Source organism: Oncorhynchus mykiss, chromosome 32 (assembly GCF_013265735.2).
Source record: "Oncorhynchus mykiss isolate Arlee chromosome 32, USDA_OmykA_1.1, whole genome shotgun sequence".
NCBI lineage: Eukaryota > Metazoa > Chordata > Actinopteri > Salmoniformes > Salmonidae > Oncorhynchus > Oncorhynchus mykiss.
The window spans coordinates 33,852,352-33,924,440 of record NC_050572.1 but is presented as its reverse complement, the minus strand read 5'-3'; the positions used below and the strand labels follow the sequence as shown (position 1 = coordinate 33,924,440).

Sequence of the window (72,089 nt, the reverse complement as noted above, 5' to 3'; positions counted from 1 at the left end):
AGCCTGAACGAGTACAGTTGATCTTTGTGTCAAAAACGCAGAACATATTTTACAACAGACATAACTCTCCCATTCTTCTCAACAACTTTGTCAATATGACTTGACCATGCTAACTGACCATCCAATGTTACTCCAAGGAGTTCAGCCTGTCTAAGAGAATGCTTTGAACCAAATACAATGCTTTTGGTTTTAGATGTATGATAAATGTCCATTGGGGTGAGGGCAGGGAATAATAACACACAAGTAGACAACACGAAACAAACACACATACATACACATTACACCAGGGGTGCAACTGTCACTGGAGATATGGGGGGCATGACCCCCCACCCCCCCAAAGATTTATAATTGCACTGTCCCTTACAAAAAAAGATAGTGGTCAGAGTGCAGTATAACTGCAGTATGCTGCAAATACTGTATCCAAAATAAAACATTTTTTTTACTGAAGTTAGAGTGCAGTATAACTGCAGTTCAGCTGTAGTACACTGCAGTTATTCTGCAATTACTGGGTCCAAAATACCACAGTTGAATTTTGTTAAAGGAATTTGATTCCTATATGTTTATTAACCAATTCAACTAGAACACTCTGCCCATTCCTAAGAATTTGTAAGATACTTATTTGCATAAAATGGAGAGAGGCCAGTCTCAAAATCAATCAATAGCGTTTAATCTCGAGAGTACTGATCATGGTACAATTTACAACAGGTTATAAACTAAAAATGACGTCATAGGTTTTAAACTGTCCTTCCTCCACACAATGGCAGTATAGTTCAGAAGCCTTCCCACATCGTCCACCACCTGTTAAATAATTTACTACTAGCCCAAGGTCTCTCCTCTCCCTTTGTAGAGATAAGATGACCCGTAAGGAACACAGCATTCTAGCCAGTCTGACGATAACTTCATTAGTTTCTACCAAGGAACAGACCGTCTTTGTTCTAATTCTTGATTATAATTACACACATTATATTCAGTACTATGATTATAATACGATTCATACATCCATTCAGTAACATAGTAGTATTCTGTTTAGTTGTAGTTTTAAGCTAAATAATGTATACCTAATTTAGTCATTATTCATCAAAATCTCATAACAAATGAAGTCGGAAGTTTACATACACTTAGGTTGGATTCATTAATTAAAACTAGTTTTTCAATCACTCCACAAATTTCTTGTTAACAAACTATAGTTTTGGCAAGTCGGTTAGGACATCTACTTTGTGCATAACAAGTAATTTTTCCAACAATTGTTTACAGACAGATATTTTCAGTTATAATTCACTGTGAATTAGTTATAATTCACCCAATTCCAGTGGGTCAGAAGTTTACATACACTAAGTTGACTGTGCCTTTAAACAGCTTGGAAAATTCCAGAAAATGATGTCATGGCTTTAGAAGCTTCTGATAGGCAAATTTACATAATTTGAGTCAATTGGAGGTGTACCTGTGGATGTATTTCAAGGCCTACCATCAAACTCAGTGCCTCTTTGCTTGACATCATGGGAAAATCAAAAGAAATCAGAGAAGACCTCAGAAAAAAATTTGTAGACCTCCACAAGTCTGGTTCATCCTTGGGAGCAATTTCCAAACGCCTGAAGGTACCACATTCATCTGTACAAACAATAGTATGTAAGTATAAACACCATGGGACCACGCAGCCATCATACCACTCAGGAAGGAGACGCGTTCTGTCTCCTAGAGATGAACGTACTTTGGTTCAAAAAGTGCAAATCAATCCCAGAACAACAGCAAAGGACCTTGTGAAGATGCTGGAGGAAACCGGTACAAAAGTATCTATATCCACAGTAAAACGAGTTCTATATCGACATAACCTGAAAGGCCGCTCAGTAAGGAAGAAGCCACTGCACCAAAACCACCATAAAAAAGCCAGACTACGGTTTGCAACTGCACATGGGGACAAAGATCGTACATTTTGGAGAAATGTCCTCTGGTCTGATGAAACAAAAATAGAACTGTTTGGCCATAATGACCATTGTTATGTTTGGAGGAAAAAGGGGGAGGCTTGCAAGCCTGAAGAACAACATCCCAAACATGAAGCACGGGGTGGCAGCATCATGGTGTGGGGGTGCTTTGCTGCAGGAGGGACTGGTGCACTTCACAAAATAGGTGGCATCATGAGGGAGGGAAATTATATGGATATATTGAAGCAACATCTCAAGACATCAGTCAGGAAGTTAAAGCTTGGTCGCAAATGGGTCTTCCAAATGGACAATGACCCCAAGCATACTTCCAAAGTTGTGGCAAAATGGCTTAAGGACAACAAAGTCAAGGTATTGGAGTGGTCAAAGCCCTGACTTCAATCCCATAGATAATTTGTGGGCAGAACTGAAAAAGCATGTGCGAGCAAGGAGGCCTACAAACCTGACTCAGTTACACCAGCTCTGTCAGGAGGAATGGGCCAAAATTCACCCAACTTAATGTGGGAAGCTTGTGGAAGGCTACCCAAAATGTTTGACCCAAGTTAAACAATTTAAAGGCAATGCTACAAAATACTAATTGAGTACATGTAAACTTCTGACCCACTGGGAATGTGATGAAAGAAATAAAATCTGAAATAAATTATTCTCTCTACTATTATTCTGACATATCACATTGTTAAAATTTAGTGGTGATCCTAACTGACCTAAGACAGGGAATTCTTACTAGGATTAATTGTCAGGAATTGTGAAAAACTGAGTTTAAATGTATTTGGCTAAGGTGTGTGTAAACTTCCGACTTCAACTGTAGCTACTGCACTTTTACTGCAGTTTCAAAACGGCAATCTTTTTTTGTAAGAGTGATACAAAACACGGCACAGCTGTGCTTTAGGACCATGAGGATGCCTCACAGCAGTCGGGAAGGCTGTTTTCCGGTTTCATCTGGCTGGATTTCGGACCACACGAAGTGGTGTATGGACAGGCTGTGTGAAGGGAAAGCTTCTGAAAGGCTGGCGTATAGGAACAGCACGGGAGAGATCTACAGAGGCAGCTGCTGTCTGTGTTGCGATATGTCTCTGAGTTGTACAAACAAGCAGAGCAGAAACTGGCTACTCTTTAGTTGACTGATCTAGCTGGCAAGGAAACTGCTGTTTGACAGTTACTGTTAGCTAATGTTTTCATCCCCTCTTGAATGAAGTGAATTAACTACTAGCAGTTAGTTAGCTAGCTAGTAGCTACCACAGCCAGTTCAGCTCTAGCTAGCTATCTGATGATGTGTGTAGTTTTAGTCAGAATTAGAACAAGGACTTTTGTTCCTTTTTAGTATGTAAGCAGGGTGCAAGTGGGAAACAAATGATAAGAGGAGCTATCGACAGACAAGTTGTACTACTGTGTTCCTTACAGGACATTCTATCTCCACCTGTGGAGGTGAGAAGCTGTTAGGCTTGCAGAAAATTATGAAACATGTTGCAGATTAAAGAAACAATGTATCTGTGTAGTGGGAAAACACCAACTGTCTGAGCAAGGTGTAGTTTAAGATTTGAACTTGTTTGTGTGTGTTATAAAGATTGTGTTTGCATTTTAGAGCGCTCTCGTGAATAAACATTTTGGCTATTGTAAACTGGGAGTATATGTCTGTTTCATTTAAACCAGAAACTTACAAACTCTGGGTTGCAGACTGAGTAGATTAATTTAAGTTTATGAACATTGATAATTCAATTCTTGTGACATTTTCCCTCTCATTTCAACATAATGCAGTTTGATAATGTACCAATGTACCATTACCTAGAGCTAGCCAAAAGTAAGCTATTATTTTTTGCATCAATCACACTAGATCTGAATCAAATGATGAAACCAGTGGCCAAATAACTGAAGACCGATATTCTGACATTTTACAGGGCAATGTACAGTGGGGCAAAAAAGTATTTAGTCAGCCACCAATTGTGCAAGTTCTCCCACTTAAAAAGATGAGGCCTGTAATTTTCATCATAGCTACACTTCAACTATGACAGACAAAATGAGAAAAAAAATATCCAGAAAATCACATTGTAGGATTTTTTATGAATTTATTTGCAAATTATGGTGGAAAATAAGTATTTGGTCACCTACAAACAAGCAAGATTTCTGGCTCTCACAGACCTTCTTTAAGAGGCTCCTCTGTCCTCCACTCGTTACATGTATTAATGGCACCTGTTTGAACTTGTTATCAGTATAAAAGACACCTGTCCACAACCTCAAACAGTCACACTCCAAACTCCACTATGGCCAAAACCAAAGAGCTGTCAAAGGACACCAGAAACAAAATTGTAGACCTGTACCAGGCTGGGAAGACTGAATCTGCAATAGGTAAGCAGCTTGGCTCGAAGAAATCAACTGTGGGAGCAATTATTAGGAAATGGAAGACATACAAGACCACTGATAATCTCCCTCGATCTGGGGCTCCACGCAAGATCACACCCCGTGGGGTCAAAATGATCACAAGAACGGTGAGCAAAAATCCCAGAACCAACCTAGTGAATGACCTGCAGAGAACTGGGACCAAAGTAACAAAGCCTATCATCATCAACACACTACGCCGCCAGGGACTCAAATCCTGCAGTGCCAGACGTGTCCCCCTGCTTAAGCCAGTACATGTCCAGGCCCATCTGAAGTTTGCTAGAGAGCATTTGGATGATCCAGAAGAAGATTGGGAGAATGTCATATGGTCAGATGAAACCAAAATATAACTTTTTGGTAAAAACTCAACTAGTCGTGTTTGGAGGACAAAGAATGCTGAGTTGCTTCCAATGAAAACCATACCTACTGTGAAGCATGGGGTTGGAAACATCATGCTTTGGGGCTGTTTTTCTGCAAAGGGACCAGGACGACTGATCCGTGTAAAGGAAAGAATGAATGGGACCATGTATCATGAGATTTTGAGTGAAAACCTCCTTCCATCAGCAAGGGCATTGAAGATGAAACGTGGCTGGGTCTTTCAGCATGACAATGATCCCAAACACACTGCCCGGGCCATGAAGGAGTGGCTTCGTAAGAAGCATTTCAAGGTCCTGGAGTGGCCTAGCCAGTCTCCAGATCTCAACCCCATAGAAAATCTTTGGAGGGAGTTGAAAGTCCGTGTTGCCCAGCAACAGCCCCAAAACATCACTGCTCTAGAGGAGATCTGCATGGAGGAATGGGCCAAAATACCAGCAACAGTGTGTGAAGACTTACAGAAAACGTTTGACCTCTGTCATTGCCAACAAAGGGTATATAACAAAGTATTGAGATAAACTTTTGTTATTGACCAAATACTTATTTTCCACCATAATTTGCAAATAAATTCATTAAAAAATCCTACAATGTGATTTTCTGGATTTTTCTCCTCATTTTGTCTGTCATAGTTGAAGTGTACCTATGATAAATTACAGGCCTCTCTCATCTTTTTAAGTGGGAGAACTTGCACAATTGGTGGCTGACTAAATACTTTTTTGCCCCACTGTATGTGTATTAGTCAGTATAGCAATGTAACGTTATTGATCTGTCAGTTTCCCTAGTTAATTACCTACTTACCTACGTTTTAAACAGCACTACAGGCTTCACTGTCATGGTGCTCAGTCAGTACACAACATTATGGTCATCATGTCTTAGCAGGATCAGGTGGTGACAGGTGTCCCTGCAGGGTCAGGCAGCCAGGGAAAAACAATCTGTGACAGCGCAGAAGTGAACTTCTGCAGATACAACACTTTATTCTCTACTGTGCAGCAAACATTGGACAAGCAAGAAACGTCCAAGATTGAACTTATTTTAAGGCAGTATGACAAACCTCTAAAGTTGATTACCAATCTGTATCAAGAGTTATTAGAGGCTTTTCCCCAATGACACAAAACAGACCTGGGAGACATTATTGATGATAATGGACACAGATAGACTATGTATACAAAAGTATGTGGACACACCTTCAAATTAATGGATTTGGCTATATCAGCCACACCCGTTGCTGACAGGTGTATAAAATCGAGCACACAGCCATGCAATCTCCATAGACAAACAATGGCAGTAGAATGGCCTTACTGAAGAGCTCAGTGACTTTCAACATTGCACCGTCATTGCATGACACCTTTCCAACAAGTCAGTTAATCAAATTTCTGCCCTGCTAGAGCTGCACTGGTCAACTGTAAGTGCTGTTATTGAAAATGGAAACGTCTAGGTTCAACAACAGCTCAGACACGAAGTGGTAGGCCACAAAAACTCACAGAACAGGACTGCCAAGTGCAGGTTTGTCAAGATCGGTGTATAAGAACTTGACTGGCCTGCACAGAGCCCTGACCTCAACCCCATCGAACACGTTTGGGATGAATTGGAACACGACTGCAAGCCGGCCTAATCGCCCAACATCAGTGCTCGACCTCACTAATGCTCTTGTGGCTGAATGGTAGCAAGTCTTCACAGCAATGTTCCAAGGTCTAGTAGAAAGTCTCCACAGAAGAGTGGAGGCTGTTATAGCAGCAAAGAGGGGAACAACTCCATATTATTGGCCATGATTTTGAATGAGATATTTGACAAGCAGGTGTCCACATACTTGTGATCATGTAGCATGTGTTAGAATGCTCTGTCATGTTCATATAATTCAGACATAAATTACTGCAGTTTAAGACCATCTATAGAACAAACTATATGCCAGTGAAACTGAATAACATGCCCTCAGAATTGTAATTCCTCTGCTGGATGTGTAAAACACAAAAGGGAACATATTTGCATATGTTATGATCTTGTGAAGGCTGGCTGAATTCTGGCAAAGAGTGTTATTTTATCTCAGCATGTCTACAGATTCTCCCTTCTCCTTGTTTTTGTTTGCTTGGAAATGTTGATACTGGAGGCTTATCAGAAGAAACTGTGTAACCTAGAATTTATAGTGACTAAGAAATGCATTGACATTCATTGGAAGGTTGGTTATCCTCCCACAATAGATGGCAGAAATGATTAAGGGTATACTGTGCAACCGTTATAAGGCCTGGATGCCTTATATGGAATACAGTACAACAAAAGGAGACTGTATTGAAAACATGCCCACTTCAGGGGAGATACCTATTTAGGCAATCTGCCGTACAGTTGGTTGTCACTCTGGCCTTGGCCCAACACCTGAAACCAATAATGAATGATTCACTAAGATTCTCAAGCTGAGTGGGGTGTGTTGGGTTGGGGCGCTACAGGGCTGTGGACTCTTCGGGACAGGACAGGGTGATCCAGATATATTGTGTGCAAGTAAAAAGAACTCTACAGTAGGCCTATGATATGAATTATATGGAGGATGTACTGTTTTTGTGTGTTAATGTGTAGGTGTATGTGTTTTTATAAAACGTTTGTTTTCCAAACCTTCCCTTGAGACCAAAAAAAAGATGGGAAGGCAGTTGTGTTGGGGAGAGAGTTGAGTTATTGAATAGACTGGTGGGGGTTGTGGCGTGCAGGCGGCTCGGAATGGTTGCAATTTAATATGTCTTAAAGACAATCAAAAGTTAAGACTTATTACCTCATTTGTTAGGCTACTGGTTACAGGTGCGACCCAATATTGATTATTGAATTATCATTGATCTAGTTCACTCTTATCAATCACTTAAACATTTAATAACGATCTTCACTAGCTTAATGACAGTGGGCATTTTTGCTTACTTTTTGATGTTCCAAATAGAGACAGCTAGAAGGGCCATGGGTCATATTAGATTGTGTAGAAATGCAGGAAATTAGCTTTAGATGCCCCCAAAAAATGGGAGGACCCCCAACCCCCCTGCCAAGTTATGTCCCGCCCATTTCTAAAACCAAAGTTGCGGCCCTGCTTTACACACACTTTTACACTCATAATTTGCTGTTGCTACTCTGTTCTTTATTTTACTCTTATTATTATTATTATCTATCCTGATGCCTAGTCACTTTACCCTGCCTTCATGTACATATCTCCCTCAAATACCTTATTATTATCTATCCTGATGCCTAGTCACTTTACCCTGCCTTCATGTACATACAGTATCTCCCTCAAATACCTTATTATTATCTATCCTGATGCCTAGTCACTTTACCCTGCCTTCATGTACATAACTACATCAAATACCTTGTACATCTGCACATTGATTTGGAACTGGTACTCCCTATATATAGTGCCATTATTGTGTATTTAATTTGATTCCTCGCGTTACTATTTTAAAAAACAAAACAACTATTGTTGCTCATAAGCAAGCATTTCACGGTAAAGTCTACACCAGTTGTATTCAGCGCATGTGACAAATACAATTTCATACGTGTACTTGACGTTTTTGACTATCTCCAAGACGGGGGCGTGCCCAGCCTGGTTCCTCCTTAAGTCCACAAATCAACTCCCTTGTTTTGCTGACGTTGAGAGAGAGGTTGTTTACCTGGCGCCACACCGTCAGAATGCCTACTGTTGGCCGTCTCCTCGTTATTGGTAATCAGGTCTGTTACTGTCGCGTCGTCAGCAAACTTGATGAATGTGTTGGAGGTGTGCATGGCCACGCAAACATGGGTGAACAGGGAGTATAGGAGGGGGCTGAGCACGAACTAAACTTGGAGTCACGCAAGGATATGTTGTGTGGTCCTCCCACTACGACTCAGGAAACCATGCAGTTTATTAGAGTACAGATGAAATAAGTTACAATGAACTTCACATGGTGATGAAAGTGCACGGTGATGAGCTTTATGGTCCTTTCCAGTTTGAACTGTGTGAGGCCACACAGTCGTTGGTATACAGGGAGTAAAGGAGGGCACTGAGGACGCACCCTTGTGGGGCCCCTGTGTTGAGGATCAATGTGGAGGAGGTTATGTTGCCTACCCTCACCACCTGGCCCCTCAGGAAGTCCTGGACCCAGTTGCATAGGGAGGAGTTTAGTCCCAGGGCTGTGAGCTTTGTGCTACGCTTAGAGGGCACTAAAGGTATTGAAGTCTGAGCTGTAGTCGAACAGTATCCTCACATATTCATTCCTCTTGTCCAGATGGGTGAGGGCAGTGTGCAGTGCAATGGCGATTGCGTTGTCCGTGGATCTGTCGGGCTGTAGGTAGAGAGGGTTGAGTGTATCGGGAGGAAGGATGTGATGTTTCTTGTGCACAGGGATGATAGTTGACATCTTGAAGCAGGTGGGGGATAACGACCTGTGCTAGAGATTGAAAATGTCCGTCAACACAACAGCTAGCTGGTCTGCACATGCACTGAGGGTGCAGCTACGGAGGATAGTGAGGGTTAAGCAAGTAGCCCTCGTTGTCCTCAGAGGCTCTCCTCGGCATCTGAGTCGTTTCGCTCAAAGTGCTAAAAAAAAAGGTGTTTAGCTTGTCTAGTAGGGTGGCGTTGGTGTCCGCGAAGTGACTGGCTTTCTTTTTGTAATCCATGATCGTTAGAAGCCCCAACCCGCTGAATTGCTCCTCCACTTTGACCCTATACATGTGTCTCACCATCTTGATCAATCTGCGTAGGTCGTATTTTTACTGTATAACCATACAAATTGTCCCTGGTCACCTTGCCGTGTTTATAAGCAGCATCTCTCCTTCAGTTTCCTGACAAGTCTGCCATCAGTTTTGGATTCAGCTAAGTTTTGAAATTCACCATCAGAATCACATCTATGCATTTTTTGATGAATCATGTGGCTGAGTTGGCATATTCATTAATGTTATCGCTAGAGGCAACCCGGAACATATTCCAGTCCACGTGATCAAAACAGTCTTGGAGCATGGATTCTGATTGGTCAGACCAGCGCTGTACAGACCTGACCACCGGAACTTTGAGTCTTTGTTTGTAGGCGGTGTGGAGCAAAATGGAGTCATGGTCAGATTTGCTAAAAGGATGGGAAATGGCTTTATACCGTGTCGAAAAGGCGTGTAGCAGTGGTCCAGGATAGAATCTCTGCGAGTTGGACAGTCAATGTGTTCATAGCAATTCAATAAATTTGTTTTGTTAAAGTCCCACGCCTCCGGGTACGCAGTCTCTAGTTTGTTCAGGGTCCAATTAAGTATTTTTGGTGTCTGCTTGGGGTGGGATGTAGAAAGACATAGCGATAATCCCTGCCAACTCTTTCGGAAGATAAAAATGGCGACATTTGATGACCAAGTATTCCAAGTCGAGAGAGCAAAAGCTCGCAAGTTCCTGTGCATTTCCCCCATCGCACCACTTGTTATTGGTCATAAAACAGAACCTTCCAACTTTGTTCTTGCCAGAGAGAGCCCTCTCCTATCTGCTCGATGTGTAAAACCCGCTGGTTGTATATCATTAATTTGGATGTCAGAGGAAAGCCAGGTCAGAAAAACAGAGTATGTTACAAAATCAGATGTAACCCTGGAAGGAGAACCTCGATCTGAGTTCGTCAAGTTTATTCACTAATGATTGAACATTGGCAAGTTCAATCCTCATATTCCAATAGTTCTGCCCGGGTGTATGACGTTTGCACGAAACAAACTGAGTAAGAACATTTGAGAAAATCACTAGGAAAAACACTAGAAAAAGTAGAAACCTGTAATGTTTTGTAGGAGCTCAAGGCGAGGCACCATCCGTGATGTAGTGTGTGCAATCAGCATACAGTCATTTTAGCTTCTTGTAAGACAAGTGGCAAATAATTTGTAAAAATAGAGTAACGGCCCAAGAGAACCGCCCTGAGGGATACCGCACTGTACATATGTTAGAGAAGCTTCCATTGAATACTTGAGTTCTATTGGATAAGTAACTCTCCAACCATGTGATGGTAGGTGATGCAAAGCCATAACAAGGGACGTTTTTTCAACAACAAATTGATAATATAATATCAAAGGCTGCACTGAAATCTAACAATACAGCTCCAACTATCATCTTATTATCCATCCATCAGTCATCTGAGTCAGTGCAGTACAGGTTGAGTCCCCTTCCATACTTGCAAGTCAGTAGTTTCCTTGTTCTTTGACAAACAATTTTCTCCATCAGTTTAGTAAGAACAGGCAGCAACCTAATTGGGTGGCTGTTAGAGCCAGCAAAGGGTGCTTTACTATTTTTAGGATGTGGAATTACTTTAGCTTCCTTCCACACCTATGGACACACTCCTTTAGGCTTAAGTTAAAGACATGGCAAATAGGGGTGGCAAGACAGTCTGCTACCATTCTCAACAGTTTTCCATCTAGGCTGACTATACCTGGTGCCTTATCATTATTAGGCTACCCTAATGGAAGTGGTTAGAGCGTTGGACTAGTAACCGGAAGGTTGCAAGTTCAAACCCCCGAGCTGACAAGGTACAAATTTGAAATTCTGCCCCTGAACAGGCAGTTAACCCACTGTTCCTAGGCCGTCATTGAAAATAAGAATTTGTTCTTAACTGACTTGCCTAGTTAAATAAAAGGTCAAATAAAATAAATATATTTAAAAAAATGACAGATAATTGTTTTCCCACCTCTTCCATACAAACTTGACCAAATTCCAAATGGCAATGCTTTCATTATTAGATCTTTAATATGCAAATATGATGGTTCACTGTGTAATGTTGTCCTTTCACTTCTGCTTGTCCTGGAGTACCCCCAACAGTACACAGTTTAGTTGACAAACAACTCATTCAACTCATTGAGGGCTTGATTAGTTGAATCAGGTGTGTTTGTCCAGGATTACAATAAATATGTGTACTGTTGGGGGTTCTCAAGAACCAGGGTTGGGAAACACTGATGTAGCCAATAATTTCAAATGACTATTCACAAACTGGACAAACAGAAGTGAAATGACATTACACAGTTAAGTTTAGTCACAAAAGTTCTCAATTGATAGTTTGTCAACCAACCAGCTGAGCAGCCAATTTCTGAACAATACAAATTTTCCATTCCTCATCGATCCAGGCGGCTCTAACAGTTCAGTTAGTTTAACAGGTGCATGTTTGTCAACAATTGACAAGAATACTTTTACAGACTCCGAGTACTGCATCTGGTTTCCCCTCCTTATACATCAGACCAACATAAATGTTTTACATCTTCAATAAAAGAGACCTATGATAGCTTATTAAATACCTTTAGGCCCCGCCTTTGGCATTCCTTGTTATTGCCACAATGTTATGGTCAATACAGCCAATGGGAACTGACATTGCTTTGGAGCGAAGCTATGCCGCATTAGTGAAGATATGATCAATACAAGTGGATGGCACAGATCCAACACTATTGGTTTACACTAGTTGGTTGAGAGATAACCTGGGTCATGTTACAGTCTCACATACACACAGTAAGAAGCTTCATCTTGAGTAGAACCAGTCAATGTTCAGGTCACCGAGAAAATACGTCCGTTAGATAAGGTCTCGGATGCTAACACCACACACATTCTCCAGATACTGACAGTTTGCGCTTGGTGGCCTATAGCAGCACCCTAAAAGAAGAGGCTTCAGATGAAGCAGGTGAACCTGCAATCACAGCACTTCTACTTCATTTGTCATGAGATCCTCTGAGCTTTACAAAAATATGTCTCCACATAAACATTTCTAGAATGTTATATCATCAAAATTGCTGTTTTGAGTCTCAATATGTTCTGTTAATTAACAGATAAGACTGAGTCATCTAATTATTCCTCAGAAAGCAATGTCCAACTGATCGCCCCATTCCCTCTAAAAGAAAGTCCCCTGGCATTACAATGGCACTCCATTTCACCACAGGCTTTCCCCATCATTTAAATAAATTTTGAATAATTAAAAAGTATATTAAAATGCAGAAAAATACCACGCACAAACCAGAAAGTCAGATTCGATTTTTCAGACCTATTTTACACTTTATTAAATGAGATCATTTCATACAGACAGTTTGGTTCTCTCCCTCCTTCACTCTCCTCCCTCATCCCAAAAACACACACCAGTTCTCCTGGCCAGGATGACGCAATTGAAACAGGATTGGAATGAAAAATGACTGATCCACGTCACAGAACAGTAAAAGTGACCTCACTTGGGTTGCTATACATACACATGTTGATACACACGCAACATGGTACTTATAGGATAAACACTAGTAGCCTGATACTGCTAAGATTTAGTTATGAAACCAGCAGCTAGGCAGGTACATAAAACACACACTTCCACACACGCTCACGGAAGCACACACAGAAGGGGAGGGGGGTTGGTACATGGCTCGTCGTACTGCAGTCACTGAATTTTGTCTATGGCTGCCATTTTAAAAGCAGCAGAGGTCAGAATTGTCCGTGATGGGCTCAGGCATTGTCAAGGGCGGGGGGCTGGCTGCATCAACCGACCTTGTCGCCATCATGGCCCTCAGGTTTACCCTTCACATTACACTGGGTAAAAAAAGGTATTATGGCTCCTCTGCACCCAACATGACACTTTCACACACTTGAAATCTTCTTTTAGGTACCCATTGTAATGAATGGGGGGCAAGTCATTGGCCGAATGGTTGTCTGGTAAACTCAAAACAGCCCACACTCAAATGTCCCTGTCATAGGTCAGTACATATGTGAAACTGGAAATTATTTAGTTGGAATCGTACCAGAGTGATTAAATCTTGATATGTCCAACCAAAACACCTTTTCCCCATTCAAAAAAGTAACTTGCTTTAAAATACCAATGTGTAGGTGCCAAGTACAGTACATTTGACATAATGCCCACAAAACAGTTAGGTGCCTCAACCTCTCCCTACATGAGAGAACACCAAGTGAGCAATAAATAAAGCAGCGAGATACAGTACAATCGTATGTTGATGGGGTGCACAACCAGAGAGATGGAGAGAGAGACAACAAATAGGGAGATCTTTTTTTTTTTTTTTTTTTTTTAGGGGGGTATTTACATCTTAAATCAGGACATCGAAAACAAATTGTATTTACAGACTTTTGAATGGAAATGAGACCAGTCAGTTACGGACGGCTTCAACAGGTAATGGAAAATAAACGCTAATACAAATAACGAGGAAAATGGAAAAAAAGTGGGTGATATTTACAGATGTGCAATAAGATGAGGGGGGGGGGGCATGGGTTAGGGAGAGAAGCAAATGGAATCCAAAACGATATGCTACATTTCAAGCAAATCAGTTGGGATTCTGGGCTAGGAAGCAGATGGCTTCAAAGAGATAAAGGGAGGGAAAATGAGTTATTTAAATCAATGTCAGCACATGAGGGTTGTTCATACAAGGGGGTGGCTGAGGTTGTACAATAGCATAACGCGCCTGCACTAGAAAGCATTCAAGTGGTCATTACTGAGAACTGAGCTAAACCTACAACACTGGCTTTTTAAAAACGGTGCAGTTTGAATTGGCGGGTACAATTCTTCACATGAACACACAAATACTCCGCTATTCCCCCACCCTTCAATTTCTCACTTATTCTCATGAACTCCCACAAGCACATAGCAAAGTACAAGCCTATAGGACTACTATGAACTAGCCATCTGCCCTTCTACACCAGTAACAGAGTATGTCTTCACACAGACCCACCTTGACTCCCATTTCAGATAATTTATTATAAGGAACTGGGATCATGGGTCTGTGTCAAAGTCCAAACTGGAGTTAACTACTCTATATAGTATATATTTATGTCCATATGGCTGAACCCCCATAGTTGATAATCCCTTCGTCCTCTACAATCTAGACGGGTGCCACACTGACAAAGATTATTTCTTAGATTCTTAAGTGTGCTGCGAAAAGTCCACTTTCTTCACTGCAAATTTGAAATTAACATCTCAAAACACAGCACGGGTTTGTTTATAGTTTCAGAAAGCTCCCTCTTTCAAATCAAGAGTTCTGAAGAGTTCATGCTATGAATGGATAACAAGCACCAAATATAATTGATGGTATGCCATTTATTGAAGCCAATAGGAAGGTGACAATTGACTACCACAGCAGTCTTAATCATCGATAGCACCTTGATCGTCTTCCCACGGACAGTAAAAGTAGGCTCAGTTTGGGATTGTCAGTGGGAGAGATGCTGCTACATAGATGTGAATCCTGGATCTCTCAAACTCCACCACCCTCTGTCAAATCTTTTCCTTTAGGTCCTCAACACACATGGGAAATTGCTAGCAAGTACGGCTACCAATTATAACTTGCACTCCCGTTTCAATGTAAAAACTCAGTGCCTTTTCCGAAGCAAATTAAAAAATAAATACATTTACAAGTAAAAGAAAAAAGCAGCTGTCATTTAATCTATTTTTAAATATAATTTAAAAGTATAAAACAAAACACAGCCTCTTCATCTCTCCATCTTGCAACCAACACCATTTTATCCCATTAGAATCATTTGGTCGCATCGTAGACTAACTGGGGAAACACCTCAATTGGCTTCTAGAGACAAACTCCTGTTCACTTTGTGTGTGGTGGTGGCAGGAACTCTTCATGAAGTTCTCAGTCAAATAAATAAAACAGAATAAAAAGAAAAAAATACCTTGATTTAAAAAAAGAAAAAAAGATTTTAAAAAGTATTATAGCGAGGACCTGTCCCACCTACTGGAGCTTTAAATGTCACCCCCAACAGCAGGGACATGAGTGTTATAAACAGCCGGAGAGAAAGAGGGCCAAAGGAGATGCAGCGAGGGAGTGGGATAACACTTAAGGTGTCAGTACATGAGAAAGTGTGTTTGTGTCTCCAACTCTTAGCCTGTAGTGCTGATCGAGTTTCAATTTCATGTAACAAAACTACCTTGTCAGCTAATGACCTCCTCTTCCGGCTATGAATGGTTTGTTCAATGTATGTACAGTACAAAAAAAGGTATGTTTGTAACCAATGGGGAAAAATAACAAGCAGCGAGGAAGAAAGAAGCAATACAATGTGTGTGTGTGTGTGTGTGTGTGTGTGTGTGTGTGTGTGTGTGTGTGTGTGTGTCGGGCTGGCAGACCGAGGGTTTGCAGGGACATTTCAGGTGCTGTTGTTTAGTGATCCGGGTACAGAGCCGTGCTGAGAAGAGCCGTCTAACCCAGAGCCATCTACAAAGGGATAGGGGAAAGAGGAAGGGAAGTGGCAGAGAGATAGTGTTAGGTATATTGAGAGGATATAATACATTGCTTTTGCTTGTCAGGAATATACTGGAAACATAAGCAATTACACAGCTAATTGTAGTAAGACCTCTAAAACTGATTAGAAAACCCGTCCCAGGTTTCCAGTTAGAGGACCTCCTTTAGACTACAAACATTCTCAATGCAGAAAGGTGCGGTTCTCAATGCAGAAAGGTGGGGTTCTCAATGCAGAAAGGGACCAACATGTGTCTCTCAGACTGGTGCCCCTTTGGCTGCTGTCTTCTACAGAAAGGTTACTTTGACCAGAAACATGACATTCTTTTTGCCATTTGTAAAAGCAGCATGCACCTTACTATCCATTTGGATGCAGCTTGGAGCTCCACCTAACCTAGAATGTCTGCAAGCCAATCACTGCTTCATAACACCAGGTGCAGATATGGGAATGTATGATTGACAGCTACTCTATCTACTGAAGTGAAATGCGTAGCCAATGCCTATGCTTGGAGACGGGGCGGGGCTCATACCAGAGGACGCAGTCTGTGCGCGGGCATGAGGAGGAATGAGGGTGGAGTTCAGCTGGGGCTGGATTGACAGTTCTGGAAGGAGAGACAAGAGATGGGAAATAGCATTCGTTTTATAAGACTGTGGTAAGACCAAGGTAATCACATTTCAAAATTAGGTCAAAGTCTTAAAACACATACTACAATACATATTGAAACAAATATATTCTAAACTTCATATTGTAGATATTCTGCACCTACTTTTAGGATATATGCATAGGTTACAAAACAAAGTTGGGGTCAGGTCCATTTACATTCTTGAATTGAAGTTTAAATTGATTCCCTGAATTTAAATCGAGTCAACCCCTTTCAGGTCACAGAAAGCCAGGGGTCAACGAGGTGTACTGACCGGTGGTGCTGAAGTTGAAGAGAAGGGGCAGCTCTCGGCCGCTAGGCAGCCGGGCGTTGGGCTGGCGCAACTCGTCGAAGAAGGAGTGAGCGCAGGCCTCCAGGGGCGAAAAGCGCGTGACCGGGGTGTATTCCAGCAGGCGCGAGCACAGGGCGACGGCCTCCGGAGGGGAGCGAGGCTTAAACACCTGTAAGGAGGTGGTACAAGGACACAGACAACATGAAAGAGTTGCATTCAAAATAAGACATTAGTTGAAAGCCAAAAATAGGATAATGTTTACACACACACAATAACCATTTACCTTAGTCCAGGGATGCGCTTTGATCTGGGGGAATTTGAACTCTGTGTAGTTGGGGTTCATTTCACGAATCTGTTCACGTGTTGGAGTTCCCAAAACCTGAGTAGCAGACATACAAGTATACAGTTAGTAGTGTACAATGGGTATCATTTGGTTTCTCTCCACAGCACTGATTATAATCCAACCCCCCCCCCCCCCCCCCCCCCCACACACACACACACACACACACACACACACACAATGCTAATATGTTATCAGAATGGCAGGTATTTTGTCCCTGTAGTGTAAACCATAAACAAAAACACACCCTTTTCCTATTTACTCACCTTGATGATCTCTACTAGCTGGTCCACTCCGCTGTCCCCGGGGAAGATGGGCTGTCCCAGCAGCAGTTCGGCCAGCACGCAGCCCGCCGACCAGATGTCGATGTTGGCCGTGTAGTCGGTGGCGCCGAAGATGAGCTCTGGGGCGCGGTAGTACCGCGAACAGATGTACGACACGTTGGGCTCCCCACGAATCAGCTGCTTAGCACTGCAGGCAGGGGTCAACCGCAGAGGTTAAAGGTTAGACCAGGGGTTCAAACTTTTTGGGCCCACGACCCCATTCTGATATCTGAAAACTTTTGTGACCCCAACAATTAAAATTGGGGCTATGGTAGTCAATTGCAAAACATTCAAACAGTATTTCTGATTGTATTCTCAACTCACCATCATATATATTTGTAATGTGGGGTTATGACAAATTGCAAAGGAGTCTGACAATTTCTCTTATCTCACCGGCACTAATGAGATGGGTGTGCTTGACGCATGTTGCGTCGGAGCGTCTCAAAGTCAGTGAATGCGTGTTCTGCAGCATTCGGTCACATGACAACTCAATCAGATGTATTGATTTCACTTACTGGCATGTCAACTGAGCCAGGATCACAGTCAAATGGATTTCGCTGATTCGGACACTAGTCTGTAGATTTTTTGGGGGTATTTCCCCTGCATGCCTGCGTTCAGTTTGTTCTTTTTCAAAAAAAAGTGTCTGTTACATAGGTAAGGAGACAACTTTTCTTACACAGAAAGTCAGTCTGTATTTACATCCATTGCGAATGACAACAGTTCCCCTCGCAACTCCAAAAAAAAAAAAAAAAAAAACAATCCAACACTCCCCCTCGATAACCACCAAGCCTCAAAGTGAAATAGAACAGTCATGCTCTGATCCCGTATCTCCATGTAGTTTACAATTGAAGTTACCTGCTGAATATCTCCAGGTTCTGCGCTCAGCTTTTTTGCCGCCAGTTGCTCTCGTGTATCCATTATTGCTCAGTGGATGTGATGGGGGTGGGGTCACCTTGGGGTCGTTATAGGGGCTGCACCAAATGTTTGATGTATTATAATAATTGATTATGTTTAATTAATAGAAGGGGAAGGGGTATAAGACCCCTCCCCCACTACAGAGTCCTGGACCACAGATTAGCAATACATAGATTCATTATAATGTTTAATATTGTTCCACAGTTCCTTTCTAGTCTCGGCTTCTTATAAGAAACGGTCTGAGAGATGTGAGTTATTGCAGTCAAAACAGGGTGTCTGTGAGAAAGCGCCTCAAGGCTAAAAGAGATTCATAGACACAGAACCCTGCAGGGGAGTGAAAGAGATGAGACTAGTCAGACATACCACTATAAAGAAACTTGGAGAGTGGAAGATTACTGCGGAGCGCTTAGAAAACACTGGAACTATTGTCTCTCCTGCAAGTTTGTATAACTGTATATGCATGAGCTTGGTCTCATGAGTAGAAGGTGTTGACGTAGGCAGTTAACATCACTAGGGGTTGACTGCAAGCGTATTAAAGCAACTTGGACCCTTCCCTATTTTGCAGAACTTTACTCGGAAACATGCGTGCTATGTTGCCATGGTCAACTCCTGTCTGCAATTGCATTAAAAAAATTTTGATTGATTTACTTAAAGATATTGTCTGATTTCACCAATAAGCAAATGATTGACAAGGAACATACCTCAACCTGTGTATCATACAATGCGTCCATATGGCAGAGGGAGATATTCATAACTAGAGTGCAGAGGCCTGCCCGCTGTCCTGTGATAGATGGAGCCCCATCTGTGGAAAAGCCCACCTTCGATCCCATGGAATTGGTTGTGTCAGTATAGCCACGCAGCACACTGAACAGCCCCTGTGCCGTTTCATGCTCAAAACAACATGTCCTCGTGAAAAGCATCCCCCTACATGTAGCGAACGAAGGTCAATGCATCTCGGCCCTCACAGCTAACGTCCATTTGGAGAGCACAAGGTAGGGAATTTCCTCAGTTTCCTCTTGATTGCTAGCTATTGCATCAATTCTTAGTTTCACAGAGTTATCTGACAAAGGTATTGATGGAAGTTTGTGCCTCCCCACACATCGTTTTCACCATATTAATTGCGGCCGGTAATATCTCCTTTCACCATGGGAGTGGTTCAAGTGTAACGATCAAGTGCGGCCTTTTCCCCACAATTTAAGGGAGCTCTGGTAGAATTTTTACTTATAGATTTGAATAATTTTATTTTGATTTTTAAGGTTGATATATATATATATATATATATACACACACACACACATCTCATCTTTGTCTCTCAATCTTTGTGGTTAACCAGAGTATTCTAAAATAAATCTAGTTGAAGCTAATACAGTCTCCTAAGCTGAGTCTAGGTTATGCCAAGACCGTGTTCTTACAATACTCCCATCTCTAACCACTGCACCAGTTGTTACTGGTAAGAAAAGCATTAGATGCTTAGCAAGTAGAGCCATGCAGGCCTAACCATGTGGTATGGGAATATACACGGCTCTTTGGTGCCTCCTTGAGACCACCTGACCACACTACCCTTTGGTGTTTAGCGGAAACTAAGGTATACAGCACGAGATAAACCAATAAACGAGGGGTGGGTCTCCCACGTCTCAGTGTAGTTCTATTTTTTTTTATACCGAAGTTAATATCTCAGTGAGATTTCTACTTATTGATTTACAATTAAGAAGCGCAGTGTATACTTTTTTTTTTATAGAAAACAGCCCTGCATCTGTCTGCATAGTAATAGAACTGGATGTACTATGGGGAAAATACACATGAAAAGGGTGTGAGTAGGTAACTGTAACTAAGGACAACTGGATCAGTGTTGCATAGCCCCATTCAAGGGAGGGCATAGATCAATTTCACATTCTGTCTGGTTGAGCCCATTTATTCAACCAGAACACATAAGACCCAAGTGTACTTCAATACTAGGTACCTGTCAGTCATATTGGATCAATAGCATGTTAACACACTGTGTGGAGGGAAATATCTGACCAGCTTACCTCCCAAAGTCACAGAGCTTTAGGATGGCCGTTTCAGGGTCCACCAACAGGTTCTGGGGTTTGATGTCTCGGTGGCAGACACCCTGGGAATGGATATAGGCCAGGCTGCGAAACAGCTGGTACATGTACACCTGAGAAGAGACAAAATGTCCGAACAGAGACCAATTAGAACTATAAACAAATCAATAAGAGGGAGTCATTATGTGTCAATGCCAAGCCTGCCCGGAAGAGTAAACAAAAAAGAAGATTGATAATTGAATGACTTATACTGGACAAAGTCCAATGAACAGACGCTGCGGCAAGCAAAAGGTGGGACAATGAAAGAGAGCAAGTGAAAAAGAAGGCGAGAGAGTTTACCTTGACGTAAATGATCGGAATGATGCTTTTGGCCTTGTTGAAATGCCGGGCCACCCTGTACACGGTCTCCGGGACAAAGTCCAGCACCAGGTTGAGATACACCTCATCCTTCTGTATAGGGGGAAGAGAACTGAAAATCACTATATGACTACACTAAATCATAACTCCATACGTCCTCAGATTATTCTTGTACAATGAAAAAGCACTTTACAAATGTAACAAACTTTGTAGTGGGAAAAATGACTCATTTGAAGAGGAAACAGACAGTTCAGGTGCTCAGTGTGCCAAAAACAATGGATGGCAACCTACCTTTTCACCACTAGAGTAGAAGAAGTAGCGTAGCCTCACGATATTGCAGTGGTCCAACTTTCGCATGATCTGTAGCTCTCGGTTCTACATAGGAACATTTAACAAAAGAATAGTGGGAAACGTCAAGGGTTTCTGATTGACCTGTAAGCACATTGATCTTTAGTACGCTCGTGATATGCGTTTGTTCAAGTACATTTCTGTTACCTAAAAAAAGAAACGTAGGCTACAATACCAATTTTCTCCCACAAACTAATATGTAAATGTTCCTTGTAAAATTACAAAGCAGTGTCCCTGTATTCAGACAAACAAGTAGCTACTCATAACATTAGTGGGAATTTACAAGACCAATCCAAAAATGGACATTCATATCACTATTATGTTAAACAAATTAGTGATAACAAATGTAAGTGATAACAATTTTAGACAGCAAAAACCCCCAAAGAAAACTCAGCATTACGGTCCATTAAAAAACAGCTTTCTATAAATGATTATGTGCTATAGCTTGGGGGGAAAAAAACAAATATGACTCTGGGTGACACGAAGCCTGTATGTCTTCAAGAGAATGGCCTCCATACCTTGAACCTCTTATCCTGCAGCACCTTCTTAATGGCCACCATCTCCTGGCTGTCGATGAGGCGCGCCTGGTACACCACACCGAAGGAGCCATTCCCGATCACCTTGATGTCCGTGTAGGACACCTCCTGTGGACGGTCGGGACCCTGCCCAGATGTGGCCACCACTGTAGTCACCTTCCCACTGTCCCCTGGGAAACAACGGTAAGTTGTGTTAACGACATCGTTGTCTTTTCAGATTTGAAATGGAGGTGATCAGTGTTGTGTTCATTAGGTATGAAACTGAAAACGGGAATGTATGCCTATTATCTGAACATTAAGAAAATAGGTTTTACTATGGTGTGTCAATGAACAAGGACATTGATGTTAATATAGCTCATTCTGGAAGTATTCAGACCCCTTGACTTTTTCCACATTGTTACATTATATAGCCTTGTTCTGAAATTTATTAAATAAATGTATCCTCACACACAAAAGCAAAAACAGGTTTTTAGAAAATGTGGGCAAATTTATAAAACCCCCCAAAAAAAACTTTACATAAGTATTCAGATCCTTTGCAATGAGACTTGAAATGGAGTTCAGATTCATCTTGTTTCCATTGATCATCCATGAGATGTTTCTACAACTTGATTGAAGTCCACCTGTGGTAAATTCAATTGATTGGACATGATTTGGAAAGGCACACACACACCTGTCTATAGAGGGTCCCACAGTTGACAGTGCATATCAGAGCAAAAACCAAGCCATGAGGTCGAAGGAATTGTCCATAGAGCTCCGAGACAAGATTGTGTCGAGGCACAGATCTGGGGAAGGGTACCAAAAAATGTATGCAGCATTGAAGGTCCCCAAGAACACAGTGGCCTCCATCACTCTTAAATGGAAGAAGTTTGTAACCACCAAGACTCTTCCTAGAGCTGGCCACCCGACCAAACTGAGCAATCGGGGGAGAAAGGCCTTGGTCAGGGAGGTGACCAAAAACCCAATGGTCACTGACAGAGCTCCAGAGTTCCTCTGTGGAGATGGGAGAACCTTCCAGAAGGACAACCATCTCTGCAGCACTCCGCCAATCAGGCATTTATGGAAGCGTGTCCAGATGGAAGCCACTCCTCAGTAAAAAGGCACATGACAGCCCGCTTGGAGTTGCCAAAAGTCAACTAAAGGACTAAGACCATGAGAAACAAGATTCTCTGGTCTGATGAAACCAAGATTGAACTCTTTGGCCTGAATGCCAAAAGTAATGCCTGGAGGAAACCTGGCACCATCCATACGGTGAAGCATGTTGGTGGCAGCATCAAGCTGTGGGGGATGTTTTTCAGCAGCAGGGACTGGGAAACTTGTCAGGATCGAGGGAAAGATGAACAGAGCAAAGTACATTAGAGCTCCTTGATGAAAACCTGCTCCAGAGTGCCCGGGACCTCAGACTTGAGCAAAGGTTCACCTTCCAACAGAACAACGACGCTACACACACAGCCAAGACAAGACAGGAGTGGCTTCAGGGCAAGTCTCTGAATGTCCTTGAGTGGCCCAACCAGAGCCCAAACTTGAACCCGAACAAACATCTCTGGAGAGACCTGACAATAACTGCGCAGCGACACACCCCATCCAACCTGACATTGCTTGAGAGGATCTGCAGAGAAGGTCACCAAATACAGGTGTGCCAATTTTGTATCGTCATACCCAAAAAGACAAGGCTGTAATCGCTGCCAAAAGGTGCGTCAAAGCACAAAGTAAAGGGTCTGAATACTTATGTAAATGTGATATTTCCGTTTTTTTATTTAAATATGCAAGAACTTCTGCTAGCCTGTTTTTGCTTCGTCATTATCGGGGTATTGTGTGTAGATTGATGGGGGGGCTATTTAATCCATTTTAGAATAAGGCCATAACAAAATGTGGAAAAAGTTAAGGGGTCCGAATACTTTTTTAAATAAAATGCAAACATTTATAAAAACAGTTTTGCTTTGTCATTATGGGGTATTGTGTGTTTGATGAGAATTATACTTGAATATGTTTTAGAATAAGGCTTTAACGTAACATAATGTGCAAGTCAAGGGGTCTGAATACTTTGAATGCACTGTATATGGTTCATTCCTACAGTTACTGCATCAGGAACTGTGATGGTCTTTTGAATGAATGTATGGCTAACATTAGTGAACCTAGTTTAACAATGTGACGTAAACAAGGGCTCAAGTTATAATAGGCCTTTACATTTCCAAAACAGGCAGCAGGCAGAGAAAATAATTGCTCAGCATAGGAAATAGCCCTACAGGGTCATGTTAAGGAGAAAATGTTTTAAACTGAGTGAAATAGTATCTAGACCTGTCCAATAAGATTGTTTGGCGTTGCAAAAATTGTTGCGCCAATGTCCTACTGAACAGAATCCAGGGCTCGAGTTATTAACTACCTCGTGGTTGTTTAACCACTATAGTAACTACCTCGTGGTTGTTTAACCACTATAGTAACCGCCTGCCTTGTCGGAAGATGAGAAAAATACATGCTTTACTGTCAAATTCTGAGGCTATTTGTGCTCCTTTGAACATCTTTTGACCTAAGGAACACAAGACTTGCGATTACTCAATAGGCCCATCCTCGAGCTCATCCATTACACTTGAACGCAAACAAGTGTTTGGTGGCCTGGATCAGAGAGTTCTCTGAGGCAGCCTCTAATTTTTGCGGAATTTGGGGAAAACAAAGTAGCCTATCTATTCTGGCCCAAGTTAACACACAGTCAAAAATGGTTGATCAAAGCGGAAATGCCGCGGTATCTGCATTGAATAGCAATCGAGTGGAGGGCATACATTTCCTGATTCTACTTTGTTCATGTTTATTTGCCACTAGTCTGAATCTGTGCCTAACAGTAGGCAGTTCAAAATTGCGCAGATTGAAAATGTGCCAGCCTGAATGCGCGTGATGCGCTGTTCCAAATTGTCAAAGTAGGGGTTTTATTAGGGTTTAAGGTCATGAAAAGTCATGGAGGTTTGTTTCATCAGTTTTATGTAATTAATGAAGGCACACATACATATTATCAATCACTTAATCTACATAATCAGCAATCATCGGAATGACCCATAATTGTGTGTGTGCGCCAGTGGGCTGTTGCCAGAGGAGAGAGAGCGTGACATTTCAGTAGCAGGTATAAAATAACTAGACAGCGAATTCAAAACTTGTCGCATTTCTCGCTAGTTAACTATAGCTAAACTAAGCATTAATTGTCGTTGTCCTCTTCCCACTGGCAACGTTGGAATGCTGAGATTCTCCTCTATTAAACAGCAGCCATGTAATTGCAACAACTTTCAAAATATTCTAATGACAAATAACTTGCTGTGCATAGATCTCGCGTGATACATTCATATTTTAGCCTTATATAAAACATGTCTAGTTAGATACCTTGCTTTGAAGTAGCCTACCTTATCCATTTGACCCCTGATTCATTGAATGAGGGAATACTTTTCTAAAGACAAAAAGTATTTGGTTGTAATGTTGCAATATTTTATATCAAGGGTGGCAAACATCCTCCTTTTTGTTCACTTTGTAGCCTAAACAACAGCTCAACAGGACCTTGATAAGCAGACCTGGGTGTTTCAGGGCCAGAACAAAAGCCAAGCCTACACACCCAGGAGCTCTCCAAATGGAGGTGTGACTGACAGTGCAGTTCTACTTTGTGGGGGTTAAGTGCCTTGATCAAGGGCCCAACGGCAGGAGATGGTAGGCCTACATAGGATCAGGCACCTTTGTGTCAAAGCTTGCTTTTTCCATGTAGGCTATAATAATAGTCATGACAATTTGGTTAAGTCATGGAGAGAAATGGTAAATGTTTTTGAACCCTTAACAGTAAATCAGGAAGTCTACAGCATAACGTTATTTGTGAACATAGTCTAATGGACAGACTAGGAAAATGACCGCTCCTGCACTTCTTTCATCAAGTCAAGCACTGAGTTAGAAGTTACTATAAGACAAAGACACAGCATTTCTCTCATGTGGCAAAAACTCAACAGTGGGCGCTCGCCACTAGGCACAATACACAGGTTGGCTATGCTACACTCTTAAAGTAGCCAAAACGATTTTTGAAGGGTCCTTTTAATAACCTAATACGATTACCAAACATGTTCCAACGCCTTAAATTGCAAAAACTTCAATAGGTAAATATTTTAAAACGTGTATTTTTCCATATACAGATAAGGTGTCTGTTTGAATAAAATCAACTTTGTAGGCTACGGAGCTTGTCTGACACTAAACACCGTCATTAAAAATTAAGACAAATTACTAAAGAGGGAGTCAGACATCAATATAGCCTAACAAGATGGGGGGGGGGGGGGACTAGACTTACACTCTTGCTCCCACTGCCGCTAGCAGATTCTGCCAATCTGCCGTTACACTCCTGAAGTTGCCGGTAATAGGCTACGCCAGCAGCGGTCGGCAACCGTTTCCATTTGGAGTGCCAAGTTATCATTCCATTTCTACTGATCTCCGTACCCGTTATGATTTTCATATGCACATTGTCATGGAACAGTTGCATTTAATTTATAATAAAGTCTTCATATCTCAAAACCAATGTCATGTGGTTAAATCTAAATGATCTAAAAAGTAACTTCTATTCCTATTGCCAATGTAAAAAAAAAATGGCTAACTAAAGCCAACAAATAAAAACATTGCAGCCTGCAGGTAGAATTGGCTACACATGGCCTGTCTGCAAGGAACTTGAAACATTGTATAACTTGGCCCAAAGCTCATGCTAGCAAACTTGCAACATTGTATAAAATATTATGGGCCCTCAGTTTCCCAGGTGCCAGTGAGCTCAGGACAGACACAGCTGTAAGCTATTTGCCCAAGGGATAAGAAGTAATCAGGTAGGCCTATTATCTTTTTTTTTCCTGAAAGGGAGAGAGCTGGAACGATGTTTCAAACAGGCTACGTTGAGGAGCTATTGTCATTCTGAAATGGAAGTAAAAACAGATTTTGTTTGTTTGAGGCAAATAATAAATTACTTTGAGAAGCTCCACAGTGATGGTGAGTTAAGACAATCAGAAATAGTATCAGATCTCCAAATGGGTACATTTACAGGCCTCCATTTGTGCACAGGTCAGGTAGCCTAGGACTACTTCTATGCGTAATCAGGTGCGTGTTCTTACTCAAGACTGACAGGAGCGCTTCAAACAAAAGACAAGGAATAAATTGACAACTCGTAAATGGAATAAAATAACTTCTCACAAGTGTAGCCTAGGTTGTGCGCTCTGCAAACAACGTGTCCACTCTTATGACAACGGTAACTAACAATATATTGAATGCATTAACAGAAATTCCAGTAACCAAACAAACATTGCAGATTAGAAATTATGGGAATTAAATGGTAGGCTAAATGTACTACTGGTGTGCCTCTGCAATGGATTAGTCCACTGAGACAGGAGTGAATCAGACAGGTGTCTCGTGTGCCATACATTTTTTGCATACATTTTCCACTGCTCGACAAAAAAAAAATCTTGGGTCGACTAACTGCCTGTTGACCAAACAATCGACTAAATGGGGTCAGCCCTACCTACCACTCAAGATATTATCAGTGTTGCGACAAATGGCTTCTGGCTATGAAGCGCCAGTTGCCCTCAGATTCAGGACTTGCAGTGCCCACTTCAAACATTCAGATGTGTATAAAAACTGTTCAATACCTCTGGGATGCTAATCGAAGACACATAACCTGAAGTCAGATGCAGTACACTCCATCTTCGACTATTCGGGTTACAGTGTTGGAAACCAATATTCGGGTTACAGTGTTGGCAACCAATATGAGAAGGGTGCAAATTGCAGCATGCAAATCGGGGCGTTCCTGCATGTGGGCATTCTTCCATCTGCAGGAACCCCTCTAAACTTCTATTGGTCTATTTTTAAGCTAGGACAGGCGCGAATTGGGGCGCTCCAGTACAGTAGGTAGCGTTAATGCACTAACGGATGCCAGCCACCGATAAACCCCACAGAAGAATGGGGGGCAACAACGGTAACTAGCCGTGCACCGGTAAGCAATGTCCTACGTCTGCGCCTGTCGGGGACTGTTTTCCCGCAGTTCTGTTAACGGCGGCGAGGGCGGGGGGAATCAATGGGATAGAATGGCGCCGGAGGGGATGACCAGGCCCAAATTTCAGACATTTGTATGAAGAGGAGACGCCTTTACAGAAGTCGAAGCGCCAGATGCCTGGAGAGACAGCGTCGGTGAGTGGACAATCCGCCTTTACCCTCCGTTCTACTAGCGAAAGTGAAATCACTGGATAATAAACTGGATGAGCTCCGTTCGAGACCATCCTATCAATGGGATATTAAAAACGAATATTCTGTTTCACAGAGTCGTGGCTGAACAAGGACATTCCGTGCACCGGCAAGACAGAACAGCATCCTCCGGTAAAGATCGGGGTGTGGTGGGTCTGTCAACAGCTGGTGCGATCTCTAATATTAGGGAAGTCTCTAGGTTTTGCTCGCTTAACCTGCCTCATGATATGCTGTAGACCACATTATTTATCAACAGAGTTTATCAATATTCTTTGTAGTTGTCTACTTACCACCACAAACTGATGCTGGCACTAAGACCACACTCAACGAGCTGTATAAGGCCATAAGCAAACAAGAAAATGGTCAACCAGAGGCGGCACTGCTGAATGAGGTAAAATGTAAATCCGTTTTATCAAATTCCTACAAGCATGTCACGTGCGCAAAAAAATACAGTACTGTCTCATCGCTGCAAATCCCGTACAGACTCGGGAGAGGCGAAGGTCGAGAGCCATGCGTCCTCCGAAACACAACCCAACCAAGACGCACTGCTTCTTGACACAATGCCCACTTAACCGGGAATCCAGCCACACCAATGTGTCAGAGGAAACAGTACACCTGGCAACCGTGTCAGCGTGCAAGCACCCGGCCTGCCACAGGGGTCACTAGAGCGCAATCGACAAGGACATCAATGCCGGCCAAACACTCCCCTAACCCGGCAACGCTGGGCCAATTGTGCGCCGCCCTATGGGTCTCACGGTCGTGGCTGGCTGCGACAGATCCTGGACTCGACCCAGGATCTCTAGTGGCACAGCAGGCAACTGCAATGCAATGCCTTAGACCACTGCTCCACTTGGGAGGCCAGCTTAATTTATAAGTGTATCGACGAGGTTGTCTCCAGTGACCGGACGCACATATCCCAACCAGAAGCCATGGATTACAGGCAACATCTGCACTGAGCTAAAGGTTAGAGCTGATGCTTTCAAGGAGCGGGACACTAATTCTGACGTTTTAAGAAATCCTGCAACATCCACAGACAAACCATCAAACAGGCAAAGCGTCAATACAGCACAGCTCCGCCGCTTGTCGGATGTGGCAGGTCTTGCCACAGGTCTTGCAAACTAAATATCACGAATTACACAAGGGGAAACCCAGCCACGAGCTGCCCAGTGACACAAGCCTACCAGATGAGCTAAATGCCTTCTATTCTCATTTCGATGCACGCGACACCATGAATGAGAGCACCAGCTGTTCCTGGATGACTGTGTGATCATTCTCCATAGCAGATGGATAGCAGAAGACCTTTAAAACAGGTTAACATTCACAAGGCCGAGGGCCAGACGGATTACCAGGATGCATACTCAGAGCATGTACTGACCAGCTGGCAAGTGTCTTGACTGACACTTTTAACCTAGCCCCGACCCAGTCTGTAATACCCACATATTTCAAGCAGACCACCATAGTCTGTGCCCAAGAACGACAAGGTAACCAGCCTAAATGCCTACCGCCCCATAGCATTCACATCAGTAGCCATGAAATGCTTTCACCTTCATCCCAGAAACCATGGACCAATGGTCCATGACAATCTTTATGCACTCCACCCTGCCCTTTCCCACCTGGACAAAAGGAACAACTGTGTGAGAAAGCTGTTTATTGACTACAGCTCAGCATTCAACACCATAGTGCCCTCCAAGCTAATTACTAAGTTAACCCTATCACTGAACACCTCCCTCTGTAACTGGATCCTGGACTTCCTGACGGGCCACCCCCAGGTAGTGAGGGTAGGCAACAACACATCCGACCCCCTCATTTTATTAGAAATGTTTGCGCTGACTCTCTTGCACAGGGTTGATGTAAACTCACTGGACTCTAACCACACGCACACTACAATGACCCACCATAACACACATATTCCTTCACATACTCTGCTGCTACTCTTTATTATCTATGCATGGACACTTTACCTCTACATATTACCTCGACTAACCCGTACGTACCACTGCACATTGATTCTGTACTGTATATAGTCTCGTTATTGTGTTACTATTTTTTCCCTTTAGTTTATTCCGCCAATTGTACTTTACCACATTTTTATGCTTAGGGGGGGTAGGAGATGCCCACATGGACTAACACCCCGAACTGCTGGCTGCAATTGCACACCAGAGGCCAATACAGCAACGAGCACCTCTGTTCGATGTGGGAAGAGAGCGTGAAGACGTGCTAGCCAGTTAGTGGAAAGAGAGGTAAGGTCCACAGCCCACCTGTAGCTAGATTACAGAAAGATTATAGCTAAATAACTGATGCTGTTTTCATGCTCACATTCATTTCAAATCTAGTTATCAAACAGAAAGAGAAAGATTTGCTCTCTCATAGCAGCTAGCTCGCGGCAGTATTATTAGCTGGATCGATGCTCGTCACTGCAATTCTATAGCCCAGCTGTCCATATAGCGCACACTATTCAACAACAACAGACTGCCACGGTGGAGGATGAATTGCACTAACAAAGTGTCTTGTTTACACTGAAAACTCCTGCTGCAATGTAGTAGGATTTCAAAGTCTAGATCAATCAGCCCAGAATTGATTTCACTACTGAACCTTCCAAATATGCCATTTCATTTCACCAAAATGCTTTGACCTCAAGATTCATAATTCTCACCATGTAATTGTTTTGTACATTAGAAGCTACTAAGCCCCAGCTAGGCTATAGCCTACACTATTGCAGCTAACCCCACATTTCTTATCTTCCCTCTCAACTGCCTGAGGGGGCCCTCTACCTGACTGTATGAGGCCACCCCCTCCCACCTTGCTTGGAGCCTGTCCTTTGTCCTGCCCTTCTGCCACCTTATTTCAAATGTGTTCAGAAGTTATTCTGTACAATGACCATCTTTGATCGTTTTTCTCCATTGATGTGATTATAACCCATTAGCTACCCCCCCAAGTGGTGACCTGGGATAACCTCACCCTTGAGACCACACCTAAGAGTTGAATTATTTTCCATAACTTACACACCGATCAAGGCTCTACGCTGAAACATGTGTTTTCTGTGGTCTACACATAATAAAGACCTTTATACTTAAAAAAAAAAAAACAAGACTGGACCTTGGATTCCTCAAACCATCCAACACTCGTGTTGGCCTGTGCCATGTCATGTGCTTGTTTGACAAGACAATACTATCACGTGATAAGATTTCAGTGTTCCACAAATAAACAATGTTTACTTAGTTGCATTTTCTATCAGTTATCACAATACTCTAATCAACTAGAGTAACAGGAGTAAATATACTCTAGTTTAAGGTAGGTTTCAACATGGCTATTTACCTAATTAAACACACTTTGCTGCTGACAGACGGTATTAGAGACATCTAAACTCTAAGGGGAAATATGGTGTGCTTCCTAAGAAATGTACAGGCGAAAATACAATAAACAGTGACATGGAACGCAACTTACTGTTCAATAACGCACACGAAAGGAACCACTCATTTATCAGTCAGGAGTGCCAATAACTTATGTCACGTTCAAAACAACTGGGAACTCTGAAATCGCCGACTTCCAAGCATTAAAAACAACTGGGAACTCGAGGGGGGGAAAAGAAAAAAGAAGCTCCGACTTGGAAAAATAGTTTTGAACGGTCATCCAACTCAGAATTCTAAGTCGGAAACTCAGGCATCTTTCTGACCTGAAGAACACTGATGTCATGCCTTCACCTTATTCCCTTCCCCAAGTTCCCAGTCGTCTTCAAAGCACCATTAGTTCTTTACAATAACTATGAACCGGTTCTGGCCTGAGTAGAAGGTACTCACGTGTGCACTGTGTGGGAGAGAGGCCACACATACAATGAGAACAGCTTGAGAGAGGCAGCCTTTCATACACACTCTATAGGGAACAAAATGGTGGTGGTGGAATAAATTAAACCACAAGACATTTATCATCGATAAATGAGACAAGCAATTGTTATTGTTATTCATTACAGTTTACTACAGTAAAGAAAATGTAATGTAGGCTGCATGAGCACATCAAATGTTTCTTTCCATTTGGGCTCCCAAGTGGTGCAGCAATCTTGGAATGGATGCAAGGTAGCCGACTAATAAATAGGCATTGAAAGTAGGTTGCATCGAAATCTGTAAAATGTCAAACGCACCAGTAACCAGCAGTTACCTCCATGACCAAGGCTCCCCCGATCGCTCAGTTTGGCCGGGTGGCCAGCGCTAAGTCTTCGTGGATCCAAACTTCTTGCATTTAAGAATGATGAAGGCCACTGTGTTCTTGGGGATCTTCAATGCTGCAGAAATGTTTTGGTTACCCTTCTCCAGTTACGTGCCTCGACACAATCCTGTCTCAGAGCTCTACAGACAATTCCTTCGACCTCATGGCTTGATTTTTGCTCTGACATGCAATGTCAAAGGTGGAACCTTATATCGACAGGTGTGCACCTTTCCAAATCCTGTCCAAACAATCAAGTTATAGAAACATGTCAAGGCATCAACAGGATGCACCTGGGCTCAATTTGAAGTCTCATAGCAGAGGGTCTGAATGCTTTATTTTTTATTTTTTTAATTTTACCCCTTTTTCTCCCCAATTTCGTAGTATCCAATTGTTGTAGTAGCTACTATCTTGTCTCATCGCTACAACTCCCGTACGGGCTCGGGAGAGACGAAGGTTGAAAGTCATGCATCCTCCGATACACAACACAACACAACCGCTGCTTCTTTAACACAGCGCACATCCAACCCGGAAGCCAGCACCAATGCGCCGGAGGAAACACCGTGCACCTGGCCACCTTGGCTAGCGTACACTGCGCCCAGCCCGCCACAGGAGTCGCTGGTGCGCGATGAGACAAGGACACCCCTACCGACCAAGCCCTCCCTAACCCGGGCGACGCTAGGCCAATTGTGCGTCGCCCCACGGTCGCGGCCGGTTACGACAGAGCCTGGGCGCGAACCCAGGACTCTGATGACACAGCTGGCGCTGCAGTACAGCGCCCTTAACCACTGCGCCACCCGGGAGGCCCAAGGGTCTGAATTCTTAATAATAAGGTATTTCTGTTTAATTTTTAATTAATTTGCAAATTTCTAAAGACCTGTTTTTGCTTTGTTATTATGTGGTATTGTGTGTTGATTGATGAGGATGTGGAAAAAGTGAAACGGTCTGAATACTTTCTGAATGCACTGTATGAGAACAAGATAAAGATGAGCTGAACCGCTAAAACAATAACACTATCTGGCCTAAAATTAACTCACTGCAAATCATTCAAAACAACACTGTTGGCTACTTCGAAGCAACATTATAACTCAAGAAGATCTAAATGTATGTCACCAGTAAAACCTGAAAATCACCATTCACGATTGACAGTGAGAAATGTGAAGGGGACCACAAAAATGTGTTTTGTGAAGTAGGGATAAAAGTAACACGAGCAGAACGTGATCTGCACATACACAGAAGCTTCGGGACTTTTAGTCATATGGGAAAAAGGTCCGGGAAAAGTCGGCCAACATAATATACTCTACATGACTAACATGGATCATCATGGTGGATAAAGCCATCCAATTCGCATTACAAGGGAGAAATTGTAACCATGTTCTATGAAACAAAAACATTTGCAAACTATGCATGGAAGTTGTTGATGTGCTATGTGAGCAAGTATTTCAGCTTGTCATCTACTAGTCTACTTTGAGAATGATTAGCTAGCTAACATTAAAACAGCTGGCTCGGTTACATGTTTCGTCACTTTATATTAAGTTCTGTATCACCTGTTAATTAACGGCCAATGTATAGAGAGAGGGCTCTTTCAAGACTGGTTACTTGTCTGGGCTACTGGATAGATAAGTATCCACTATTGACTTAATTTGAACAATAGATAAGGGTGCTCTTAACATAAATCTGTGTTGGAAACGCAAAGCTAGTTATCTGGCTACAAGTAGCTTAGTCAACCGTTATGAACAAATAATTAGGCTACCTAGCGTATAGTACCAACTGACAGCTAACGCTAGCCTGTAGTTTGTTGTGCCAGTTCAAGAAACTATTTCTCTTTACCTATCGCTAACTCGTTTGCTTGTTAACATGTACAAACGGTGTGTAACTAACGTTAGCATAGCTACAGTAGCTAGATAGCTTACTAGCGAAACTAGATCGAATCCCCTTTTTAAACTAGCTAGTAACTAGTCAACTAAAACCTATATTAGACGCTAGCTAGCTATCTGCTTTAGATACTGGTTACAAGTTAGCTAGCATGTCTTAGCACACGTAGTTAAGGTTGTTTGCGTTGCTTATGCTTTCTTTATATATTTAGCTAACTAGCTAGTTACGGTACCTCGATGTCATTAACTAGCTAACATAACTAACACAGACAGCTGCCGAGTTAAGAAAGCTAAATAAGGTTAGCTAACTAACGCGAATGTCTTGATTTTTGGCGTTGGTTAACCAGTTAACTAGTTTGCTAACTGACACGTTAGCCGTTTAGCTACTGAAGGCTGGCTAGCTAGCTAACTTGCTTTTTCAAACTAACGTGCAGAACTGCCCACACTAGCTACAGCATTGGACACTGGACTGCAATGCGTGTCTTTTAATCATCGAAGACAATATTTTTCATAAAATACATAATAAACTTACTGGACAGCTTTAAATTCGAGCATCCAGACGAACTGCTCCCCGAGGCCTGCGGGACCCCGGTCTTTCCCGTGCTGCTCCCCACGGCAGCGGCTGATCCAGTGGATGCTGCAGTGGCTCCGGGAACACCTTGTGGCTCAGCAAACGAGCTAGTTCTGGGCCGCCCGCTGCCGCTCATATCTCTGTGCAAGGGTAGCGGGCGGGGGGCTAGGGATTCACTATTTATAGCCAAGTGAGTTTAAATGTTGCCTGTTTTGACTGCAAATGCAATAATCATTGAAAGACAGACAGAATTGACACCGTTCAGATGAGTCGTCCCTTGCACTGCCTGTCTGAGCTCGTAGATCGTATAAAACTGACGGATTACATTTCCTCCTGGGAAATGAAGTTCGACGTGGCTGCTGCTTCCCGTGTCTTTGAAAATACCTATAGAACTACACTACTAAAATAACGTTGCGTTTCACCAGAGGTGGCGCTCCGTCTGGGATTTCTACCGTGACTGTAATAATGATGTGTAAACAAAAGGGAGAACAGACATGAAAACTACAAATCCAATAATGTTTTAGATTAGAGGAGAGAAAGAGTAAGAATTCCACATAAAGATAATGGCGAGTGCAATCTGGAATCCTTGGGACGTCCGCACCCTAAACCCTGACCCAAACCCATAACCTAAACTTAACCATTTTACATTTTAATGGGGTTAAGGTTAGGGTTTCAATGGGGTAGGGACATCCAAAGGGTTCGGTATAGCACACACCTACAAATAATCCTTCATCTTTCTTTCAAGCCCCTTCACATGCCTCTGGTGGCCTCACAGCAGTTGTCTCCCACTTCTGACACCATTATAGCAAATCCAGGGCGGTTCCTGACCGGGCCTCGAACCCGGGTGTCTGGTTCCCAAGGAATGCACACAATTCACAACAATGTTGTCAGAGGTGGCAAGTGACTCAAATGTAGTGCCTGGTGTCAATTAATGGATGATGTAAAAAGTGTCACCCAGGTATCTGAATGGTCTGGTACACCAACTGTAGTTTTGGATTAACGATCGTGAGATTATGAGTTCATATCGCCACCTGCCTTGGCAGGAAGGATCTTAACATTGTAATTGCAGTTAATTCCAGGTAATCCCACTTTAAAATGTGAGATGTCTACTTGTGTATGGAAAATCAATTAACAAAGGGGATCTCAAAATGCATAATAAAATACTGGTGATTTCACTTTGTGGAAGCAACCATAGTCGACTGTGTTGGGGAGTCACTGGTTGACGTTCACTGAATTCAGATTCTCTTCTAGTCATACTTTCAATTATCAGTATGGGCTCACACCTTTAGGCAAAACATGGGGGTGTCTACATCCACATAGCATAAAGTAGTTCTTTGTTATTACAGACCTTACAGGGGTAATTCCGTTGGAATCTTGGGTCAGTTGTACAGAGATGGATTCCATTATACCAGCACACTCACATTCACTAATCTGACTCAGAACAAAGACAAAGGATATTGTGTTAGGTCTTTAATATTTTCAATATTTAGTTTTTTTTGTGTTTTGTTTAGAAATATTGCACATGGTCAACATGCCTGTTTATGAGCTAACACTCATCTCTCTCATTCTAAAATTCCTTCTCCAAAGTATGGACAGTTTATTTTAAGCACAATCATACAGTGTACACGCATACATGTGTGTGTATGTATGTCTGTGTGTTTGCGTGCGCACATGCATGTTCATGGAATCATTTCAGGCCTCACCTTTGCCAGATTCAACAAATATTCGATAAATTCTATGTCTTTGATCTTGGACTATCTCATTAATATAACAAATCAAGATGTCATATAATAGTCCTTGTGACTGAAAAAATACTGCCTCTAGAATACGTGAAGAACATATGATTGATAATGTCTTATTGTATGGTATGTGAAGGAATCCGGGTGTGGCTGATTCCATACATGCATGTGCGCAAACACACACATCATCTATATGCACATATGGAAATATATATATATTTTTTTCACACATCCAACTGTATACAGAGAAATAAAGGTATATCCATAACTACCCCAACTCTTCCCAAAACAAGTGAAGAGGCAAAAAGTGCTATTTGAATTTCTTTGACTTTAGTTAGTTAGCTACGCTCTATCTCTTCAAATATAGTAATCTCAGATCATTCTTCTTATGCCATTGTTATTAGAATGGGTCTTCTGACTGTACTGTAAATATCTATGGCACAGACCCACATAACCCACCCATTCCAAATATCGTATTGCACCATTTAATAAGGAAAAAATAAAGTGGCAGAGAGGGAAGAGAGAGGGCTCCAGAGAATGCCCTACAGGGCTGGTCTAGGATCTGCTTTCCCTGAACTAAACCCTAACCAGAGCCATCCTGAGCTACATAACAGAACTGACCCTGGACCAGTGCTTAAGGGCACTTTCTAACAACACTTGGATAGAGGGGCAGGGAGAGGAAGCAAGGGGGGAAGGAAAGGGACTAGAAATGGAAGAGGGGGGATTGATAACAACAAGGTTATTTCTATGAAACAATCTCTAAAAACAATACTTTCCTGATTTAAGTTGCAGTCACAAGACCACACATTGTGCAAACACCTGATTTCAACGTTTAAAAACAAACTGCCTGCCCCCTCCTCTATGTGTCTACTGAGAAGTCATGGGAGAGGGGAAATGGCCCAAAGTAAAATTTAGAAGAGGGCTCGCGTGGGCTGTTTCAAAACCCCTTTTATATAAGTTTATGCTGGAGAAACACCAATAAGAGCCACGAGAGAAAACAGGCCACATAAAACGTGTTATTTCCACTGCAACAATAAAAGATAAAACAACATATCCACTGTGTGACTACTAGAAGTTGATTCAATATCTACTTTTGCTTGTGAACTGTCACTTGGGAGCCAAGTGAGCCATGTCACATCATCTGCTTCCGGTGTCCTTGGTGGAATCCGCAGCCTCCACTCGAGTTGACCAATGAATGGACCATCGTCTCGTTCAGCCTTTCTCTGTGCTCTGTTACAGCCAACCATTGTTGAGTTTGTTGCTTTGTCACGCATCACCCTTCAATCTTTACATATTTCATATCTCATAATGGCGTCCACAAGGGGGGAAACCCCAATATACAACATCCTCTCCAGCCAATAGGAACTCAACCTGTCTGTGACAGTGATAACTGATTGGGCCAGGGATTGGGTCAATTGTCACACTGAGTCCCGCCTCCCTTTATCGGGAGCCAATGGTATCCATGCTTGACTCACTTTCTTCAATCGCTAAAAACTGTGCAGGCCAATGGCTTGTGTGTGAGTCCATTTCAGTGCTGTCTGTTGTTGCAGCATAGAGGGGAATTTCAGTGGAGGTTACATTTGGATACATCCCAACCACTGTGCTGAGGAGTGGAGGGAGGGAAGTCAAGTCAATGGCAAACTGCATCCGCACAAATTGTTACAACGTGCCGTTGTGTATGGTCATCTTTCGTGTGACAGTTCTTGTGACTGCCACCCAAAAATAACAGTCTGTGTTGGTGGGGTGTGCGTGTATGTGCGAGAGAGACAGAATGAATTGTGTGTACCACAGAATGTTCTGTATCAAACTACAAATGTGCTGAGAGTACGGCCAGTACAGAACTGTGCCGACGAGATACTGAAGCCCTGTTACTACATGTACAAGGACATGCAGTGCGTCACAACAACAATCTCTCTCTCTTTTGTCACTTTCTCTCCATCTACTCCATTCTCTTGTTTTTCTCCTTCTTTCCATCCCTCTTTCTTTCCATTCCTACAATTTACCCAAACTCCTGGGCTCCTCGGGACTCCTCCCTCTTTCTCCGGGCTCCGTCCCTGTACCATCTCGAGTGCTAGTATTTGAGGAGCCGTTGGCGGCGGAGGTGGAGTCTGTTGACCCCGGGACCCCTGTTGTTGACCCGCCAGGCTCAGAGATTCCAGGGGTTCCAGGTGTGGCTGTCTGCATGATCTTCTGCCTCACTTCCCTGATCTTCAGCTGCAGACACCCCTTCGAGGGAAAGGTGTCTGAGTAGCGCGCCTGGAAGGCTGCAGTGGCCTGGGCTAGAGGAGGAGAGGAGGGAAAGCAGATGAGCCCTCTGAAGGAAAGAATTGCAGTGCAGCATTCGCGTGGTTGTATCAGAGACTAGTTGTTTGTAATCTGGTCTTGCTCAACCGCAAAGCCAGTATACAAAGTGACCAATGAGAGTAAACAATTCTGCTACATCAGTCAATGAGAGAAGCAGATGGTGCCGGGTGGCTACCTGAAGGGAAGAACCCATGTTCCTGGAAGAGCTGCATGACAAGAGCCCTGCGCTGGTCCAGAGTCCTCCGGAGAGAGGAGTACGGCACTCTGTCCATCTCCCCCAAGACATCCTCAGACTCAGCAACTAGAGAGGGATACATGAGATGCGAGAGAGATGAGAGGAGAGAAGAGAGGGGAAAAGATGGTGATTGAGAGAAGTGAGGGATGAGAGAGAGATGAGAGGAGTGAGTAACATGAAGAGGGAGTGAGAGGAGAGAAGGGTGATTGAGAGAAGTGAGAGAATGGAAGAATGGAGAAAAGAGGTAACGAAAAATTTGAAAGTAATTTTTGAGAAAGAATGCAAGGAGGAAGGGAGTAACTAAGGAAAAAGCTATTGGGGTCTACCAAAAGTAGTGCACTATGTAGGGAATAGGGTGCCATTTAGGACACAAGCCATAACCTATGACAGACTGTCGTACAGTCCACACTATTTACCAGCTCTGTCAAAGGTGAAGATGTCCCCCTCACACTTGACGTCGCTCTTGGGTGTGTTGGGCTCCGAGCTGCAGCTGGAGAGACGGCTCCGAGCTGTAGTCTTCCTCCTGGGAGAGCTGGGGTCCTCTGCAGACGAGTCCAGGTCTAAAGGGAAGGAGGAAGAGAAGTAGAGGAGGAAGGGGAGAGGAAGAAAAGAGGAGGTGGAACAGAAGAGGATTGGAGAAGAGGAGGAAGATAAGGGGAGGAGGAAGAGAAGAGGAAGAGAGGAGGAGGAGGAAGAGAAGAGGAAGGGAGAAGAGGAGGAAGAGGAGGAGGAAGAAAAGGGGAGAGGAAGAGAAGGAGAGGAGGAACATAAGAGGAGAGGAAGAGGAGAGGAACTGCCATCTAGTCACAGCCTTGCCTGACATGAGCTTATTAACTTTTTGTGTGGGTGGGGAGGGTGGTGTATGACGGGGTGTTATTCTCATTTGATTCTATGTATTTCTGTATGAATGTGGAAGAGGCTGCACTCTCTATTGTCCAAGTCAAATTTCCACTTGGGGACAATAAAGTATATCACATCAATAATGTTAGAGATTCAATTTGTATAGCGGACATGCTAAATTTGTAAACACAGACTTCATTTTTAATGCTATCTCTTTGTCTCTCTCTCACCTGTGGAGTTCCTCCTCTTCTTCCGGTAGCTGCCCAGTATGGCTCGGGGGGAAGTGGCCAGACTCTGGAGGGTGGGAGAGGGCAGCACCTCTTCTGGTCTGAACTCTGGCAGCTCGGCAAAGCGCTCCTCGAAATAGGACCCCGACAGGACCCTGGTACATTTGAAATATAGTTAGATTTTATGAGACCCATTTTGGGATCAAACCGTACCCGACTCCACCAGGGAGCTAAAAAGGGCTTAGCCCCCTCACTTCAAAGGTGTGCCTCCTCAGTTTTTCTGAAAGGTATCAGCACAATGGACAGAGCGCGCCGCGGTGTGTGTAGGGGGGCTATGTAAAGCCACTGAGGTTTCCATAAAAAGCGTGAAAAAAAACGCTTCTCATCTCTGGTAGGCTAAGTGAATAAAGTGATACGCCTGTAATATTTGATTTTGATTTAAAAAAGACGGGGTCAAGTTTATCGGTCCGGTGCCATATTAAATGCTGAAATGTCTCCTGGCTCCTCTGCTGTTCCTATGGGGGGGGGGGGGGGTCACATGTCCATTAGTTTGGGTAGTGTGTGCCTTTAATGTGGGTGGATAGATATACTGAACGGTAATGATTTCAGTTGCAGGGAGAATGACCACTGTTACATCCTGACAATGTTTATGAGGTTACTGCTTATGAATGAGGAAGGTGTAGAAGAGGTGCTACAGCTACGTCCCTCTCCACTATTGCACACTGACTCACGCCAATGCTGCCGCACTATTTGTTTTATTGTGTCAACTGTTTGTCAATGTTTAGCAATGCAATGTAAAATATACACAAGAGTGTACAACATTTTAGGAAGACCTTCCTGATATTGAGCTGCACCACTCCTTCTGCCCTCAGGACAGCCTCAATTCGTCAGGGCATGGACTCTACAAGGTGTCGAAAGCGTTCCACAGGGATGCTAGACCGTGTTGACTCCAATGCTTTCTACAGTTGTGTCAAGTTGGCTGGATGTCCTTTGGGTGGTGGACCATTGATACACACGGGAGACAGTTGAGAGTGAAAAACCCAGTAGGGTTGCGCCAGGCACCTACTACCGTACCTCGTTCAACGGCACTTAAATACCCCATTCAAAGGCACTTAAATGCCCCGCTCAAAGGCACTTAAATACCCCGTTCAAAGACACTTAAATACCCTGCTCAAAGGCACTTAAATACCCCGTTCAAAGGCACTTAAATACCCCGTTCGAAGGCACTTAAATACCCTGCTCAAAGGCACTTAAATACCCTGTTCAAAGGCACTTAAATAACCCGTTCAAAGGCACTTAAATGCCCCGTTCAAAGACACTTAAATACCCCGTTTAAAGGCACTTAAATACCCTGCTCAAAGGCACTTAAATGCCCCGTTCAAAGACACTTAAATACCCCGTTTAAAGGCACTTAAATACCCTGCTCAAAGGCACTTAAATACCCTGCTCAAAGGCACTTAAATACCCCGTTCAAAGACACTTAAATACCCTGCTCAAAGGCACTTAAATACCCCGTTCAAAGACACTTAAATACCCCGCTCAAAGGCACTTAAATACCCCGTTCAAAGACACTTAAATACCCCGTTCAAAGGCACTTAAATACCCTGCTCAAAGGCACTTAAATACCCCGTTCAAAGGCACTTAAATACCCTGCTCAAAGGCACTTAAATACCCCGTTCAAAGGCGCTTAAATACCCCATTCAAAGGCACTTAAATGCCCCGTTCAAAGACACTTAAATACCCCGTTTAAAGGCACTTAAATACCCTGCTCAAAGGCACTTAAATGCCCCGTTCAAAGACACTTAAATACCCCGTTTAAAGGCACTTAAATACCCTGCTCAAAGGCACTTAAATACCCTGCTCAAAGGCACTTAAATACCCCGTTCAAAGACACTTAAATACCCTGCTCAAAGGCACTTAAATACCCCGTTCAAAGGCACTTAAATACCCCGTTCGAAGGCACTTAAATACCCTGCTCAAAGGCACTTAAATACCCTGTTCAAAGGCACTTAAATAACCCGTTCAAAGGCACTTAAATGCCCCGTTCAAAGACACTTAAATACCCCGTTTAAAGGCACTTAAATACCCTGCTCAAAGGCACTTAAATGCCCCGTTCAAAGACACTTAAATACCCCGTTTAAAGGCACTTAAATACCCTGCTCAAAGGCACTTAAATACCCTGCTCAAAGGCACTTAAATACCCCGTTCAAAGACACTTAAATACCCTGCTCAAAGGCACTTAAATACCCCGTTCAAAGACACTTAAATACCCCGCTCAAAGGCACTTAAATACCCCGTTCAAAGACACTTAAATACCCCGTTCAAAGGCACTTAAATACCCTGCTCAAAGGCACTTAAATACCCCGTTCAAAGGCACTTAAATACCCTGCTCAAAGGCACTTAAATACCCCGTTCAAAGGCGCTTAAATACCCCATTCAAAGGCACTTAAATGCCCCGTTCAAAGACACTTAAATACCCCGTTTAAAGGCACTTAAATACCCCGTTCAAAGACACTTAAATACCCTGCTCAAAGGCACTTAAATACCCCGTTCAAAGGCACTTAAATACCCCGTTCAAAGGCACTTAAATACCCCGTTCAAAGGCACTTAAATACCCTGCTCAAAGGCACTTAAATACCCCGCTCAAAGGCACTTAAATACACCGCTCAAAGGCACTTAAATACCCCACTCAAAGGCACTTAAATACCCTGCTCAAAGGCACTTAAATACCCTGCTCAAAGGCACTTAAATACACCGCTCAAAGGCACTTAAATACCCTGCTCAAAGGCACTTAAATACCCCGCTCAAAGGCACTTTTTTGTCTTGCCCGTTCACCCTCTGAATGGCACACACACACAATCCATGTCTCAATTGTCTCAAGGCTTAAACATCTTTCTTTAACCTGTCTCCTCCCCTTCATCTACACTGATTGAAGTGGATTGAACAAGTGACATCAATAAGGGATCATAGCTTTCACCTGGCCTATGTCACAGAAAGAGCAGGTGTTCTTAATGTTTTGTACACTCAGTGTATATTTATCAGTGAAGTTATTATTAATGTCTACATATTCCCCCATTAATTTAGAATGTTTGGTTACGGAAATGCTGATAATTCATTCAATATAATATTCATTCATACCATTCTCATTCTTCAAAAGGAAACGTTGTTTGGAGAGCTCACAAACTACACAACACTTGTGATAAAGAACTTTTGGTTTATTTAATTGCATTTACCAGTTTACTGTCAATTTCTTCACTGTCTTTGTTTTGGAGAGCATGAGTCCGGTTTCTCCGTCATGTTTAATGTCGTGTCAACGTGCGTGCTTTAGCGTGCATACAGCCCATTCTGAAAGTATTCAGACTCTTGACCTTTTCCACATTTAGTTCCGTTACAGCCGTATTCTAAAAATTGATTAAATGACGTTCTGTCCTCATCAATACCCCCATAATGATGAAGCGAAAACAGGTTTCTAGTAATGTTTGCAAATGTATTTAAACATTTTAAACAGATATACCGTATTTACATAAGCATTCTGACCCTTTGCAATGAGACTTGAAATTGAGCTCAGGTGCATCCTGTTTCCATTGATCATCCTTGAGATGTTTCTACAACTTGACCTGTGGTGGACATACCTGGCCTGCGTGCCGAGAATAGGACTGGCCAAATGTATTTAAGTGGCCATTTGGAGATGTTCTAGTTAGTTCACGTTATGGGAACTCAAGGGGAGGTTGTATTTGAGCCTGGTAGACGCCACCAATGCTTTATTGGTTAAGACAGGTTTTGCCTGATGACATTATTTTTTGTATATATATATATATATATATATTTGTAAATTCCACCGTCATCTTTCAAAACATCCGCGCTGTGTAAATAAATCCAACACTCATTTGCACCTCTACCTGCCTGCCTCCTGAATATTTGCTCTTACGACTGCTAGAAAGCCCCTATTTTACGCTGATACAGCGCAGCAGAGAGAGGGTCGATTTCCAACCTGTCACTTCAAAAGCACTCAATGATCTCGGAGCCTCTGCATGTGAACGTTATGTTTATTCTGGTGTAGTGTGATATAAGCAGAATTCAATACAATTCCAATGCAAGAACCCCCCCCCCCCAGAAATGTAGCCCTCTCGCCGATTACAACTGCCCCCTTAGTCACTTTATCCTGGCGCCGGGTCTGGATCGAACCCTCAATTTTACTGATGTAAGCAACAAGCTCCAACCAACTGATTCCCTGGCTACATAATCTTCTCCAATTGGTCATAACTGTCAACTGTCAATACACGTTTACTGTCAACTATGGTAACGTTTTCATTTCCTCCCATTGCTCCCTCCCCCAATCCCTGCCACTCACTTGTCAATGGAGTCGGAGGGCTTTCTGAGTGGTGGAGGGCGGAATTTGGTCTTCTTGGCTGAGGGGGGCGCGTCCCTGTCAGTCTGTGGGGCAGGCGGAGGAGTGTCCTGTCCTGTGGGAGGGTGGGGAGGTTCCCTCGGTCCAGCCTGGAGAGAGAGAGAGAGAGAGAGAGAGAGAGAGAGAGAGAGAGAGAGAGAGAGAGAGAGAGAAGAAAAAAATAATAATAATAATAATAAGGAAGGATCAGTAACCATACCAGCAGCCTCATCCTTGATCAGTGTTTGCGATAATTGTTTGCATCGCAATAATCGTTTGCAGGACGACTAACAAATGAATTGCATTGCTTTTGTAATATCTATAGTCATCTCTTACCCCTTTGCTGTGGCCCTCGTTGCCACTGTCCCCTTTGTTGTGGCCCTCATGGGGCCAATCATCTGTCTCCCTGGACCTTTCTGGTTCAGGTGTCCCACATTCCATCTTTATCCACCTCTCCCTCTCTCCATCCACGTCTGTCTGTTTCTCTTTGGCATAATCTCTGGCATCGTCCGTGTTCTCTTCTTTCACGTGGCTGGCTCGACCACCATTTTCTTCACTCCCTGCAGGAAAAGACATGACAGTGGCTCATGATTCCTAGTAAAAATACACTACATGACCAAAAGCACCAGCTAGTTGAACATCTCATTCCAAAATAATGAGCAGTAATATGGAGTTGGTTCCCGCTTTGCTGCTATAACAGCCTCCACTCTTCTGGGAAGACTTTCCACTAGATGTTGGAACATTGCTGTGGGGACTTGCTTTCATTCAGCCACAAGAGCATTAGTGTGGTCGGGCACTGATGTTGGGCAATTAGGCCTGGCTCGCAGTGGGCGTCCCAATTCATTCCAAATGTGTTCGATGGGGTTGAGGTCAGGGCTCTGTGCAGGCCAGTCAAGTTCTTCCACACTGATCTCGACAAACCATTTCTGTGTGGACCTTGCTTTGTACACGGGGAATTATCATGCTGAAACAGGAAAGGGCCTTTCCCAAACTGTTGCCACAAAATTGGAAGCACAGAATCGTCTAGAATGTCATTGTATACTGTAGTATTAAGATCTCCCTTCACTGGAACTAAGGAGCCTGAAACATGAAAAACCATTATTCCAGACCATTATTCCTCTTCTGACAAACTTTCCAGTTTGCACTATGCATTGGGGCAAGTAGCGTTCTCCTGACATCAGCCAAACCAAGATTCGTCTGTCGGACTGCCTGATGGTGAAGGGTGATTCATCACACCAGAGAACGCATTTCCACTGCTCCAGAGTCCAATGGCAGCGAGCTTTACACCACTCAAGCTGACGCATAGCATTGCGCATGGTGATCTTATGCTTGTGTGCGGCTGCTCAACCATGGAAACCCACTTCATGAAGGTCCCGACAAACAGTTCTTGTGCTGACGTTGCTTCAAGAGGCAGTTTGGAACTCAGTAGTGAGTGTTGCAACCGAGGACAGACAATTTTTATGTGCAACGCGTTCTGTGGGCTTGTGTGGCCTATCACTTCGCGGTTGAACCGTTGTTGCTCTTAGACATTTCCACTTCACAATAACAGCACTTACAGATGACAGGGACAGCTCTAGCAGGGCAGAAATTTGAAATGGCCAAATCCACTATTTTGAAGGGGTGTCCACATACTTTTGTATATATAGTCTATATAGTAGCATAGCTAGTTATAAAAGAGGCAACTATAGCAGAAGAGGCCATAAGCAGAGAAGTGAGGAGAGGAGAGATGGAGGTAAGAGAGGAGGAGGGGAAAGGGTACAGAGTGAGAGTGAGGGCAGGCGGACTACAGTTTTGACGTACCTGTTGGTGTGTTGCTGCTGGACGTACCCATTGAGTTAGCACCGGGTTTGCTATGTGCCTCGACATCCTCTGTCATCTTTTCTTTCTTTATGCTCTCTTTCTTTATCTGTGTCTTGGTCTTCCTTTGGGCCTGGCCCTCCACCTGTGGCTTGTGCTCCATCTCTGCAGTCAGGTGTGGCATTCCCTCTTCATGTGACAGGGTCACGTCCTTTGAACCCTGGACGCCGACAGCTGAGCTTGATGATTGGCCGGACACTTCTTGAGCCAAATTGGGGGGCACAGAGGTCATGGAAACCCCATCTGGCGCCAGGGTGACGTTCTGGTCCGGGTAAATGGCGGTGAGGAGTTGACGTCCAGTCCCCGGGGCTCCAGGGGAAAGGGCCGGGGCTAGCCAGGGTGGTTGGCCCACTACGAGAGGGTGCACAAGGGCTTGGCCAGCCGGGGCGATGGCGGTGAAGCCCAGGGTAGTCAGGGACGATGGCAGGTAGGCGGGGCCTGAAGAGGGAGGGGCCTGGACTGTTGCCGTGGAGACCCCTCCGGTGCCTGATTGGACATAAGTGATCCTAGAGTAAAGGAGAGCCAAAAAGCAGGAGGGTCAGCTATGTACACATTGTTCTGATGAAGGTCATTTGACAAAGGCACAGACACAATAAACTAAAAGTCTGCAGAGGTTCTCTTGTCATTAAAACCACGTGAAAGTAATAGTGGGACATATACACTGAACAAAAATAAAACGCTACATGCAACAATTTCAAAGATTTGACTGAGTTACAGTTAATTTGAAGAAATCAGTCAATTGAAGTAAATTCATTAATCTATGGATTTCACATGACTGGGAATACAGATATGCATCTGTTGGTCACAAATACCTTAAAAAAAAGGTAGGGGCGTGGATCAGAAAACCAGTCAGTATCTGGTGTGACCACCATTTGCCTCATGCTGTGCAACACATCTCCTTTGCATAGAGTTGATCATGCTGTTGACTGTGGCCTGTGGAATGTTGTGCCACTCCTCTTCAATGGCTGTGAGAAGTTACTGGATACTGGAGGGAACTGGAACACGCTGTGTTTTACGTGGATCCAGAGCAATGGGTGAGCTGTCTTCTCAGTATGCAGGCCATGGAAGAATTGGGACATTTTCAGCTTCCAGGAATTGTGCCCAGATCCTTGCGAAATGGGACCGTGCATTATCATGCTGAAATATGAGGTGATGGCGGCGGGTGAATGGCACAACAATGGGCCTCAGGATCTCGTCACTGTATTCAAATTGCCATCTATAAAATGAAATTGTGTTCGTTGTCCGTAGCTTATGCCTGTCCATAACAAAACCCCACTGCCACCATGGGGAACTCTGTTCACAATGTTGACATCAGCAAACCACTCACCCACACGACGCCATACATGTGGTCTGCGGTTGTGAGGCGGGTCGGACATACTGCTAAATTCTCTAAAACGACGTTGGAGTCGGGTTATGGTAGAGAAAGGAACATTAAAATCTATGGAAACAGCTCTGGTGAACATTCCTGAAGTCAGCATGCCGACTGCACGCTCCCTCAAAACTTGAGACATCTGTGGCATTGTGTTGTATGACAAAACTGCACATTTTAGAGTGGCCTTTTATTGTCCCCGGCACAAGGTGCACCTGTGTAATGATCATGCTGTTTAATCAGCTTCTTGATTTGCCACACCTGTCAGCTGGATTGATTATCTTGGCAAAGGAGAAACGCTCACTAACAGGGATGTTAACAAATTTGTGCACAAAATGTGAGAAAAATAAGCTTTTTGTGTGCATGGAAAATGTATTGAATCTTTTATTTCAGCTCATGAAACATGGGACCAACACTTTACATGTTGCGCTTATGTATATTTTTGTTCAGTATAATATACTGCATAATCAGACGTTTCTCGTAGGTTAAAGTGAGTACCTTGTTGGAGGCGAGGTTAGCAACACGGTCTGGGGGGGTGTGATGCCCGAAGTCATCACAGTGGCTGTTGCCATGGATACAGGGAAGGGACTCCCAGGAAGCACTGCTCCAGCAGAGTGGACATTTGTCTGGACCATCGGCATGGGGGCGATCTGGATCATCTGTGCAGGATAACACACACATCAACAGGTCAGCCAAGAGGCTAGTGGTCCCCATGCATCAGCTAGCTGCTTGGAACATGGGTTGTGTGTCATTATTCCCGCAGTAACAACACATTTATTCAGAGAGTTGCTGTTATATTGTATGTTATGCTTGTGTGTAATAATCGCTACCTTGCTTCCTGGTAGAGCACCATTTTGCACAGGAAGGGGAGGAGCCACCAGGCAACTGGGCTGAGGAGGAGTAGAGCCAGTTCTCACTGTTGCCATGGGAACCAACATCTTGCTCTGCAAGACTGGAGACTGGGCTTGGACTGGTGAGAGAGAGAGAGAGAGAGAGAGAGAGAGAGAGAGAGAGAGAGAGAGAGAGAGAGAGGGAGAGCGAGAGATGTTGGTTTAGGTAACACTGTGTTGACATGATAACCAATGACAACCATAAGGTGATGAATCTCTCACTGACAGGTAACATTAAAGTGCTAGACTAAACAGAGGGTTACACTTATTCGGGGCTTGAAGGAGCATTCAACTAACTTCCCCCCAAAAAATAAAACTTAGATTTGTGAATTTTGGATGGTCGTAAACATATCCCCTTGTATATAACAAAGTATCCTCCCCTTTTCCATAGGTCCTCCCCTTTTCCATCCCTGTCGACCAATCTCTCCTCTCTCTCACCTCTTTCTCCAGGGCTGACCCCTCCCACTGTGGCATATCTTATTTCCACTCCTGCCCCCGAATGTATTCCATTGGCCAGGGAGACATGTGTGGGCGGAGTGGAGGGCAGCGTGCGGACGCCGGTTGGCTGCTGGGTTAGCTGAGGGGAGGGGGTCTTGGGGTTGGCGCTGAAAGATGACAGGGTGGGCAGGATATACTGCACCTGGGTGAGGCCAGGGTTGGCACCGCCAGGGGGGGTGAGAGAACCGGCAGGAAGGAACTGGGGCTGCAGCAGGGGGAGGGGGAAAGGTAGGGTGCTGTGGGTGGAGCTTAAGAGAGGCTGAGGCGGGGCTATAAGCTGTATAGACTGGTTGGGGAAAGCACCTCCCAGCACTAGACTGGTGACCTGCAGCCCCCCCGGCCCCACACTCACGGGATTTGAAGAGGACGAGGACAAGTACCCACCCCCTGCTGTGAAAGGCCCGCCTCCTGCTCCCGGTCCTCCAATCAGAAGCATGGCTTTCTTTTCTCCAGACAGGGCACTGAGGGCAATGGAGCCTTCCATTGGCTTGCTGGCGATGGGGATGGGCATGCTGGTGATGGGGCATACCATGTTGGTCACCACGGTGGGGGCCATCCGGACTGCACCGAGCACCTGGGTGAGTCCATAACCCAGAGCAGGGGTCGAGGTGATGGGTGCCGATCCAGGGATGGAATTAGAAGGAACGTGCCCCCCTCCACCCCTTCCTCTTTTGGATTCTCCACTTCCCTCTTCTCCTCCCTCCATCCCTCGTTTTCTCTTCCTCTCAGAGCTCTCTCCGGCGCTCCCCCTTGTGTCCCCCTTGGTAGAGTCGGAGTGGGAGTCAGCGTGGGAGGTGTTGGTGGAGGAGGGGAGAGAGGAACGGACCACTGGCTGGAAGGCTTGCTGGAGGGGGAGAGATCAAAGAGAAATGTTAACTAAGGTTCCTCCTGAATTAACTCTCTTATTGCACCAATGTAGAATTTAAACTGGATCAGACTCACACCACCTTAGCATGGGTGAGAAGAAACAGTAGGAATCGAATCTACTAGATATCTGTTCAGAAGGACAATGCTACTTCATTTGGCAGCTCCATTACCCATGAAATCTAAATTGTACCTAGTTAATAGCACCTACAGTCCAAAAGGCTAAAGAGGCTATACGGCTAAACGTGTAGAGTACCTGTCCATCCGGCTCATCCTCGTCACTGTCAGTCACTCTCTCTTTACACTTGAGGTCTATGGATCCTTCTGGGCACGAGTCCTCTGGACATAAAGAGGAAGCAATAGGTCCAATCAGATGTGACAAGACAGTAATGAAACAATAGGGTGCGTGCCATTAAAATGGACGAATATGAGACAGACAACCAACATCCCAGCTAGGGGGAAATTAGTTATCTGTGAGATTATTCCTGTTGTAAAACATCTACAGACTACATGTGCAAGACATTGAGGAGCCATAGAACAGGCACAGTATTAAAACCGTAGAAAAATAATAGGGAATCTATTCTATTTCTATGAATGTGACAGTGGATGTCATAGAGATCCTATTAAATTACTAGAGGAGCTATGTCATTAACCCTCAAAGTTCCAGAAAGGGATGATAATGGCAGCCATTTTGGTCAGGGAGAAATCCAAACCAGTCTATTGGAATGAATGGCAGTAGAGGCATACATGTAGGTGATGAATTTCCTACATTTATTTTTTTAAATTCTAATTCCTAATTCTATGGTAGCCACACTAAGGGTGCATTTGTAAATTCACTCTAGCTATCTACTCCGATTTTAGAGCACTCTCGTCCTAGTGTGCCAGAGCACAGAATAACTGATGAACTTACGAATGCGCAACACCCGTTGAATATGAACGGTGTCAGTAAAAGTTGTAATTCAATTGTTGCAAGCAGCACAGTCACAGTCACCAACCCTCTAGAGTAAAATGGCCAGAGTGAGGTGTTCTCTCATTTGTGTCTGGAAGTAGCTAGCAAGCTAGCCAACTTTAGCCAGTTAGCTTGGGTGCTTGACTGCACTGAAAGTGTGAGCTCTGAAAGCTCCGAGAGCGAAACGCTCTGAATTTACAAACGCCCAGAGCACACTCTGGCACTCCAGAGCCAATTTACCAACACCCCCTAAATATGACTGTGACCTCACCCATGACATCATCGTCCCCCTCTTCCTCACAGATAACCATGCGCTCCTCGTCGCTGGTCACGTCCTCGCTGGCCCCACACTGTGCCAGGGAGAGAGTAGGGGGGTGGCTGTGGAACGAGCCGGTCTCTTCTAGGCACAACTGGGTGAGAAATGCAGAGCCAGAAGTTAGCTCCACGGCCCCATTGGCCGCCGTGCATCACCTGGGTGTGGGCGCCATACATTGGTAGTAAAAGTGGGTGAGTTCCCTTCTTACTATGCTAAGTGCTTTGAGATATACTGTAACGCAGTCTGTTAGTGTAGAACTACTGCTAAACAGAGAGAGAAGAAAGATGGGAAAAAAGATGAAGAAAAGACAAAACAAAAAGGATGAGCAGTGGAAAATGGCGCACAAAACAGGTCGAACAGAAGAAAACGGGATGCCACTAACTATATCAGTCCTGTACCTTCTCCACATCTCTGGCCCGCTCCCTCCTCTCCAGGCTGTGTACAGCACTATAGGAGAAGGCACGGGTGCGAGGGAGCTGGCCACTGTAGTCCCCCACATGATGCTCAGAACCCCCAGGCCAGCCTGGGCCTGCCGTACCCTTCAACTCCATGCCCTGAGACACTGACTCGGGCTCTATGGAGGAGGGGGAGAAGGAGTCTTAGTAAAACCACATACACATTAAACAAGGCTGCTTTTCCGGACACACATTAAACGTAGTGCTGGACTAAAAAACACTTTCAATGGAGATTCTCAATTGAGCTTGCCACTTCGTCCAGTGTCCGGGAAACAGGCCAATAGCGTACAATGCACGCAAGACATTTAAAAAGAGTAAACGCACTCATACCAGCACACAATCACACAATTACACACAACCAAGATGATTCAAAATAGCTTGTACAAGCACAGGGAAAAACAAACCCACCCACACGCACCCTCAGAGGAGTGGAGCACAGACACATACCAATAAGTAGGTAACACTTTTCATTACAGTCCTCTCTCACTACTATGTACATGTTCCTGTAAGTAAAGTGTAAGACCTTAAGATGATAAATAAACATACACAAATGCGCACACACCTATGGTGAAAAGACACACACACACACACACACTGACCTGCGCTCTCCGACATGCTCCTCTCGCGTGCCTCTTTGGCCCCCGGGGTCCCTCGGCCCTCAGAGATAGACTTCCTCCTGTCCTTGTTGCACCACTTCCAGTCTGGGTGGGCCCTGAAGTGAGCCTCCTTCACCTAGGAGGGAGGAATGGAGGGAGGGAGAATGGAGTCAGTCAAAAGGAGTCATAACATGAAAAGGATAGAAAGGAAGGACATAAAGAAAACCGAATATCCTATTCCCCGGTTCAGTCCTTGGGTGTATTGAAAGGCACAATAAACAACATAATCTTTTGATATTAACATAATCATTATTGCCTGGTCCCAGATCAGTTTGTGCTGTATGGTCTATGTACCAATGATGTGCATAAACCCTGGATTGCTGATGCTATGTATTGGCCATTGAGAGGCTTTGAAGCCACCGGTCGGCCATATTGGCACTCCCCCAGTAGGAGCAGTCCTCCATAGGAATGAATGGAATTATACACTTTCAAGAACAAAACTACATTTATTTAAGTATTTTTTGCTGTAGTGGGGACAGTAACATTAGAACTCTCTTTAAAAAAATTACAATTAAAAAAATAATTTCATTTTTTTATTTAGCTAACATAATATAATTTAAAAGTATGCATTAGGGTGTCTGTAATAGAATAAACATGCAAAAAATGAATGTAGACATTAATAAATGCATTTCTATAGCTTCCAAAATCTTTTTTTACACTGGAGGAGAAACCAAGATGACTGCGCAGTGGCTTCAATACAGCGCCCCCTGTCAGTCATAAAGGGTTTATATACAGTGCCTTGGAAAGTATTCAGACCCCTTGACTTTTTCCACATTTTGTTATGTTACAGCCTTATTCTAAAATTGATTAAATAAATAAAATTCCTCAGCAATAACCCATAATGGCAAAGCGAAAACAGGTTTATAGAAATGTTTGCAAACTTATAAAACATTTAAAACAGAAATACCTTATTAGAATTGATTAAATGTTTGCTATGAGACTCGAAATTTGAGCTCAGGTGCATCCTGTTTCCATTGATCATCCTTGATGTTTCTACAACTTGACTGGAGTCCATCTGTGGTAAATTCAATTGATTGGACATGATTTGGAAAGGCACACACCTGTCTATATAAGGTCCCACAGTTGACAGCGCATGTCAGAGGAAAAAACTAACCATGAGGGCGAAGGAATTGTCCGTAGAGATCCGAGACAGGATTGTGTTGAGGCACAGATCTGGAGAAGGGTACCAAAACATTTCAGAAGCATTGAAGGTCCCCAGGAACACAGTGGCTTCCATTAAGCACACAGCCAAGACAATGTAGGAGTGGCTTCAGGACAAGTCTCTGAATGTCCTTGAGTGGCCCAGCCAGAGACTGGACTTGAACCAGATCTAACATCTCTGGAGAGACCTGAAAATAGCTGTGCAGTGACACTCCCCATCCAACCTGACAGAGCTTGAGAGGATCTGCAGAGAGGAATGGGAGAAACTCCCCAAATACAGGTGTGCCAAGCTTGTAGCGTCATACCCAAGAAGACTCAAGGCTGTAATTGCTTCCAGAGGTGCTTCAACAAAGTACTGAGAAAAGGGTCTGAATATGTAAAATGTTATATATCTGTTTTTATTTTTAATACAGTGCCTTGCGAAAGTATTCGGCCCCCTTGAACTTTGAGACCTTTTGCCACATTTCAGGCTTCAAACATAAAGATATAAAACTGTATTTTTTTGTGAAGAATCAACAACAAGTGGGACACAATCATGAAGTGGAACGACATTTATTGGATATTTCAAACTTTTTGAACAAATCAAAAACTGAAAAATTGGGCGTGCAAAATTATTCAGCCCCCTTAAGTTAATACTTTGTAGCGCCACCTTTTGCTGCGATTACAGCTGTAAGTCGCTTGGGGTATGTGTCTATCAGTTTTGCACATCGAGAGACTGACATTTTTTCCCATTCCTCCTTGCAAAACAGCTCGAGCTCAGTGAGGTTGGTTGGAGAGCATTTGTGAACAGCAGTTTTCAGTTCTTTCCACAGATTCTCAATTGGATTCAGGTCTGGACTTTGACTTGGCCATTCTAACACCTGCATATGTTTATTTTTGAACCATTCCATTGTAGATTTTGCTTTATGTTTTGGATCATTGTCTTGTTGGAAGACAAATCTCCGTCCCAGTCTCAGGTCTTTTGCAGACTCCATCAGGTTTTCTTCCAGAATGGTCCTGTATTTGGCTCCATCCATCTTCCCATCAATTTTAACCATCTTCCCTGTCCCTGCTGAAGAAAAGCAGGCCCAAACCATGAGGCTGCCACCACCATGTTTGACAGTGGGGATGGTGTGTTCAGCTGTGTTGCTTTTACGCCAAACATAACGTTTTGCATCGTTGCCAAAAAGTTCAAAAGTTCAATCTGACCAGAGCACCTTCTTCCACATGTTTGGTGTGTCTCCCAGGTGGCTTGTGGCAAACTTTAAATGACACTTTTTGTGGATATCTTTAAGAAATGGCTTTCTTCTTGCCACTCTTCCATAAAGGCCAGATTTGTGCAATATAAGGCTGATTGTTGTCCTATGGACAGAGTCTCCCACCTCAGCTGTAGATCTCTGCAGTTCATCCAGAGTGATCATGGGCCTCTTGGCTGCATCTCTGATCAGTCTTCTCCTTGTATGAGCTGAAAGTTTAGAGGGACGGCCAGGTCTTGGTAGATTTGCAGTGGTCTGATACTCCTTCCATTTCAATATTATCGCTTGCACAGTGCTCCTTGGGATGTTTAAAGCTTGGGAAATCTTTTTGTATCCAAATCCGGCTTTAAACTTCTTCACAACAGTATCTCGGACCTGCCTGGTGTGTTCCTTGTTCTTCATGATGCTCTCTGCGCTTTTGACGGACCTCTGAGACTATCACAGTGCAGGTGCATTTATACGGAGACTTGATTACACACAGGTGGATTGTATTTATCATCATTAGTCATTTAGGTCAACATTGGATCATTCAGAGATCCTCACTGAACTTCTGGAGCGAGTTTGCTGCACTGAAAGTAAAGGGGCTGAATAATTTTGCACGCCCAATTTTTCAGTTTTTGATTTGTTCAAAAAGTTTGAAATATCCAATAAATGTCGTTCCACTTCATGATTGTGTCCCACTTGTTATTGATTCTTCACAAAAAAATACATTTTTATATCTTTATGTTTGAAGCCTGAAATGTGGCAAAAGGTCGCAAAGTTCAAGGGGGCCGAATACTTTCGCAAGGCACTGTACATTTGTAAAAAATTCTAAAAACCTGATTTTGCTTCGTCATTATGGGGTATTGTGTGTAGATTGATGAGGATTTTTTTTTTTTTTAGAATAAGGCTGTAACGTAACAAAATGTGGAAAAAGTCAAGGGGTCTGAATACTTTCTGAATGCACTGTACATCATTGGTATGTACCTGGAAGGCGAGGTCGTGGTACTTCTGCTTCTCTTGTGGCCCCAGGGCGTACCACCACTCTCCCAGGATCTTGCTGACCGTGCGGTTGTCCTGGTTGGGGTGCCTCTGGTGCACCAGCGCCCGGTGACGCTTGCTAAAGATCATGAACGCGTTCATTGGCCGCCGAATGTGGTCCTTTTCCCTCTAAGACAGAGAGAGAGAGAGAGAGAGAGAGAGACAGAGAGAGAGAGCGAGAGAGAGAGAGACAGAGAGAGAGAGCGAGAGAGAGAGAGCGAGAGAAATAATAATAAGGAAGGATCAGTAACCATACCAGCAGCCTCATCCTTGATCAGTGTTTGCGATAATTGTTTGCATCGCAATAATCGTTTGCAGGATGACTAACAAATTAATTGCATTGCTTTTGTAATATCTAGAGAGAGAGGTAAGAGGGTACATGGAAGCAATGAGCCGCAAGGAGTAGTTAGAATTTGACCCTAACCACTGATACAGGGTCAAATATTCTTTATCCCCCTAATGGTAAGATTGACATTGGGGGTCATGTAATCTGATCCTTGATCTGTAGATAACGGCACACAGAGAGGGGGACACATACTGTATGTGAGTGGGATATTGGACTGAGAGACAGAGCTAATAAAATAAAAGCCAGAGACAGTCAAGCAGAGAGCTCACCTTTCTGTCTCCATCTTTTGGAAGAGAACTGAGGGACTGAGTCCGCCTCTTCATAGTGCCTGTAGACGGGGCAGGATCATTTGCTACACCCGGAAAGAACCTGCCAATCAGAAACTCAATGTGAATATGGTCTGCCAATAAGAAACTCAATGTGAATATGGCCTGCCAATCAGAAACTCAATGTGAATATGGCCTGTCAATCAGAAACAAATGTGAATATGGCCTGCCAATCAGAAACTTGATGTGAATATGGCCTGCCAATCAGAAATGTAATGTGAATATGGCCTGCCAATCAGAAACCTAATGTGAATATGGCCTGACAATCAGAAACTTAATGTGAATATGGCCTGCCAATCAGAAACCTAATGTGAATATGGCCTGACAATCAGAAACTTAATGTGAATATGGCCTGCCAATCAGAAACCTAATGTGAATATGGCCTGCCAATCAGAAACTTAATGTGAATATGGCCTGCCAATCAGAAACTTAATGTGAATATGGCCTGCCAATCAGAAACTCAATGTGAATATGGCCTGTCAATCAGAAACAAATGTGAATATGGCCTGCCAATCAGAAACTTGATGTGAATATGGCCTGCCAATCAGAAACTTAATGTGAATATGGCCTGCCAATCAGAAACGTAATGTGAATATGGCCTGCCAATCAGAAACGTAATGTGAATATGGCCTGACAATCAGAAACCTAATGTGAATATGGCCTGCCAATCAGAAACTTAATGTGAATATGGCCTGACAATCAGAAACGTAATGTGAATATGGCCTGCCAATCAGAAACTTAATGTGAATATGGCCTGCCAATCAGAAACTTAATGTGAATATGGCCTGCCAATCAGAAACTTAATGTGAATATGGCCTGCCAATCAGAAACTTAATGTGAATATGGCCTGCCAATCAGAAACGTAATGTGAATATGGCCTGCCAATCAGAAACTTAATGTGAATATGGCCTGCCAATCAGAAACTTAATGTGAATATGGCCTGCCAATCAGAAAAACATAATAATGTGTAGGAGAACCAAAAAAAAGGGCAGATTTTCTAATATTTTTCAATTCTGTGCTAATAGCTATTTCTTCAAGAGAATATGCCCTTAGTAACATACCACGATTAAGAATTGTTAAATTAAACAGCCACCACTAACATTGAGTGGCTGTTGCCAACATACTGACTCAACTCCAGCCACTTTAATAATGGAAATTGATGTAAAAAAAATGATCACTAGCCACTTTAAACAATGCCACGTAATATAATGTTTACATACCCTACATTACTCATCGCATATGTATATGTATATACTGTACTCTATATCATCTACTGCATCTTTATGTAATACATGTATCACTAGCCCCTTTAAACTATGCCACTTTGTTTACATACCCTACATTACTCATCTCATATGTATATACTGTACTCGATACCATCTACTGCATCTTGCCTATGCCGTTCTGTACCATCACTCATTCATATATCTTTATGTACATATTCTTTATCCCTTTACACTTGTGTGTATAAGGTAGTAGTTTTGGAATTGTTAGGTTAGATTACTCGTTGGTTATTACTGCATTGTCAGAACTAGAAGCACAAGCATTTCGCTATACTCGCATTTACGTCTGTTAACCATGTGTATGTGACAAATACAATTTGATTTGATTTGAATTGTTGAGTGGGGCAAAAAGCTTTATCCTTCTTCATCACTTCATTTCTAAGCCCATTTGGGAGTTTAAAGTGGTACATTCTACTGTATCCAAACACAGCTATAACATTTGCTCTATGTAGGTCTCTCCATCAAACTAAATGTATTCAACAATCAATGAAGCTAGAGCAATTGAAAGAGAACCGGTCTTTCCTGGTTCCTAAGGCAACGCAAGCCTTTGTGAAAGACTATTCTAGAAAGCCCTAGGGGGGCTTTCAAATATTACAGACAACATTATTTCCTTTTACATCCCACTTGTAGTGTGTCACCTGCAATACAACAGATGACACACTTTCGAACGACCATTAAACAACCTAGAAAAAACGTACGGGTCATCTGCATCGCTCTCCGTCTCGCTGTCGGCTCCGCCCCTTTCTGCTCTTTCAGCTTGGGGGTTGTTGTCATTGGAGGAGGGCGGTGGGCGGGATGGAGACCCTGATCCTGCATCTGGTGGGCCCATCCGTCCGTCACTCACTAGGGCCACCCCACAACGAGGCTCTGACCAAGAGAGAGGGGAGTTAGTTGGTGGATCCTGGTTGGTTTTCATCCCTCATCTATGACTGGTTGGTAATTATCACTCTGCTCTGTGTCGTGGCACCTACCTTCCGCACCATGCATTATTCCCAGAAAACACATAGCTAGCTCCATGTTGATTATCCCTTACATTAAGTAGATAAAATGGTTTCAGAGAGAAATTAGGATTCTTGGACTCGATAATAAACTCAATGTAATCCATGTAATTAAATCTCAATGTAATTTCAAAAAACAGGCAGGTCACCAACATAAAAGTTGTGTATTTGTACTGTGAGTTATTTATTTTAGTTCAGTTATTCAACAGTTATTTATTTATGAAGTGATGCAGCAAATAGTGAAAGATGCAATGCGGTATACTGTACACTTTTCCCCATAAATATCATTACAATATAAGTAAGTACAACACATATGAGTTGTGTATGCAACCTGGTCAGAATAGGCCTATTTATTTCAACACATAAGTGTTGATCAAATCCTCACCGTTGCTCTGATTGACAAGCTGTTGGCCATCAGTGGGCTGGGCAGCCGCACTCGATTGGCTGGGCTCCAGGAAAGGGACCAATGAATGCCAAGGAAACACTGGCACTGACCGGGGCTCCACATTGGTCCATACTGTGGGAGGAAAAGGCGGATTCGGAAGGAAAATATTATGAATAGTTGGTGATTTAAAAAAAAAAAAATCTCAAATAGTGAGAGTTAACTGCAGTGGTTCCCAAATTGTCTTTGTGCCATGACGGCGTGTCCACACTGAATTCCCCGCCATTTGAATTCTCTTGTGACCCTTGAGAAAAACAAAATATTTCCTGTTAGAGCCCAGTCTTTAGTCATGTCCATCTCAGCCCCATTGGGAAGTGACCCACCATGTCGGAATCCACACTGGTTAACAGTCATGCAGTCAAATGGAATACTAATATACAGGGTCTTATTTGAAAAGGAACATAGGTCTTGATTAGTATAAAATATGCTTCAATTGATTAAGATATTTCTCCAAGAACATAGAGAACAAATTATATTTTACAATGACAACCTAGTTGGTCAAGAACAACATATACTGTACTTACAGTATATGGGGTTTCACACATTGCAACTTCTTTTACGATTTTTAAGTCACATTGAGATTGTTCCCCTGACATTTTCAAGTGACCCCAGAGTGTCCACATCACTAAGGAGCTATCATGGTCCACACAGACCAACACAGTCCTGAATAGGGCACGACAAGGCCTCTTCCCCCTCAGGAGGCTGAAAAGATTTGGAATGGGCCTTCAGATCCTCAAAAAGTTCTACAGCTGCACCATTGAGAGCATCTTGACTGGTTGCATCACCGCTTGGTATGGCAACTGCTTGGCATCCGACCACAGTACATCACTGAGGCCGAGCTCCCTGCCATCAAGGACCTCTATACCAGGCGGTGTCAGAGGAAGGCCCTGAAAATGATCAAAGACTCCAGCCACCCAAGTCGTAGACTGTTCTCTCTGCTACTGCATGGCAAGCGGTACCAATGCTGGAACCAACAGGACCCCGAAGAGCTTCTACCCCCAAGCCATAAGGCTGCTAAATACAGTAGTTGGTTAAAAAGTTAACCAAATAGCTACCTGGACTCTCTGCATTGACATACTTTTTTGGACAAACTTTTCTGACTCATCACATATGCTGTTGCTGCTATTATTATCGGTCACTTTATTCCTAGTTCTATGTACATACAGTATCTACCTCAATTACCTCGTACCCCTACACATCGACTAGGTACTGGTATCTAGTTAAATGTCTACAAAGCACAGACATCTCTGGGTTGCTCCTCTTTTCAGTTGGCTGCAGCTAGCGACTGGAACGAGCTGCAACAAACACTCAAACAGGACAGTTTTATCTCCATCTCTTCATTCAATGGCTCAGTCATGGACACGCTCACTGACAGTTGTGGCTGATTCGCGTGATGTATTGTTGTCTCTACCTTCTTGCCCTTTGTGCTGTTGTCTGTGCCCAATAATGTTTGTACCATGTTTTATGCTGCTACGATGTTGTGTTGCTACCATGTTGTTGTTATGTTGTGTTGCTACCATGTTGTTGTTATGTTGTGTTGCTACCATGTTGTTGTTATGTTGTGTTGCTACCCTGCTATGTTGTCATGTGTAGCTGCTTTGCTATGTTGTCGTCTCAGGTAGGCCGTCATTGTAAATAAGAATTTGTTCTTAACTGAGTTGCCTAGTTAAATAAAGGTTCAATAAAAAATTGAAAAAACCCTGTGTATAAAGCCAAGTTATCGTTTGCTCCTTGAGTATTTATTACTACTCATTACTACGTGTTTTACTTTTCTATTATTTCTCTATTTTCTTTCTCTCTGCATTGTTGGGAAGGACCCGTAAGTAAACATTTCACTGTTAAAGTCCACACCTGTTGTTTACGAAGCATGTGACAAATAACATTCCATTTGACTCGATGTCGGTCAGGTGAGAATACTGTACACGAGGAAGGATGAATGAGTTGTGTTTACAAGAGAGAGGGGTTTCTTCTCAGAAGTGTTTGAAGTGGTTAACTTGCAAGCCCTCCTCAGATAATCTCATGACACGCGGGAGGGTCACGGGGGGGGGGGGGGGGGAGCATGTCATTTCATACACACACGTTGAGACTACTGGTCTAGACGGGCTAGCTCTGAACTCTGGGGTCTGTTCAATGAGAGTGTATTACATTGAAAATACTAACTGGTGTCTACGGGGTTTTAGATTCTAGACGAAAGTTAGGAGCGGAAGCATAGGGGCGAATCCTAATTTCCATTTAATCTACATGTTCACTTAATCTCCCATTGACTTCAATGGGACTAAGTGAACATTTGAAGTGGAAGTTAGGATTCGCCCCCATAGAGAATAACTGATAGAAAAGCAGAGAGAAGCACGATCCAACAAGCAGAGAGAGTTCTAAGTTTAACTGCACTAATTCCATAGAGAGACAAAGTATCCATGACAACACTGCAATATGATTACTTCTTTCAGTTCAGTGGGATAAAAAGAAACACTGGACTTGCCCTTGGTGCTTTACCCGAGGTTGTGTGTTGTCTGCTATATTGAGCGCTGTGTGTGTGTGACTGTGTGTGTGTGTGTGTGTGTGTGTGTGCGTGTGTGTGTGTGTGTGTGACTGTGTGTGTGTGAGACTGGGTGACTGTGTGTGTGTGTGCATTTGTCAGCAGCCTTGCATGTCTAGACACGTTCCTTTTAAGAGTTTAACTGAAACTGAAGCTCGCAGACCAACACCCTGTATCACCCACTCGTTGACATCCCCCCCTCCCACCCCACCCTACACCAAACCACACACCACACACATTCTGAAAGACATAACAGGCCAACATTATATTTAGCTGCCTACTACGTAATGCCTGACAGAGCATTCTTGCGGCCATGTTGCAAAAGTACAAATGTACATTTCTTGTCACTGAAGTCACTCATTTTCACACATTGGTAACTGCCAAAATAAAGGAAACACTTGAGTGAATGAGAGTTCTTGGCGGCTCTGTTACGATGTGGGGGTGCATTTTCCTGGCATGGTTTAGATCCACACAACCCCGTAGACGGCAAGGTAAACGCCAGTAATTACACAGCCATTCTGAGTGGTCACATTCAACCTGTGGTGAATTGTTTCTACCATCCCTCCAATAATAACTCTCCCCATTTCCCTTATCACTGATGTATGTTACTATGATGTCTATATACCCCTAACCCCTATACACCTCTATATACTAACCCCTATACACCTCTATATACTAACCCCTATACACCTCTATATACTAACCCCTATACACCTCTATATACTAACCCCTATACACTAACCTCTATACACCTCTATATACTAACCCCTATACACCTCTATATACTAACCTCTATACACCTCTATATACTAACCCCTATACACCTCTATATACTAACCCCTATACACCTCTATATACTAACCCCTATACACCTCTATATACTAACCCCTATACACCTCTATATACTAACCCCTATACACCTTTATATACTAACCCCTATACACCTCTATATACTAACCCCTATACACCTCTATATACTAACCTCTATACACCTCTATATACTAACCCCTATACACCTCTATATACTAACCCCTATACACCTCTATATACTAACCCCTATACACCTTTATATACTAACCCCTATACACCTCTATATACTAATAAATCGGTATCAGCGTTGAAAAATCATAATCGGTCGACCTCTAATACTAACACCTATATACTAAATCCTATACTTAAGCAATAAGGCACGAGGGGGTGTGGTATATGGCTAATATACCGCGGATAAGGGCTGTTCTTTCGCACAACGAAAGTGCCTGGATGCAGCCATTAGCCGTGGTATATTGGCCATATACCACATATAAACTGGTTACCAACGTAATCAGAGCAGTAGAAATAAATATTTTGTCATACCTGTGGTATATGGTCTGATATACCACGCCTGTCAGCCAATCAGCATTCAGGGCATGAACCACCCAGTTTATAAACCCCTTTATATTAACTCCTATATACCCTTATAATGATTGTGGTGTTACCTGTCCCGGGCCGTCCCATGATGATGTCCTTGCGGGGTGCAGGTTGAGGGGACTCGGCTGGTAGGATGAGGGGCAGCAGGGCAGTGGGCGAGGGGTGGCAGGCTACCGGCTGGGGCAGTGTCCCTCCAATGGCGTCCTGATGCCCTCCAGACTTCCTCTCCCACTCCCTACCGCCTGATCCAGAGCTAGAGAGGGCGGAGCCAGTAGAGGACATTGAGGCGGAGCCACCACTGGGGGCTGGGCTGGAGTGGACAGGGCGTCCCGTGACGGCTGGGGTCAGGGACTGGGAGGAGGTTACAAGGACCAGGGTGGAGGCGGGGTTTCGCATGAGGACCGCTCCATTGGTGACGGCGCCGTTGATGGGCACGGGTGCTTGGAGGCCGGTGGCAAGATGCAGGGGCTGGCTGTGGTCTCTTGAGGAGCAGCCCCCTCCTCCCCTCCTCCCTAAGGGTCCCTCGGTAAACTTGGCCAGGGGGACGTCGGGGTTCCTCACGATGACGGGGGAGTCTCGCAGGGGCACGATGCGGCGGGGGCTGGGGTCCTGGGGCAGTGGGGAGGGAGGGGTGGGGGACACCAGCATGGGCGGAGGGGTGGAGGCGGCGGAGGATGGGGGGCGGCTAGTGGCGCTCCGGGGCCGGGGGAAGGAGAGCGAGGAGGGGGTGGTGGGCTGGCTCTGAGGGGAGAGCACCCTGAAGGCGGCTGGCCGGAGCCCTATAGTCTCCCCTAGTTGCTGGTCGGGGAGGGGCAGTGGCGGAGGAAGGGCATCCAGTTTCCGCTTGCTGGGGCTCATGGGCACGGTGAAGGTGAGGTTGGTCTGGAAGGTGGGTACGATGCCCGACAGGTGGTGCTCGCGCTCCGAGCCCGGCGTGCTCATCTTAGTCCCGCTCAGATGGCGGTGGCGGCGAGGGGTGAGAGAAGGCGGGGCCGTGATGGGGCTGAAGGTGGCTGGGCGGAAGCTGAGGAGCGGGGATGGCGAGGGCGACGGCGTGGGCGAGAAGGGCGATTGGTTGGAGATCGGAGAGAATGAGGGCGTGCCCGAGCGGGAGCTGCCCAGAGACACCAGCATGGTGGCCGCCTCGCACTCATCAAAGTCGAAGTGTGATAGGTCCTGGGGCAGGAACGAGGGCAGGACCATGCGGGGGCGTGAATCCCCTCCCCTACTGCTCGCTTCGCTGCTGTCTCGCGACGTGTTGTCCCAGTCGAACTCCGAACTGGTCCGGCCGCCGCCCAGCCTCAGGTCTGACGGGGTTAGGGTGCCCGTACTGCTGGCCCCGCCACGGTCTCTGCCCCCTCCGCTGGCCTCCATCTCTTTAGTTCTCATGGAGAGATGACGCGAGCAGTAGCCTCTTCTCTGGGACTCCTTAGAGCAGCCCTCTCTGGAGCACAGCCTCCTCCACTGCTTGCCGTTGAACTTCTTGCGGATGCCCGTGGGGGTACACACCACGTCGCCCTTCTTGTACTTCTGCTGGGCCACCGTGAGAGGGGTGCGGGAGCGCGACGAGGACGCCGAACCCGAGCCTCCACCCCCTCCAGATGCACCGTGGGAGTTGGTGTTTGACGAGGGTGGCTTTTCCAGGGAGCCGCGGGAGGACGAGGGGGGCAGAGGGAGCTGAGGGGTGGCGATGACGGCCGCCCCCGCTGACAGGGCTCCCGACTCCAGGCCCATTAGCACTGTGGGGGAGGCAGGGGGGTGGGGGTTGAGGGCCAAGTGGGGGCCCACCAGCGGGGTGCCTCCGAGGCCCCGGACCACGGACAGGTGGGGGCTGAGGTAGCCCGGGGGCGGCTTGGAGAGTATGTGCCTGTGTTGGGACACCGCCAGGGCCTTGGCCGCACCTCCCGCCGCCCCCATGGGCACCATGCTGAAGTGGGACACCTCTATGTCCTCCTCTGGGGTCAGGGGCATGAAGTGGTGATGCTGCTTGGCCCTCTCTCGGTTATCTCTCTCTTGTTTCCTCTGGAGCTCCCGCTCTCTCTCCACCAGGTCCTTCTCTCGCTCCCAGTCTCTTCCGGGCACCAGACTCAGCACCGAGGCAGGGGTGACAGGGGAGCTGACAGTGGAGGAAGACGAGGAGGCGGGGGCCGTTCCAGGGTATGAAAGCCTCCCCAACACAGACCCAGCCACAGCTGCGCTGAGCCCCATCCCATGGCTGGGGAAACACAGCTCTGGCTCCACTTCTATTTCGTCCCTGTCCTCTCTCTCTCTCTCCCTCTCTCTCCCCCTCTCGGCGGCAGCATCGCAGTCCTCTCGCCCCCCTCCGGAGGGTCCCAGGTCCAGGTCCCAGGGGGGCACCAGCAGGCGGAGGCTCTGACGGGACACCCACACAGCGGTCGGAGTGCCCACCCTGCCATCCCCCTCCTCATCCCCTGGGGGCGCTCTGTCCTCTAACAACACTCTATAGGGGTAGGACACAGCCGGGTGGGAGTCCACCTGGGTGACCAGGCCCTCTCGGTACCACTGGCGCTGGGCCTCTGTGGTGCCGCCGTCCTCGTTGCCTCCGAAGGGCACGCACACAGGGGTGCCGATGGGCACGGCCTGGGAGCCGGGCGGCGGGGCGTCCATGATGATGTCCACGGGCCCCTGGGGGCCCTCGCGAAACGGGTAGCGGTACAGCTCCTTCTCGCCGTTCAGCTGCACCTCCAGGCTGCCGTGCTCGCCACTCACCCGCCGCACCACACCCGCTCGGAACACCGAGTCCATGCTCTCCCTCCCCACTCCCCTTCCGTTCTCCTCTTCCCACTTTCCAGTTCTCCTCCTAGCCTGCCTGGCTAGCACCCGCTGGTTCTTTAGACCTTTTGCCAGGGCGTCGGCTAGCGCGTCCGACAGGCTCTGTGGGGTCGGAGTGCGTGGGGTGCTACGTTGCACCAGGTCCAGTGTGTGTGCTTCGGTGTTGGGGTTGGTGTGGGGAAAGTTGGGGCGGCGTAGATCGCTCACGTCAGGGTCGTGTTCGCTGGCTGTGTCTGTAGAGGAGCAGCGGACAGGGCTGGGGGAGATTTCTCTGCCTCCCTCTGGGCCTCTCCTGTCTCTGTCCCCTGTGGGAGGGGGTCCAGGTGTGTTATCCCTGTCCTGTGGTGGAGCTATAGTGGTAATGTAGTCCTCCACTGGTCTCCTGGTCTGACTGTTGATGTCAGTAAGCAAACCGCCCTCACTCGCCGTCGACCCGGGCCCCGAAGATAAGCCCGACGACTGACTACCGGTGTTACTACCACAGTGAGCACTACTGCTGTTCAGTGGGGGCGTGCCGGGGTTGCCATGGTATCCGTGGTTGCTGGCGGCAGCAGCTGCAGCAGCACAGTGCTCAGAGGTGTACTTCTTCTTGGGGACGCGGGCCTTGAAGGTGGCTGTCTTGCGGTTGGACGAGGGGTTGGGGCTGTTGGCAGCACTGGCGGCGCTGCTGCTGCTGTCTGTGCTGTGGGCGCTCAGCGACTTGACACTCCCCGGGCGGGAGTCCTCTGACTTCCCAGGGAGGGACCCTGCTGCTGCGGCCACTGTCTCTGGGAGCTGGGGCCCCTCTCTGTGGACCTCCCTCTCTGGCGTGGCCCTAGCCGTAAGTGTCATCGACTCTTCCTGAGAAGACTCTGAGTGAGATGAGGTTTGGGGTGGGGTCTGACTTTTAGGGGATTGGTCTCTGTTCTCGTCCGAGTCTCTTTTCTCCCCACTGTCCACCGCTCCCCGTCTCTTCCCACCTTTGGCCCGGGTCGACGGGGGCGAGCGCCTTCCTTGCTTTTTAATTGGCTTCATCTCTGCATTGGCGTTTGCTTTACGATTTACAGTGGCTTACTTTTCCAGAGACCAGATTCTCAGTTCCTCTCGCCTCCCTCTATTTCCCTGCTCTTCCAGCCCCTCTTGCTCTCCTCCCTCTATTTCCCTGCTCTTCCAGCCCCTCTTGCTCTCCTCCCTCTATTTCCCTGCTCTTCCAGCCCCTCTTGCTCGCCTCCCTCTATTCCCTGCTCTTCCAGCCCCTCTTGCTCTCCTCCCTCTATTTCCCTGCTCTTCCAGCCCCTCTTGCTCTCCTCCCTCTATTTCCCTGCTCTTCCAGCCCCTCTTGCTCTCCTCCCTCTATTTCCCTGCTCTTCCAGCCCCTCTTGCTCGCCTCCCTCTATTCCCTGCTCTTCCAGCCCCTCTTGCTCTCCTCCCTCTATTTCCCTGCTCTTCCAGACCCTCTTGCTCGCCTCCCTCTATTCCCTGCTCTTCCAGCCCCTCTTGCTCTCCTCCCTCTATTTCCCTGCTCTTCCAGCTCCTCTCTTTCTCATCCCGCCCTTTCCTCTTTCTGTCTCCAGCTCTTTCCACCTTATTCCAGATCCTGAAACACAGCAGAACATAAAGAGGACTGGATTATTCATGTGATAAATGCATTGTGACATTATAAAAAGCCCATTCACCAGACAATGGCTGAGGTGGGGTGAAGTTGTTGTCAAAGTAAAAAGGACCATTTTTGAAAAAGAATTTCAAATATAGGCCTAGTCCATAAAACCATGTATTTTTTGTCCTTGGTAATACATTCATTATTGAATGATATATCACCCAACACAATAAGTAATGGGTATTACTATTTTATTACAAACATTAGGAACACCTGCTAGTTCCATGACATAGACTGACCAGGTGAATCCAGGTGAAAGCTATGATCCCTTATTGGTCACTTGTTAAATCCACTTCAATCAGATCTCCTGAGTGGCGCAGCGGTCTAAGGCACTGCATCTCAGTGCTAGAGGCATCACTACAGACCCTGGTTAGATCCCGGGCTGTATCACAACCGGTCGTGATTGGGAGTCCCATAGAGCGGCGCACAATTGGCCCAGCGTTGTCCGGGTTAGGGGAGGGTTTGATCTCGGTAGGCCATCATTGTAAAATAAGAATTTGTTCTTCACTGACTTGTCTAATTAAATAAAGGTTGAATAAAATAACGAAATAAATCATCTGTGTATATTAAGGGGAGGAGACTGGGTTAAAGAAGGATTTTAAAAGCCTTGAGACAATTTAAACAATGATGTGTATGTGTGCCATTCAGAGGGTGAACAGGCAAGACAAAAAATATAAGTGCCTTTGAACAGGGTATGGTAGTAGATGCCAGGCGCACCGGTTTGAGTGTGTAACGAACTGCAACGCTGCTGGGTTTCCCTTGTGTATCAAGAATGGTCCACCGCCCACAGGACATCCAGCCAACTGTGGGAAGTATTGGAGTCAACATGGGCCAGCATCCCGGTGGAACGCTTTTGACACTTTGTCGAGTCCATGCCCAGACGAATTGAGGCGGTTCTGATGGCAAAAGTGGGTTGCAACTCAAAATGAAGGTGTTCCTAATGTTTTGTATACTCAGTGTACAATGCGTACATTACATAATGTAGCCTATATTATATATAATCATACACCTAACACTGTGTGAATACAAATTAAACCATAATGAAGCAATCTTATATAATGTGTAAAGTAATATAACAATATAGCATAGCAGAATAGCAGCAGGCACATTTGGAAGTGCGTCTGGACGAGCACTTCCAAATGAGTCTGCACCCCCACACACACGCGCTGGTTTCTTGGCTAAGGCAGTGGAGGTGGGGGAATTCCTTCTTGTTCACTTGCATTTCTCTCATTCTCTCTCTCTTACTCAAGCGTTCTTTTCCCCTCTCTCTCACTCGTTCTCGGTGGTGACCTTTATCTATTTCATAGCCGAACCAATCCGCCCCTACAATCCACACTTCCTGTCATGGACCATTACCTAACTTCCTGCTACTTTATTACCCTGTCTCTTTAGCCCTCTCTTTCTCCTTAGATTTCATACCAACCACTCATTTAGAGGCATTTTCCACTGCCAGGGAAAACATCCATGTTGTGGAATGCTGACCTATGTGGATGAAAGAAACTATCTGAAAACCAACAGTTTTGGTTTGGGTTTTCCATTGAAACAGGCAGCGTCAAGTGTTGTAGGCCTATCTTTCTTACATCATGGGTTGTTTCTTCCAGTATACAGTTCCCATCGGCCTCAGTTTCAGACAACACCACAAAGTGATTCAACAAACAGCCTAATCATCTTATAGTGCACGACCAAATACAAACATCAAAGTCTAGACCAAATTATTTAGCAGAGTATCAGTTTTGCTTTAATCACATGGGATTTAATGCTACATGTCATGGTATGTTTGAGACATATACAACATGGCTGGGAGAAATTATGACATTTATTGAATATTAGGTTGTTACAATGTAATGTACGTCCAGTCATTTGGAGCTCTACAGAACTCCAGGGCATCTACTTGTAATAAGAAACTACAGACCTGTGTTGTTGTGACCACACAACATGTAAACTGCTGTTTGATAATACACACAGTTACAACCCAGTATCTGTGTTATGCAAATTATATTCAGGAGACTTGAGATTGCATTCAAAGAACTGTCATCGTAAAATAATTTGTTGGAAGTGTGCACATTGTTTATTCAAAAGTGCATTATGCACACCAGCAAGTTTGTGGGTGTGTCATAATGATAACTTCGAGAGAAGGCACAATGGCATTTCCATTCTAAATGTATGAGCCTTATCCATTTGTCAATATTGCATTCATTTTCAATCTCGTGTTGATTCAATGTTCAATAAATGTTGCCATATCAACGCTGTATAACCCTAGCATTGCCATTTGTCACCATTGGAGAACTTGTTGTAATGTCCTATTAGAGCATTATGAAAATCCATATTAGCATAACATCCCATTGGGCACAGACGTCAATTCAACGGCTATTCCACGTTGGTTCAACATCATTTCATTGAAATGACGAGAAAGCAACGTTAATTTAACCAGTGCGTGCCCAGTGGGATGAATTTACACCTCGACTGCTTCGATGCATAAATATATAACTATAAAACTATGCTAACTGGTGGAGAATATGGACCTATAGTGCAACTACCGGCTAATGTACACATGTCACGTACTTAAAGTTAGACTTAGGCTGAATGTAGATATCTTTTTTCTTTTTTAACTACAACCCTAAACTGAAGTACTGTAAAATGCAAACGATTGCAAGAATGTGGTCACTGTTAGTTTTGCTGAATAGTACCGTGCTGTGTATGTGTGAAGCACTCTTATTGGTCGTAGTGCTTTGCGATTACTATCAGTTTACTACACAACAGGGCCGGGAAGTCCAGTGACGCAGGCCAAACAACACAAGGCCGCTTAGAAAAAAATATTCTTCTTGCAACATTTACACGTGATATTAAAAACGTAAAGGCCCATTATTCCGATATATGGTGTTGTGGAACAAATTATAACGGGGTGTTACAAACAGACAGTAAGTAGGCGTCCTTAAATCAAACAATATGTAATTACATCGCGCGACAGAAACCAAAGTAATTATGTGGTAAATTCATTCGTGTGACAATTGCTGTAAAATGTTGACGATACTGGATGCAACTTAGTAACACATTTCCCGACGAGTGCAAACTGCAACATTGTAAATTAAGTTACAATAAAAAGTAAAATTTGTGGACACAACGTAGAAACGAGGCCCACAAGCCCAGACGAAGGACAGATGGAAATATACATTTTGTATGACGAATAGTAGCCTATGGAGGGATAATAATGCTAAAAACTCTATGTTGGTGATTCAGATGACTTCAAGGTTTTGCCTTCAATCGCAACGGAAGAAAAACAACTTCTGGAAGTCTCACTCTTATAACGACAGTTATGGCGTTGAATATTTTCTGGGAGAAAAGTTTTAGGCTGACAATCCACCCGTACCGCTCCCTTTTCAATGAAGTGTGGCATCCAATCCTCTCTTTGCTTCTCTCCGCAGTGTATTACAAACTAGGAAAATTATATTTCATTAGTAGTTACAAAGGGTGCTTACTATAGACAACGTCTACAACGTAGCATCTCGATAAAGCAAAACAGGCTACTGCAGTGCTGCAGAAGAAAGATTTGTAGGTTTTACTCACCACAATATTATTTTCAATGCAGATATTTATCGAGTCAGTAACAAAATTGATAGTTGGCCAAAAGTCGGAAATCCAGGGTTGACGGACTGTCATATTATCTTTCGTCTGTAAAGCAACTTAAAGGAGGTAAAACTACTGCTCGGTACATTCTACACTACAGTCGCAAAATGGTGAATGAAGCCCAAACCCTTGACAACTAGTCCATGTAGCCAATCAGAGGACACATTTGAGTACAGTAGCCAGTAGATTTCATGGATCCAAGGAGCTACATGGCAGTGTCTAAATTTGATTGACACCGTGTTTAGTCGAATCGTGCTGTTGGAAAGCACCAAACAGCTGTTTAGGACAGGGCTGCGGCATCCAATAGCTCTTTAGGGGAGGTCTGCTGACAGGGAGTAGGCGGTTGAATGGAAGAAAAATAACGCCCCACCAATCCACAGACGCATGCAGCGGCACTGACAGCGGCGGTAATGGTCCTATAAAAATGGTCATTTAGGATTTGATGTTCTTTAACGCTCGCTTTTGCAGTTGTGGTAATGTAAGGACATCTGTTACAAAATTATATTTAACCTGTAGTTTAACCTGTACATGGCGAGTATAAAAGAGGAGGCAAATTAAGTTCAACCAGCAACTAAATGGGGAGGGTAAAGTTAATGGGATAGAAAAAGTTTAGAGATGTATATTTGCGCTGATCGATGCGCTTAAGCAAGTAACATAGAAAACCTAGACATTATGCATGTCCATTTCTGTTATTTATTTCGAATATAAATATTTGTATCTATTGTTATTTTTCTGTTGTATACTTTTAATATTTCTTTCTTCTCCTGTATATTAGCCAGTCTAGCCAACCACTGCGCTATATAGACTTATCGTTGACGTCAGCCCGCGCTTTGTCCCGCCTCCCTATCAAACCTGATAGACTTTAAAGCTAACGTCACCAAATCAATCTACGATTGGCCAAATGATAGAGGGTCTCTAGGCCAATGACCAAGTACTGTGATGAGGTCATCATGCTTGTTGCCATCAGCTGAGCCAAACAGGAAGGGTCCAGAGTAAATTTGACTAAATATAAGGATTACTGTTCCTAAAGGAATTACCCATATATATTCCTCTATAGGCAATCCTCAGTTAAACATTTCACAATGTTGACATGTATCCTGTTTGTATGGATTGGTTTGTAGCAGTGCACCACACTGTGCATCGTCAGCCTGCATGTACAAATGGTGAGCGGACTGGTCTTGGTCAACACT

At 44.4% G+C, this 72,089-nt stretch overlaps 2 protein-coding genes across 3 annotated transcripts; both read right to left on the bottom strand.

The window, feature by feature from the left end:
* Positions 1 to 12,640: 12,640 nt before the first annotated feature.
* LOC110488370 (glycogen synthase kinase-3 beta) lies at positions 12,641 to 34,894 on the bottom strand. The gene is made up of 10 exons (XM_021560601.2): positions 34,468 to 34,894; positions 21,619 to 21,806; positions 21,044 to 21,127; positions 20,735 to 20,845; positions 20,378 to 20,508; positions 17,379 to 17,583; positions 17,056 to 17,151; positions 16,755 to 16,941; positions 16,370 to 16,441; positions 12,641 to 15,815 (listed from the first exon to the last, which is right to left on the bottom strand). Exons 1-10 carry the CDS (start codon positions 34,640 to 34,642, stop codon positions 15,748 to 15,750), a joined length of 1,317 nt encoding a protein of 438 aa, XP_021416276.1. The 5' UTR covers positions 34,643 to 34,894; the 3' UTR covers positions 12,641 to 15,747.
* Positions 34,895 to 35,961: 1,067 nt separating this feature from the next.
* Positions 35,962 to 71,020, bottom strand: LOC110488369 (protein capicua homolog). Of its 2 annotated transcripts, none has more exons than XM_036970686.1 (20): positions 70,840 to 71,020; positions 62,915 to 67,215; positions 58,847 to 58,978; positions 58,162 to 58,330; positions 56,124 to 56,223; positions 55,455 to 55,637; positions 52,036 to 52,168; positions 51,380 to 51,555; positions 50,937 to 51,075; positions 49,973 to 50,055; positions 48,793 to 49,696; positions 48,295 to 48,434; positions 47,963 to 48,123; positions 46,039 to 46,601; positions 44,575 to 44,798; positions 44,203 to 44,348; positions 39,855 to 40,006; positions 39,201 to 39,344; positions 38,725 to 38,850; positions 35,962 to 38,524 (listed from the first exon to the last, which is right to left on the bottom strand). In XM_036970686.1, the coding sequence occupies exons 2-20, from the start codon at positions 66,651 to 66,653 to the stop codon at positions 38,238 to 38,240; spliced, it is 7,701 nt and encodes a 2,566-aa protein (XP_036826581.1). In that variant the 5' UTR covers positions 66,654 to 67,215; positions 70,840 to 71,020; the 3' UTR covers positions 35,962 to 38,237. The 2 variants fall into 2 exon arrangements, with proteins under 2 accessions (XP_036826581.1, XP_036826582.1); XM_036970687.1 differs by having other exon boundaries at positions 49,237 to 49,696.
* Positions 71,021 to 72,089: the final 1,069 nt, after the last annotated feature.

Coding starts and splice junctions, on each gene's coding strand:
- LOC110488369 (XM_036970686.1), bottom strand. CDS start 66,653: ATGAAGCCAATTAAAAAGCAAGGAAGGCGCTCGCCCCCGTCGACCCGG. Junction 39,345..39,854: donor GAAGAGGAGGAACTCCACAG/GTGAGAGAGAGA, acceptor CCTTCCCTTTAG/ACCTGGACTCGTCTGCAGAG. Junction 38,851..39,200: donor CTTCACCTTTGACAGAGCTG/GTAAATAGTGTG, acceptor ATCCCTCTCTAG/TTGCTGAGTCTGAGGATGTC.
- LOC110488370 (XM_021560601.2), bottom strand. CDS start 34,642: ATGAGCGGCAGCGGGCGGCCCAGAACTAGCTCGTTTGCTGAGCCACAA. Junction 20,846..21,043: donor TCTACTCTAGTGGTGAAAAG/GTAGGTTGCCAT, acceptor CCCCCTATACAG/AAGGATGAGGTGTATCTCAA. Junction 15,816..16,369: donor CGCACAGACTGCGTCCTCTG/GTATGAGCCCCG, acceptor ATCCCTTTGTAG/ATGGCTCTGGGTTAGACGGC.